Below are 72,089 nucleotides of genomic sequence, written 5' to 3' on the forward strand. Positions count from 1 at the left end.
TCTCTCCTGGGACCATTCGAATAGTGATTATAATCTGCATCATCTTTGTATGAAAATGCATTTTTATGCAAGTCATTTGTGTAAGTTTCTATAAAAAAAAGTCTGAAGGCACTGTGACATTGACAACCTCTTACACTGGCGCGAGGAATACTAATTTCCAGTTTCCAGTAATCAGTATTATAAACTAGTATCATCACTTTGTGATGTGTTAGCTTTTTGAGAGTGAATTTTTTTTTCTTTGATTTATTTGTCGTTTGTGTGTAGTGCATTTGCGAGAAATAGAGGCTGAGACTGGACACACACTGATAAAAATGTGTTTCTGAAATGACGACTGCCAAAACGAATCACATTTTGAGTTCTGGGTCGGAGTGGGTAGAAATGTCAAAATGGATCCAAGCCCCACCCCCAGGTGTTTTGCACTCCATCAACACATTTTGGAGGTACCATTGCACTTAAAAAATAGCTTGTTTATTAAAATAATGTGCATGTTTTAGACATTTATCTTCATACCAACACATGGAGTATAAAAGCAGTCTGAATGGGGTGTGGGCAACTCATGCTCAACCCAATGCATTCACCTTCCCCAATACTTATTGGATGGCAGTGTTTATGCTGTACAGTAGATAATTAATACATTAGGAACTGTTTAATTTTCATGGTTTAAATATATAAAACACAATGACAATTCAGAGATCAGCAATAGCAGGCCTATGTTTATTTATTGCATTGGGCCTGCTTTGAAAGATTTTGAGGACCTTCCAAACAGCCTTAAAAGGTTGGAGTCTGTCAACATCAAAAATAAATAAATAAATAAATAAATAAATAAATGGCAGGACTCTAAGCCTGTTCTAAAAGGTGTATATACATTTTTTAAAAGTTTTTGTGAGTGGGAATGGGAAGGGCATTTTTTTAAATAAATTTTTTGTTTTGAATGGAATAAATGGGAATGGAATAAATGTGTAATTGGTCAGACCAAGCCATTGTTACGTATAACTGTGGCAGAGCAGAGCTCTGCCCTTTATAGATTGGCAGGGATGGGGTTAACTTCCCCTACCTGCCTGGGTTTATTGTGTTCAGGTGGCTGGGGTTGATTAGAGTAATTAACGATCAATCAGCACCCAGCCACCTGACACCTCAGCTTGCCATTTGGGAGAGGAGGGAGCTGAGGAAGCAAGTTGGTGTTTGTGCTTGCAATTTTTTGGTTTGCTGTTTTGTGGTTTTGGTATTTTCTGATCCAGTGAAGGCTTTGCCCAGCCTGGAAACCTATAAGTTTTGCTTTGTTATATGTGTTTGAATAGCTTTGTTTTGGCCCTTATGCCCTTTTGTGTTTAATTGTGAATAAAAGTATTCTTTTTTTGAACTGCAGTCTGTCTCTGGGCCTCTATCCACTTGCCAGCCTGTCACAATAACATTACATTGTTCACTGACTTTGCAACATATGTCATAGCATATCCTTTACTGGGGTTAGAAACTTGCACCAGTGCTGGGGTCTACAACTCCCTGTGTTAGGGTTTATGAATGTGTGTCTTCCTGAGTCTATGTTTACTATTATGAGTTTTAAAGGCAGCTATAGAGATAAACTTTTTAAGAGGCATGTTAAAGTCTTTGGTCCTGATAATTTAAATGAATACTGTATTCAAGGTAGTTATTAAACTCGGACCTCTATGCATTGCCTAACCATGCTGCATTCCTTTAGTAACTGGATCTTGCTTGTGGTTTAGTTAGGCTAGGTCAGTGTTTTTTTTTCAAACTGTACCCCTTCTATCTGTGAGGTTTCAGCTCAAGTAACTCTACAATTTTCATTCTACTGCATGGTACCACAGTTTCAACAAAAGGCAGATAAACAGTCATTCTAAAAACTTTAAGTCTTTGGAGGCACAGAACAAAAAGACAAAGTATTTGGGAATCTATTTTGAAACACATTTGTTTGCTTTCTATTCTGCAAAGTTATTAAATAATCCAAAATAGTCTGCACTCCAAATGTTTATAATGTTATCATTTGCTTCCAATCTCAGCATGATTGTGTACCATTTACAACATCAAAAACATTTACCTCAAGATGAAACTATAGCTAGCTTTTATTAAAGCCATTGTAAAAGTGATCCAAAGAGACTTGGTATAACTTTCTGCCGCTTTGCACTTTCTGTAGTCTTGTGTTTTTCTTTCTCTCTTTTTTTCTTTTTACACAAGAAAACGATTCAACCAGCAGCTATTGCTGGTACTAAAATGCCATAATATCAGAGTGGAAACAATCATGCATGCTATCAGGTGGATAATAATTCTGAAACTAGTCAGACTGTAAAGTGGGCTGCTGAACAAAAATGTAATATTTATGAGCAGTGGTTATGAGAGAATATAAAATAGTTAAATACATTCAAGATAATTCTTTTCTTTTACTTTCATTCTTATTTTTGCATTTCTGAGTCATCCTGCCCTGGGCAAGGTTATTCAGCATGCTGTGTGTCATTGCATTCTAATATGCATATAGGTGGTGGATTCAATTGGTGTACTGTAATACATTTTGTCTGGGAATGTTCTTATACAAGCAGAGGTTGGTAGAGTTTGAGAGTTTCTTTTTTTACTTAACCTGAAAGCTTGTACTGTAGCAGCGACTTATATTTCAGGCCAGTGGTTTTAGGATGGTCACATTTGCCATCTTTAGACTAAGGTAACTGGTATATTCTCTCTTTGCATTTAGAAAAGGGTCTTCGAGTTGGGATGGGAAAATAATTATTTATTTATAACAGCAGTAACTAATGTTTCAGTGTGGCAATATAAGAATACCTTTGTTTAGCAGTCCCTGATCTTCAGTTTCCGGGAATTATTTTTTTAAACTATGATTAAGCACTAGTGACTTTGGCTCCTTTATCTCCCACAGGCAGCAAGGATAAATAACACTGTGTAACAAATTTTATTTTTTGGTTCCTGGGTAGTAAGTGTTATTTCCTAATTGCTTATGCCTCAAAAGTATAGAAAATGGCTATTATTCCCCACAAACTTTGCTTTTGTGACCAGGACAGTGATATTTTGAAATTTACCTATTTTCCAGAACATTCCAGATAGATTCAGTGCTGAGTAAACTTGGAATAACTTCTAGAACTTTCAAGTAATATAAATAGTAGTATAAATACAGGGGCCTTAAGCCCACCAGTTCAGTTTAGTTCCAGCTGCCTAAGTGGATACATATCTGCATTTTTCTGAGATGGCATCAAGAGGCTGCAAGCATCCGGCAGACGCATTTTGCTATATCTGCGGCCAATTTATTAAGACAAGAGCGAAAAAGTACTCCGTGGAAGCATCTGCTAAGATGTGTGAGGCCTACAAGGCATATTTCGGCATGCCTGTCGGGGATCAAGACAAACCCTGGGCACCTCATTTCACCTGCGAGCACTGCAAGCATTGTTGCTCGGAATTTTATGTTATAAAATTTGTTAACATTTTTAAAATTGTAAAAGTTTTTAATTTTAAAATGTTTTACAATTTGCAATGTTATTGAAAAAATATATCATATATGAAAAATGTTGCGAGAATCTCTTACACATTAGTCATGGGTGAAATAAATGTATTTTTGTAGGATGGTACAGAGGGGAAAAGAGAGCCATGAAGTTCGCTATCCCAAGAATTTGGCGGGAACCCACTGACCACTCAAGCAACTGCTACTTCTGCATGGTAGACCCTTCCAAATGTCAGACTGGCAAGAATGCACCTGCTATCACGTATCCGGACCTTCCTTCATCCATCACCCCGGTGCCACACTGCCATGAGCTCCCCGTACCCACTCCTCCGGAGAGAGAGCAGCCGTCTTTAGAAGAGAGCAGCAAGTCAGAGAGCGAGGAAGACATTGTAGATCCAGATGACAATTTCAGAGGTGGAGCTGAGGAGAGAAACCCATACTACCCCAACCAAAAAGACCTCAACGACTTGATTAGAGATCTTGGTCTCACCAAGTCCAATGCCGAGCTTTTGACGTCTAGGCTCAAGCAGTGGAACTTGTTGGATGAAAGTGTGCAAGTCGCAGATCAGAGGAAGCGTCACCAACCTTTTTCCAGCTTCTTCACCCGTCAAGATGGGCTCTGCTTCTGCCACAATGTGACCAGTCTGTTCGAGGCAATCGGAATCGCCTGTAACCAGAATGAGTGGCGCCTCTTCATTGACAGCTCATCCAGGAGCCTCAAAGCCGTGCTGCTCCATAATGGTAACAAGTACCCGTCTCTTCCCCTGGCTCACTCAGTGCACCTCAAAGAGGATTACAACAGCATCAAGACCTTGCTGGACGCCTTGAAGTATGATGAGTACGGCTGGGAGGTCATAGGAGACTTCAAAATGGTGGCATTCCTGATGGGTCTCCAAGGCAGTTTTACCAAGTTTCCCTGCTATCTTTGCCTTCGGGACAGCAGGGACACCAAGGCGCACTACCACAGGCAGGACTGGCCACAGCGGACCGAGTTCTCTGTGGGGAGGAACAACGTCAAGTGGGAGCCACTGGTGGACCCCCGGAAGGTGCTGATGCCACCACTGCACATCAAATTGGGCCTTATGAAACAATTTGTCAGAGCTCTAGATAAGGAGTCGGCAGCCTTCAAGTACCTTCAAGATTTCTTCCCTAAGCTGTCTGAGGCAAAGGTCAAAGCCGGTGTCTTCGTCGGAGCACAGATAAAGAAGATCCTGGAGTGCAATGAATTCCCCAAGAAGCTCACTAGTAAGGAGAAAGAGGCTTGGAACAGCTTTGTCGCAGTGGTTCGGGGCTTCCTGGGCAATCACAAGGCCGAAAACTATGTGGAGCTGGTTGAGACTCTGGTGAAGAACTACGGCACAATGGGCTGTAGGATGTCCCTCAAAGTCCATATCCTCGATGCTCATCTTGATAAATTCAAAGAGAACATGGGAGCGTACTCGGAGGAGCAAGGCGAGCGCTTCCACCAAGATATACTGGACTTTGAACGTCGCTACCAAGGACAGTATAACGAGAACATGATGAGAGACTAATCTCGAAAAACTACTCACTTCTAAATCTTTTGTAGTTATTTTTGTATTACTTTAGTATAAATACATGTCAATTTGGATTCATATGTTGTTTTTTTCTGACTTTATGTGAACGAAAAGACACACATTCGTCCTTTTTCTCATTGGAAATAGATACATTTCAAAATATCACTGTCCTGGTCACAAAAGCAAAGTTTGTTGGGAATAATAGCCATTTTCTATACTTTTGAGGCATAAGCAATTAGGAAATAACACTTACTACCCAGGAACAAAAATTGTGTTACATAGTGTAATAGCTGAGAGTCCAGCTCTGATTTTTTTTTTTCTTACTGTATTCTGTTGTCATCTTTTCCTGACATACTGTATGCATCACTGTGGCAAAGTGGCTAGTGGAGGGGAACAGGTATAGCGGTGATGCGATGCAGGAGTGACAGGCAGACAACAGTTTCCAGTGAAAAGGTGCTTTTATTTATAATCCAGGTCTGGTGACCGTTAAATAATAAATCCCCGGCTATACACAACAATGTGTAAAGCACGGGGATAGCAATAATAGGACACAGTCCCGAACAAAACGAACACACGGTCACCAGTCCTGGGTGAGTGCAGACGTGCTTGTGGTGGGTGAAGACACTGTATTTCGTGACGGTTCCGTGCAGTGGTGATCCGGATTGTGCTGACCCTGGTCGACAGCTCCGGATAGGTGAGTTAACTGTCTGGTGGTGCAAAACGCAGACAATTACAAACAAACACAACACGCAATTCCTCTTTACAACGAGAGCTCTTCTCTCGATCCTTCTCTCTCCAAGCGTTTAACCCAAACGAAGGAGAAGACCAGCGTTACCCTGGCCCCTATATGTAATCCCGCATGATATCGAGATAAACGGTTGCAGCTGCCTTATTACTTGCAGCTGCCTCTCGTTTATCTCTCAAATCAATACGGTCTTACAACAGAGTCGCGCTTCCCTTCCAGGCTGACCCACTTCCCTGACCCGGAAACGAACTGTCAGGCCATCCCTTCCAGATGCTTCTCCTCCCGTTCTTTAGCGCCCTCACAGGTTGGGAGGAAGATTCATCACCAGAACTCATCTTTCCGTCACAATCACACACACGCCAGTTCAGTTTCTTTTGAACACAGCTTTAATATGGGGTTAGGATTGAATTCATCCGATTGCAGATGTAAAAAAGTGTTACATTCAGGTGAGTGCAGTGCAGAATGGATTAATCACACATACAATGATTCACAGGTGCTAGGGTGTATTAATGATTATTTACACAGCCTTATGGCAAAACCTGTATAATAATAATAATAATAATAATAATAATAATAATAATAATAATAATAATAATAATAATAATAATAATAATAATGATAGAAGTGGTACAGCAGTGTCTATCACTTCTATTTTGTATATCCCACGGGTTTGACCCGAAACCAAAAGTCCAGTGTTTTCTGGCCCACACAAACAGACGCAGTTCCTACAGTGCGTAAATTAAGTGCTTGTGGTGCAAATACAGTTCCTCAGTGAAAAGTGAGTGGTGATATCCGGGTTTGATGCTGGCCTGCGGCTGCAGCTCCAGATCGTGTTAGTAATCTTGAAACAGACAATACAAAACAAGACAAACTAACAAACACTCCTGATTTATTTCACAGATAACAGGACTCTGTCTAGGTTGTTGCTAACCATATACAAAGGAACCGATCACTTACGCTATGCCCCCTATTAATACCCTTGCTCATGACCCCTAGGTTAACGAGCGCATCTGCTTCTCCAATCCTCAGATGCCACGCCGTCTCCTGTCAGAGTCATTGATGCCGTAGCCCAGCATCCTTCCTAAATGACGACTTCCACCTACCCAACGGAATAGATTGTTGTGCCATTTGATTAAGGATACTGTGCTCCTTTTACATAGTGCCCTCAAAGGTCGAGAGGGAGATCTAACACCAAGAATCATTCGATCTCTGTCACATATCCCACCTCTCAGAGTGGAGAGGAAGGAACACTTGGCTAAATCTACCTTTCCCATTACTCCCCCCTCCCAGGAAAATTAATCTGCATTTTGGTGATCTTTCTCCGCACGGTGTACCATGTGGTACATGAAGGTCTGCAATGCCAGATATCACCAAGTTATTCAAGCATTGCTGTCCTTCATTGTGCTTAACCACTTGAGTGGGGCGTGATCAGTGTCGAGATCAAATGAATGCCCTAGCAGGTAGTATCTCAGAGTGAGTAGCCCATTTGATGGGCTCTTTCAACAACGGAGTAGTTGTGCTCCCAAAGGAGCATTTTCTTACTTATATACAAAATGGCATGTTCTACTCCTTTTACAAACACACATTTTTGCAAGTTAGCTGTCCTTAGTAACTGAAGTGAGCCTAGCCAAATGATCTCGCCAGGTGGAGCTGTAAATAACCACATCGTCGATATACTCTGCCGCATATTCACAATGTGGAAGCAAATACTCAAGTACCTAGTTTTCACTAAAGTCAGGGTGTACTTACAAGACTTGAAAATTTCTATGACATTTCTGGTTTTCCCAATGTGTTTGGAGCAATAAACTGCACACATGTGCCACTATCCCCTTCAGCTCATTCTGAGCATCTCTATAGGACCATGATCTATCGTGGGTTAATTGTCTAGGCTACTAAGTAGGCAAGTTAAAAATAATAATAATTAACCCTTTCCAGCCCACATTTATTTCTACACATCAGAAAAATAAGGGATTCATAAAATTACTTTAAAATACCTTAAATATCACAAATGTGGACATTTCTTTGCAACTGCATATTTTATTCAACATGAGTACATGTGATTTAATAACTTATTTTTTGTCAAACAAAAGGCGCTTGAAGTATCTTGGACGTTTTTAACATGACTGTATAATGTGTCAAGTTCAAAACAACAATTAACAGGTTTTTCCTCAAAAAACACATTTGATTTGACCAGAAATTGCTTAAATATATATCACAGTGGCTCTCAAAAGTATTCACCCCCCCTTGGACTGTTGCACCTTTTATTGTGTTACAACATGGAATCAAAATGGATTTAATTAGGAGTTTTTGCCACTGATCAACACAAAAAAAAGTCCATAATGTCAAAGTGAAAAATAAAATCTACAAATTGTCTTAAATTAGTTACAAATACAAAACAGAAAATAATTGATTGCATTAGTATTCACCCCCTTGAGTCAATATTTGCTAGATGCACCTTCGGCAGCAATTACAGCCATGAGTCTATTTGAATAAGTCTCTACCAGCTTTGTACATCTGCACACTGCAATTTTTGCCCATTCTTCTTTGGAAAATTGCTCTAGCTCCGTCAAGTTGGATGGGAACCTTTGGTGAACAGCAATTTTCAACTCTTTCCACATATTCTCAATTGAATTGAGGTCCGGGCTTTGACTGGGCCACTCCAGGACACTGACCTTTTTGTTTTTAAGCCACTCCAGTGTGGCTTTGGCTGTTTGGGGTCATTCTCCTGCTGGAAGATGAATCTTCTTCCAAGTCCCAGGTCTCTTGCAGACTTCAGTATGTTTTCCTCCTGGATTTCTCTGTACTTTGCAGCATCCATTTTGCCCTCTATCTTCACTAGCTTTCCAGGCCCTGACACAGAGAAGCATCCCCATAGCATGATGTTGCCACCACCATACTTCGCTCTAGGGATGGTGTTCTCAAGATGATGTGCGGTGTTAGGCTTGCGCCAAACATAGCGCTTAGCGTTGTGGCCAAAAAGCTCTATTTTGGTCTCATCAGACCATAGAATATTCTTCCACTTGGTCTCAGAATCTTCCACATTCCTTCTGGCAAACTCTTTTTTACAAAAATTTTTTCAACAATGGCTTTCTTTTTGCCACTCTCCCATAAAGGCCAGTTTTGTGAAGCACCTGGGCTATTGTTGCTGTATGCACAGCATCTCCCAGCTCAGCCGTGGAAGACTAACTCCTTTAGAGTTGTCATAGGCCTCTTGGTGGCCTCCCTGACTAGTGCCCTTCTTGCTCGGATACTCCGTTTTTGAGGACGGCCTGTTCTAGACAGATTCACAGTTGTGCCATATTCTCTCCATTTCTTAATAATGGACTTTACTGTGCTCCGGGGATATTCAATGCCTTGGAAATGTTCTATATCCTACCCCTGATTGGTGCTTTTGAAGAACTTTATTCCGGATTTGCTTTGAATGTTCCTTTGTCTTCATGATGTAGTTTTTGTTAGGAAATGTACTAACCAACTGTGGGACCTCCCAGAGACAGGTGTATTTAACCTGAAATCATGTGAAACACCTTATTTGCACACAGGTGGGCTCCATTCAGCTAATTATGTGACTTATAAAGACAATTGGTTGCACCAAAGCTTATTTAGGTGTGTCATAGCAAAGGGGGTGAATACTTATGCAATCAATTATTTTCTGTTTTATATTTGTAATTAATTTAGAACAATTTGTAGATTTTTTTTCACTTTGACATTATGGACTTCTTTTGTGTTGATCAATGGCAAAAACTCCTAATTAAATCCATTTTGATTCCATGTTGTAACACAATAAAATGTGGAAAAGTCCAAGGGGGGGGGGGTGAATACTTTTGAGAGCCACTGTGTGTATGTGTGTGTGTGTGTGTGTGTGTATATATATATATATATATATATATATATATATATATATATATATATATATATATATATTCAATCTAATCAAATAATTTGCCTAGTGCAATTTATGAAGTACAACAATTAAAACCTTTCCTCATAAAAAAAAAAAAAATACTGTATCTACATTTGATACAAAATCTTAACATTTTTAAATCTATAATTAATTTTGTACATCTGTGATATTTCATACACCAACTATGAACTTTCTTATATATTTTTTGTAGCTGAGAATTCATCAGTAAAGTCATATTGTGATTTTATTTTGTGTGGAAGTTTTTGAAGCAAATCCTCTCTTTTGGGAGACACAAAGCCAATCCACATTTTTTGCATTGGATGTGGGAGTATACTTTTATACAGAGCTTACACCTCTGCTTTTACACCATTGGCCTCTTTTGCATTTCAGAGACTTGCCAGCTTGAAGTAGTGCATGGGCTACATTATATTGGAAAGTCAGTAGGGGTTTGTGATTAACCCCCAGCTGCTCACAATGATGTTGGTAGAAAAGCCATGCATTGACTACACACATGTCAACAATTTGAAAGATGATCTGCAAGTAATACCTATTTGACCTGAAGTAAATTCTGTACAGCTCTATAAGCATGTCATGCAGGTCGACACCTCCCATGTGCTTATTGTAGGTCTTCACAGCTGCTGGTTGTGGAACCTGGGTATAATGCTTTTTAGCAACAGACTAACGCCTCACATTCTCAACTGGTGTGCATCCAATGAAAGATGAGGTAAGGTGCACACATTTGTTGTCAAACCACTTAACACAGAGGCATTTTTTGGGTTTCTGTATGGTAATCAAAGCTTCCCCATTCTTCTTTGGGGGTCTTGTCTTCCACTAGCTGACATCTAGGGAAAATAGTTTGATCTCACTGTAACTACAGACCAGAATCCCATTTCGTACAGGGTAGCAACAAGATCATAGGATGCAAACCATTTGTCAAAGTAGATCTTTACATTCTGGTCAGGTGGAAGATATTCTACGAGTCTCAGGACAATGTCTGCACTTATGCCAACGGATGACTTCTCAATGTAAACTTCAAAGTCCTATGCCATTCCACTTGCTCCTGCACAGACAAACACCTTCATCCCACATTTGTGATATTTTATTTTTTTGTACTGATTCAGAGAACTCCTGCCTTTTTTTAGAGGGGATGATCATTTCATCAGTTGAGTGGTGCTCCTCAATAGGAATTGCTTTTAGATTTTCCTGAACCAATGTAAGAAAGAGGCGCACTTTGAAGAGTGTGTCATATTGTGGGTGCTGTTTTGTGAGCATGTTGCTGTCTTCATTGTGTAATACAGCAGGGAAGGGGTTAAGTTTTCCCTGCCAAAAGACATGTGAGAATGCACATTTGGGTGTTTAATTGTTTGTTAATGGTTTAGTTGTTTTATTATTAGTTATCCCCTGCACCTGGTGTTAATTGTAAATTATAGCCAGGTGCAGGGTATTTAAAGAAAGCAGCCAGTGTGCTTGAGGTTGTAATGTGAAGAGCCAGGTTGTGAGTGTGTGTAACCATCAAAAAGGGTCTGGGTCTGGGTCTGGGTCTGGGTGAGGGTGAGGGTGAGAGAGAACCTTGGTGTGCATTTTTTTTAACAGGTAAACAGCCTATCTGTCCGTTAGTGGGTAGGGTAATCGTTTTTGTGTAGTTAGTGCTTGATTAGAGCTAGGTGTTATTTTGTGTTTGGTTATTTTCTGTTCCTGTAATTATTAAAAATAGCGCACAAGCGCTTAAAATTCAATTTCCGTGTCGTGTTTGCTGTTTTAAGGGGGCAACGAACCGTGAGAGTTGCAGGATCAGTTACAATTGAGATAAATGGCATTTCTAAGCTTATCAAATCTGTTACGAGGCATTAGATCTGCTATCTGGAGTTGTATTCATTGGTGTTCTGTATTGCTGCACAGAATAAAGGTTTGTTTGCTCAGGTTAGTGGTTAAAAATGTTGTCTGAAAACATTGGTTTGAAGTACTGGTAAGGTGTTATTTCATCCTCAAGTGGTTGAGGCAGCTGATCCTTCTATTCAAAGTTCAGTCTCTAACTCAACCTTTTTCCATGCATGACCCCTGCTTCTCTTCACTTTGCTGTTTTTACTATTGGCTACCCTGCCAAGTCCAATATCAATGAACTGTTCTTCGGCAGTTCACTGCTGTCACTGTACACCGCTGGCCGAGGTACATAATCGGCATCTGCAGTATCACTCTGTTTCACTCTGTTTCCCATCACACACTTCTACCTGGTAGCTGACATGCCCTTCATAATCTGGAGTTTGCTTTTCCCTTTCCTCATCTGACTCAATGCTAGCATCAGGCTGATCTCCTGCAGGTACAACTATGTATTTGGTCTGTGCTTTCCTGTAGAACACACTTGTATGCATCCTGCCATCTAAATGATAAAATGTAACTTATCTTTAGTACGTAATATTTTTCAGAAAATATCTGCTGTCAGAATTTATATTTCAGTATATTAATTCAACCTTCCCTGCTTTATCCTAGCACCTGCAATGCATCCATTCATTATGCCAACTGTTTTGTACTCTTTTATAATTTATGTAAAGCGCTTTGTATAAAGCACTATATGAATACTAATAAATACATATTTATAAAACATAATGCTGTAACTAAAAAGCACTGCTGCTGTACACTTTTACTAATTAAAGCATCAAATTTATGGAAAAACAGATCACATGGTGCACTGTGATGCATCAAGCAGTGTGTGTGCATGCTATAGGCCCAATGACTAATCAGAAGGATTTTGAAAGTTATAAAACACCTTCTGACACATCTATCAAACATGTTTGCAGGAAAATAACTAATGTTTTTAAATACTGTTCAAAGAATTGAAATAGTTGGAACAATAGGAGGAGTTACTAACCTTCAGTGCACTCTATCATATGCAAGCCCTTTTTCTCTAATATCCAGATTTGACAAATGTTTATTTTGAGCACAAATACTGAAATCTAAAATCTTTTATTCTCATTGTACACCAATTTGTGTTACCAGAAGGCTAAAGTAACAAAGTTTGCTAGGTATTCATTTGATTTTGCTACTGTACTGTATAGGCCTACTGTACAGATTTATATTTTTACATGATGTAATGTGTGGCCTACTGTGGTGGAGTGTCCTGCCCCTTTATGTTTATAAGTGTTTTATGTTATATGTAGTGTGTTTAATGTTGGTGTTTATGTATAAAATACACTGGATATAAATATGGGTTGCGAGCACAAGTGTTTAAAATGTATTTTTTGTATTTAGGCACGAGCATTGCACAGCACTTGAACTGTAAATGTATGTGTGTGATTTAATTGTATTGTTTTTAAACCCGACAACTCCTTATGTCAAACAGGTCCAGTTTAGCCAGGGGCTACTGTATGATTATGAAAAACTTTTTGGGGGTGAAGGTTGGAGCCCCACTATAGAATCTGATGAGATTTGTTGTGTTAACTAAATTCCCATTGTATTAATTGTGTACACACGGGTTATTTCTGCTTTTATGGTTTTAATATTCCTGTGTGTGTGTTTTAATTGTTATTGTGGCAGAGATGCGAGGGAGCAGGGTACTATTTTTATGGGATCAGTGCTCCATGGGGGCATTGATCTAAACCAATCCATGTATATATAATTTGGGGTTTGTGGTATTTGGTTTTGGTATTGCACTTCACTTTTGAGCACTATATATTGTTTCCTTACTTTTTGTGGATTTTTTATTAAGTTTTGTGTTATTTTCACAGGTCGGATTGGGTGGTGATCAAGGTCTTCTGGGCTGTGGAACCAGTTAACTATAATTTTGGATTTTCTCTCCTTATGTTTGTATGGGAATTAATATTAACTAATCGTTATTGTCTGGCGTTTTACTTATGGTTTGGAGGTGGGTGAGGTGATATTGCCCCTCACATGGCAGCAACATGGCAATATCCCTATAGTGTGGATAGGGATATTGCCTCCCCTACATTCTATTTGTTTGTTTCTTTGCACACAGCAGCACTGTCATTTTTTATTTGTTGTATTGGGGACCGTCTGATTTAAAGTATGGCCAGTACTTTTTGTTCTATGTTTTACTGATTGTGTTGTAAATAAATTAATTGCTCTTTTGAACACAACCTGACTGAGTCTCTGGGCTTTAATTTATTTGTGAGGGGTTAAGTTAGCTGGCATAGTCACCAATTTAAGCAAACCAGTACCGTACCTTGCAATGCATGCTAGAGATCTTACTAAGAAGATGCAACATATTTAAATTAGTATATTGTGGCTCTTTATTAACATATTAACATATTAGTTAACATATTAACTAACATATTTATTAACATATCAGTATCTGGTGTGACCACCATTTGCCTCATGCAGAGTTGATCAGGCTGTTGATTGTGGCCTGTGGAATGTTGTCCCACTCCTCTTCAATGGCTGTGCGAAGTTGCTGGATATTGGCGGGAACTGGAACATGCTGTCGTACACGTCAATCCAGAGCATCCCAAACATGCTCGGGTGACATGTCTGGTGAGTATGCAGGCCATGGAAGAACTGGGACATTTTCAGCTACCAGGAATTGTGTACAGATCCTTGCAACATAGGGCCGTGCATTATCATGATGAAACATGAGGTGATGGTGGCTAATGAATGGCACGACAATGGGCCTCAGGATCTCGTCAGTATCTCTGTGCATTCAAATTGCCATCGATAAAATGCAATTGTTAGTTGTCCGTAGCTTATGCCTGCCCATATCATAACCTCATCGCCACCATGGGGCACTCTGTTCTCAACGTTGACATCAGCAAACCGCTCGCCCACACGACGCCATACATGCTGCCTGCCATCTGCCCGGTATAGTTGAAACCGGGATTCATCTGTGAAGAGCACACTTCTCCAGCATGCCAGTGGCAATCGAAGAGCATTTGCCCACTGAAGTCGGTTACGACGCCGAACTGCAGTCAGGTCAAGACCCTGGTGAGGACGACAAGCACGCAGATGAGCTTCCCTGAGACTTGGTTTCTGACAGTTTGTGCAGGAATTCTTCGGTTGTGCAAACCCACAGTTTCATCAGCTGTCCGAGTGGCTGGTCTCAGACGATCCTGCAGGTGAAGAAGCCAGATGTGGAGGTCTTGGGCTGGCGTGGTTACACGTGGTCTGCTGTTGTGAGGTCGGTTGGATGTACTGCCAAATTCTCTAAAACGACTTTGGAGGTGGCTTATGGTAGGGAAATGAACATTCAATTCTCTGGCAACAGCTCTGGTGGACATTTCTGCAGTCAGCATGCCAATTGTACGCTCCCTTAAAACTTGAGACATCTGTGGCATTGTGTTGTGTGACAAAACTGCACACTTTAAAGTGGCCTTCTATTGTCCCCAGCACAAGGTGCACCTGTGTAATGATCATGTTGTTTAATCAGCTTTTTGATAATCCATCCACCTGAAAGGTGTGGCATATCTTGGCAAAGGAGAAATGCTCACTAACAGGGATGTAAACAAATTTGTTCACAAAATTTAAAGGAAATAATCTTTTTGTGTGTATGAAAAATTTCTGGGATCTTTTACAGCTCATGAAACCTGGGACCAACACTTTACATGTTGCGTTTATATTTTTGTTCAGCGTACATACAACAAAATGTATACTTTGCTAAGTGCTGCAACAAATGCAAATTGCAGTAAGTTTGTGCTGAGCCTGGACCATCTTAGTACATCTACCCCCATATATTCTGTGTCATTAAATAAGAAGAGAAACAGAAACCAGATGATGTGAGCTAGTTAACTTTAATCCATTAAGGGCCTTAATTATTTCTGTTTCTTTTCTGTCTTTCATGTCTAAAATCAAGTAAATATACTTCACAAAATTGGTGTTGCTTATTCATACAACCAGAAGATGTGTGCAAGACAATTATTTGTGTAAGACACAATAATTCTGTATTCTGTCAGTATTAAGTTCACTTCATGCCACATGTACAGTCATTAACTAAAGTTTTGAACTTCAGTATTTGGTTAGGGGAAACAGGCAAGACTAGTTGCAATAGTTTTGAAACAAATTGTTATTATCAGTAGTTTAACACCTTACAGAGTTACATTGGTTTAGCCTGACAATAATATATTTTTTTGTATAGCTCTTTTCATAGTGGACCACCATCACAAAGCACTTTACAGAGGTAGGCTGTGAAGTGTGCATTATATGCAGAGTCATTTACAATAGGACATTGATTTAACATCTCTTCTGCAGGATGGAGCACAAGGAAGTTAAGTGACTTGCTCAGGGTCACGCAATGAGTCAGGCAGTGGCAGGGGTGGGATTTGAACCGGTAACCATCAATGACAGAGGTGGGATTGAGTTCTTCAAAGTTAAAGGATTCTGTCCTTTTCATCCTTGGTTTTGAAAAAGTAAGTAGTCTTTCATGTTTTGCTTCTTTGTAGACATGCCTGATATTTACTTTACGTTTTAAAAGGAAAAAACATATTGGAGCATAAAACACACTTTCAACTTTTCTCATATCTACCACATCTGATCAATTTGTTCTTTAATGGAAATCGGAGTGACAGGAGAAGATTTCTACTGCGCAAAGGTATAAAAAAGCTACATTTTGGCTTTTTGGAGCGCTAAGATAAATTGGTCCATAAAAATTGAGATTTTGTCTGTGCCTCAAAAGTAACTAGGATACAGATATGTTGATAATGTTGCTAGAAATGTTAAACATGCAGAGTTAGAGAAAGTTGATAGAACAATGTATCCCACCCAGCTCTCTAGATAAGGTTTTGATAAGTGCTTTACCGACTCGATAGTGGGTGAAAAATGGAAGTCGCCCATCTTGGGGAAAGTGCATAACTGCAAGTGCTCTGAACAACTCCATTGCGGTCAGATACGAGTCAGGCAGCAATTGGATAAACTATGGCAACAGGCTGGTTGCAGGGAGTTTGGTGGTAAAAAGGGGATATAGTTGTGTGAGTAAAGCCCCCTTGTGCTCAATATGTAACGTACAGCTGGAGTCATGTCTGTTTTGTTTGTTACATGTTGCCTTTTGTGTCTTGCAGAGGCATAAGGAGTCAGGGAGCCAGCCAACCAACTGAGCACAGCACTCCCCACAACCGCATTGTTTGAAGAGCACAATTGCGTGTATGGGACTGTGGATAAGGGATTCATTCTTATTGATCCCCCCCCCCCCCCAATACCATCACTGGTAGAGGGGGTGGCTCTTATCTGTTTATTTAATAAAAACACTGACATTTTTGGGGACCAATACTGTCTGGTCATTCAATTTATGTACCACACCACTCACACTTGTCACACCCTGGAAATAGTGCCACTAATCCTCTTCGGTTGTAATCCTTCTTGTGATATCTTTGTTTCCTCAGATACCTTTAATTTTCGGATTATTTCCACAGTACTCAAAATATTCAATAGATTTTGTAAGTAATGTTTTAATTGATTGCAGCATTGATACATTTCTGATTCCGTGAAACAATAACCATCCTAGTCTTTCCTTTACTAAAGTTTGCCACAAGTTTAGTATTGGTTGCTTAACAATGACCAAAAATGGTACTTCCCTTGTTACTCAAGGGAAGTGTTTCTTTCCTGTTCAGCGTCCGCATTGTTTACTCCTGCAATTCCTAGCAACTCGACTCCTCTCTGTAGTTTTGTTTCTGGTTCTGGTTTTATAGCAGTCTGTCAATTGATGCAAAATGGCACACATCTGTGGCAATTTGAAATCTGGATCCAAGGAAAGTTACGTGACTGATTGTGCTCAATTATTAATTAGTGAAACAAACAAAATAATAAACAGTATGCACCTATTTTCAAAACAATACATTAATCAAAATCACACAATTCAAACAATATCTTAAATGATAATAACAATTTACACAAAGGAACACACAGCTGCACACAATTATAAATTTATGTACTAACCCACACTCTAAAGTAATCACTTGTGACAAACATTCAAAGTTAAAAATAACAAAATAAAAAATAAGCTGTAACATTGGTACTAAATCTTTAGACAGTGAGCTATTTTTGTTAAAGCGATTACAGCAGTCTTCAATTACATTACCTAGATGTTTAAGACTGTTGTTTTTTTTGTATGAGCAATAGGTGTTTTTCTCCTTTAAAAATAATTGAAGTTCATTAAAGGCTGGAGTAAACTCTTTGAAAAAATGTTTAAATCTTTATTTGCCTCTGTAGACTGGTGCAATAATTCATACTTTGGGAAAAAAGTTTGAAAACGTAACGTTTTTGTTTTTGTATTCTTGTTGCAGATCACTTGCTGTAGGATGGGGGAGGTATGGTAGTAGCTTTAATGTGATTCAGCCTGGACCAATAAGATCCAATATATGTTTAAGAGCTCCTGTGCACACCTTTAAACTGACCATGCAATTTATAATTGTATAACAATGTTACTGTATGCTGCTGTATATGGCCAAAAGTTTTGAATCATCCCACAGAATTAACAAATTGTGCTTCATAAAGTTGAATGAAACCTTCTGAATAATGTTACATTAACATATTGAATTACACACCGCTTTGTAGTTTTCCATACATTTAAGAGGCCTGCTTAATGGCCTAACCTAGGCTGGTATACAATTTACTTGACCACCATTATTTCACTATCAGCAATCATGCATTGGAGACTCCAAACAAGCATAAAAAAGTCATAAAGTGGGTTGTGTTTCACTTCATTCAACACGCTGCATTCACAATTTGTGATTTTGTGTTTCACACACAGCACCATCATGTTTATTCTGCTTCAGGATCAGTACTTGCACTCAAAGCGTTAGTTGGCCTGCTGTACAGCTTTATGCATTGAAACAGGAGTAACTGCCTCTGCTCTACTATGTTTGTGACATGATATTAAAAGAGCTTTGAAAAACAAACAGGCATGGGATCAAATCTATTTGATACTGATGTATATGTTATAAAAGTTTGAGATATTAAACAGCTGTTTAAGATGTATGCCTTATCTGTTACATACTGAAACGGTGTCATATCTTTGAACCATGAATTTTCTACTAAAAGGTTGTTTTTAAAATCACAAGAGTTGTCCTGACTGACAGAACTATTTCTTGTACTAAAGTTCATGTTTCAGAGAATAAGCGCCATACATTAAGCAGCTTTAGCAAAAGTCACACACACAATACTTCTCTTTTACAAATCATGCTGGAGAAATGTTTATACTGGTGGAGTACCTAAATAAATTCAAAATAACAGTGGTTGCTTGCTTGATTACATTTATTTATTCCTCTTGCACTTGCTTCAAAATAGAGGCTTGGATGTTAATACAACTTTGATTAAAATATTTTATTATATCATACAGTATATAATAGAAAAGAATTTAAAGGCAACATAGTAACTATATAAACAAGCAACACAAACAAAAATATGTGTGCTTTTCTCAGTCCTTTATTAGTACTTTGTTATATGACCACAACAAAAAGAAGCTGGACCAGTGAAATGCAGGGTCAGTGTATATTGTAACCCATAACTGTAGTTTTGTAATTGTGTGCCCCTGGACAAAAGCTGCAGTACTATTAGTTGTGTTACATAATAATGCTCTTTGGCAGAACTCCGAATTAATTAACTTTCATACTGCTTTTGGCTAATTCTGTCGGTTATCAAGGGTCGTTTTTCTGAAGTTCTATACAAGATTGATTGAACATTGAGACGGATTTATCAAGGTATTCTGTACAAAAAGACAGTTTCCCTATTTTTTGGAATGAAAAATAAAACTAACATAAATAACAAGCAACTCAAAATCTTAAATTTTCAATAGTGTGCCTAATTTCTTTATTTGCATGTTACTGTAACATTAAAAACCATGAAAAAAAAAAGTGGTGTTCTGTAATAAACCCATTACACTCTGTTATTTGTGTGTCCAGGGCTCCTGTTAGGTGATCCTTTGGGTACATCTTTTGTCTCACAGTAAAATCCTCAGGGACTGAACTTCTGTATTATCCGAACCATGCTGTCGTTACGAAATGCATGCTGTTTTATACAAATGGTTACTATGTTTTTTAATTAAATAGAAGTGTAAGTGTTTTGTTTTCTGTAGTCATAGCAAGCTCTTAGTATATTACCTTATTTAATAATTCCATTATGATGTTGAAAGTGGAACTTTTAATGAACAGGCTACACATGGATAATGGTGTCTGCTTAGAAACTAATAATAATAATAATAATAATAATAATAATAATAATAATAATAACATCGTGCGTCTATTTCTTTATATGTGGGGTGTCGAACTTGTCAAACCAAAACAAATATTTATATGTTGAGTCAGAGGAAACGTCGGAGTGAAAAGTTTTCAAAATCTCCTTTAGAGGAGATCATAATGTGGTGTGAGGTGAGGTACAAAGAATCAAGTTTAAAGTAATCAATGCTGCTCACGTTTAAAAAGAAAAACGATTAAAAAAAAATAAAAATAGAGAAGTCACACCACAAAACACAACCGGCTTTGTAAGGTAGTGCTGATCAATATTTAATTACAGGTTACACAGTGAGTCTGGTGTAAAACATAGTGCAGCTTGTCGCTCGTAACAGTGCAAATGGGTTGACAATACTTTGGAACTGGGCTATTCAGAAGTGATGTGGCATAGCCAACTCTTCAAATATTTATGAGAATGTGTGACTAATTGGTTTTCTACCAATATGTTAGTTTACATAATCTTCCGGCTACTTATTTATTTATTTTTATTTAGCACAGATGCACATGTTAATTATATTTTATTTTTAAGATATTATTGCTTTGGCTAAAAGATTATCAGACAGAAAATCATTACTAGTCAACAAGATACAACTTTTAAATATAGCAGTTATTAATAGTATTCAGCAATACACATATCTTTATCAATATCCCTTCTTAAAGCAGTAGAGAAGCAGAAATATTGTACTGTATCACATAATAAAGTGATGGTCATAATTACAAAAGCTGTACATTACAAACGGTATAGAAACAACAGATTGAAAAGTATGTGCCACAGAGCCCAGTGATGTATCTATACGTTGTCAGTTAAATTTACAGAACAGAAAAAAAGGAAAACATAGACCCTACACCCTTATACAGCTATCTTTACACAGATCACTAGTGAGCAGCGATTTCAGAGGATTGTTTCTCAGTTTTCATCAGCGCAAAGGACAAGCGCCAGCTCAGTTCTGTAGAGTTTCCCTCCGTCAGATAAAGCCATGATGGTGCTCTTGTACGTTGCAATGTTTTTGATGTCTAACACCTGTAATAATAAAATCATCCTGTCAGTTAAACGTGCATGTGTGTCTTTACTTGGGAACGCTGTCTAAACTTTTATTTTTCCAATTTTACACAAGCTATTTTAGTACCTTTTTATTCTGTTGTTTTTTAAATTATTATTTCAACTTTTTTTAAACCTCTCATCGAGTGCCTAAACCACTTAAGAGCCACCTTGGTGAGAAATGAAAGTGTAAAATTATAGTGTTTTACCTGTGTCTGTTTTAACTCCAGGCAGGTTCTAATGTAGATAATTGAAACTGTTAAGAAGCAATTAATTAATTTAAGATCTGCTTGGAATAAAGACCTGGACTGGAATGGATTTCGAGGACCAGAGTTGAGCATCATGCTCTAATGAGTGTAAATACAGCTATGACCAAAAGTTTTAACACCATGCAATCAAATAAACTACAAAATGATATTGCAAGTCTATCGGAAGCCATAACAGCAGTACAATATTTTAGCATAAAATTCAGTATGTTAGCATAACATTGTTCAGCAGGTTTCATTCAACTTTATGAAGCAAAATGTGTTACTTTATATAGTGTGATGCAAAACTTCTGGCCATAGCTGTACACTATAATTAAAATGACAGTACTAATGTGCATATTCAGGAAATGTTAGCTAGCATAGCTCGCAGGGCGTGCAGTTGGGGGCTTCCAATTTCCTGTCAATTAGTACCTATTCTCTATTTAAGCCCTGATCACTTGCACCTTCGCTGTCTAGTGTTTCGTTTTCCTCCTCCTCCCCTCCTCTACCTTCTCATATATGCCTTTGCATCAGTCGTCTCCGGGGGGCAAGTGAGTCTCACTTCCCTGACCTCAGGGCTAGGCATCCGCCTCTCTTACCTTGAGGGGGGTTCTCACCATATGAGTCAGAGCGGACCCCCGGCCACAGTCCTTTCGCAGCTCCTGCGCTTATCTTACCTCACTCAAGTCTATGTTCTATACTCTGCCTCAATTCGGGATGTGGCATCTCCGTGCTCGAGTCCCATACTAACCTCTAGGCCTTGTCCTTATTTCAGGTCCCAGGCAGCGTGAAGTCTCTGCCAACTGGGGGTCTAACGAGTACCCCTTTACAGAAGTCACAGACGCGGGGTACCTCTCTCTCTATCTTCTTTCGTGTCCCGGTCTACCGGGACCGTCTTCCTCCCGAGGGGCGGCTCCCCGAGTCATAACCCTCGTATATGTTTTCGGTTGCTGGGTCCTTCGCTCCTGGGTTGTGTCGGCATCGCCGCCCTCAGTCATTGACCATCTTTCTATCCTGTTTCGGTTAATGGGTCCTCTGCCCCTGGGATGTGTCGGCATCGCCGCCCTCAGTCAGTGATCACCTTCTATCATAGTTTTCATGTCCAGCTCTACTGGTCTGCTACTAGAATGCGCCTCGCCCGCTCTTCTATCCTAGGTCTTTTCCTTTCTAGCCGGCACTCTGTCCTACTTACTACTCCCTTCTGCTTCTTCTGCCCTATCCTTACACCCCCAGCTCACGCCCCGTGAACTATTAAGTTAAAGCATTAGTGAACAGCCCCCACTGAACAATAATGTTACTTCTTATCCTTCCTTGTATACTTTTTAAAAAAAACATTATTGTTTGGAATTTTTTTTATCTCAACCTGTTTCTGTCTTTGTCATATTACTGTTTGTTGTGTAAAATAACACAAATCCCTTTTAGTAGTGGCTATTGTTAAAAGAGACAGCACTGTGAAAGAGGGGGTTTCATTTATAGAGAAGCAACACAAACTAGACATGTGATTGCAGACAGAATTGCTTTGGGAGAAATTTCCAAGTTGAAAAACAACCTACTGGCAGTGTGGATAAAACAATCACATGTGTTTTGAATATTTTTATCCCCCCCCCCCTCCGCCAACCAAGACAGGTTTAACACGGGATACAGTAGCAAATGAAAATTAAATAAACACTTAACAACAGAATGAATGCATTTCCATGAAAAAGTAAAACATTTATACTAATGAATATGTAAATTATGTTGTATTCAAACCGCACAACATTGCATAGTTTAATGCAGTTTCCTAAATGGATCAAACTTAAATATAATGGCCACAAATCTATGTGAATTATAAATGTGATGTTATAAATATGATGATGAAATTACCTTTTGATTCTTGTCACAAAGGTCTTTAAGTAAGGCATCCAGTTCATTCTCATCCATGTATCCATTACCATCCTGAAAACATCGAAATTCAAAGACTTGTTGTTTATGTTAGATATAATATATATATATATATATATATATATATATATATATATATATATATATATATATATATATATATATATATATATATACACTGAGTGTACAAAACATTAGGAACACCTTCCTAATATTGAGTTGCACCCCTTTTTACCCTCAGAACAGCCTCAATTCATTGGGGCATGGACTCTACAAGGTGTCGAAAGTGTTCCACAGGGATGCTGGCCCATGTTGACTCCAATGCTTGTGTCAAGTTGGCTGGTAGTGGATCTCTACTCCGAATAGCTCATTCCATCTCATCCCACAGACGCTCAATTGGATTGAGATCTGGTGACTGGGCAGGCCACTGCAGTAAGCTGAATTCACTGTCATGTCCGTGGAACCATTCCTGGACAATCCTAGCCTTGTGGCATGGGGCATTATCCTGCTGAAAAAAATCCATTAGCAGATGGATACACTGCTGCCATGAAGGGATGCACCTAATTGGCAATGATGTTCAGATATCCTGTGGCATTCAAACGTTGCTCCACTTTTATCAAGGGGCCCAATGTGTGCCATGAAAACACACCCCACCCCATCACCCCACTCATGTGGTTTTCTCCATACCCTAGTCCTCCCATCAGCGTGAAACAGCAGGAACCGGGATTCATCAGACCAGGCAATGTTTTCTAATCCTCCAGTGACCAGTGTTTTCGTTCCTTAGCCCACTGCAACCATAGTTTCTTGGATTTTGCTGAAAGAAGTGGAACTCTGTTACGTTGTAGGCTGCCATACCCCATTCGTGTCAAGGTACGATGAGTTGTGCATTCAAGGGTCTTTCGGCACCAATGTTGTACTGGACTGTCAGTTGACTAACTGTAGCCCGTCTGTTGCTCTGCACAATTCGTGTCATCCTCCTTTGGCCTCTTTCATCATTGAGCTGTTTTGGACCACTGGCTTGCCGTTGGCTGGATGTCCTTTGGGTGGTGGACCATCCTTGATACACAAGGGAAACTGTTCAGTGTGAAAAACCCAGCAGCGTTGCAGTTCTTGATACACTCAAACCGGCGCGCCTGGCACCTACTACCATACCCCGTTCAAAGGCACTTAAATCTTTGGTCTTGCCCATTTACCCTCTGAATGGCACACATACACAATCTATGTCTCAATTGTGTCAAGGCTTAAAAATCATTCTTTAACCTGTCTCCCCTTCATCTACACTGATTGAAGTGGATTTAACAGGTTATATCAATAAGGGATCATAGCTTTCACCTGGATTCACTTTGGAAATGGAAAGATATGATGTTCCTAATTTTTTGTACATCCAATGTATACACACACACACTCGATATATCGCGGGTGTCTCATAATGAAAAACAAATAGACTAACAAATACTGAACAACCACTCCCTCATTTTATCAGGGGTGCCAGGGTCCAGTATAAATTCTCTATGCAACCTGCTCTTTCTCATTTTTCATGTAAAAAGCAGCACACAGTTTTGATTTGATTCGTACAGTGGGGGGCAATTGCTTCTCCAATTAATTTCATGATTGTTCCTCTCCTTTCTCAAATGCTCAAACCTGCTGCACTGAAATAATCCATTCATAACAACAACATAGGAGGCTTGTTGCTAGGGAGATGACGTCACTGCCTTGTGACTTTTGCTAGTGAATTGCTGCCAGAAGTGAACATCTCGTTGGCTAAAATACAAACCGTTTCAGCAAGTAGATATTTAATTTGATTTGTGTTATTGTGCAATATGTGTGTACATGAAAACAGTATGATATTAATGCTTTGTTTTTAATTGTTTTGTATATTTTTGTTTGTGATGTGTAGTACGAAATAAAACAAACAGTAATTCTAAGTACCTGTGTATATTGCAGCTAAGGCATATACAGTTAGACAGTAAAAATGGGGAGCCGACTCCAGGACCGCGATATAACGAGGGGTGGGATATATATAGAGTTCGAGAAAAAGAATGACTGGTGTGTACCAAAATGACCAATAAGAAAAAAGAAAAGGATATTTAGGTACTTAAAAAGGTAGAATAATTGAATAGAAATCAATTATCATCAATTATATTTTGTAGCGGATAACGATTACTGTTTGGGACTGTAAACCCGTTTATTTGGCTCTGCGCAGTACACACTGATGAGTATTGCCGGAACATTTTCTTTTGGTTACCAGACCCAGATTAAAATAAATCTTTCCAAGCCAGATTACAATTGTCTGTGATTACTCCTGGACTGCATCACCTCTACACCTGTTCAAAATCATCAGCCGCTTTGCCACAGTCCTTCATCGGCTGAATACAAAAAAAAAAGTACTTTAAGAAGTTGATAAAAAACAAACAAGTAGTCTTTTAAACAAAATTCCAGAATGATCTCAGAATAGAATGTTCATTCCAAATGGCTCAAAAGTGCCAAAACTATCCCACAAATTGTGATGTCCTCTATAGCGTGGTCATCTCTGTTAAAATGTCTGGCGACATGAAAGGTAGAGATGTATACTTCTCAGATGTTCCACGAAGCGATCAGCTAAGCGCCATTTTGTTTCACCAATATATAGCTTGTTACGTTTGATGCAGCCAATGCAGTATACTATTCCTTTACGAATGCAAGTAAAAGTATCATGGATAGTAAATGAGGATTTTGCTCCCTTAACTACTGTGTTGCTGTGAATGTATTTACAAGTAATGAAATAATTTCCAAGTTTCTTGATGATGTCTTCAGACCCATTATGGAATCTTTACCTTCATACATTAAATACTCTAATTATTTTTTTGCAAATAAATAATAATTTTTCTTTAAATGGTAACAAAATATAACTCTCTTCTCAATGGATGTCAAAAGCCTCTACGCAGTTATCCCCAACAGTGACGGTTTACAAACACTAAAATACTTCCTTGATAAACGGACAGTAAAAGCCTGCAACCGATATTCTTTTGCAACTAGCCCAACTCGTTCTTTCCTTGAATTGTTTCTCCTTTAATGGAGATTTTTATAAACAAGGTAGAGGTGTCAGTATGGGAACAAAAATGGGGTCTTTTTATGGGATGGATTGAAAATAAAGTTTTTCAATAGTACACAATTTTATATCTTAGACACAACGACGATATATTTGGCATCTCAGTTAACACTACTGCAGATTTAATGGATTTCATACATTTTACTGACCAGTCTCATCCAGCTCTAAAGTATACATGGAACATTTCTAAACAAATTTCTTTCTTAGACATTACCATCACAGTTTCTAATTGTACCATCAATACTACAATTTTCTACAAAGAACTGATTCTCATTCATATCTAAGATACGACTCTTCACATCTCAAAGCTTGTCGCAACTCCATTCTATACTCCCAATTACCAAGACTGAGACGCATATTTGCAGTGATGATAGTTATTTTTTGAATAAAACAAACGACATGTGTTCATTTTTTCAAAAACTGTGGGTTTCCAGACACTATACTTAGAGAAGCTCAGTTAAGTGAATCGACAATAAACAGAAAGGATGCTTTGTACAAAACCAAAACACAGAATCCAATAATCGTATTCCCCTTGTTCTTACTTACCATCCTTTGACCAAAAAATAACAAAACACATCATACAATGAAATTTTAACATTCTTCAAGAAGATCCTTTTACAGCTCCCACTTTCAATAATCCTCCTCTAATGTCATACAGAAGAGACAAAAATCTAAGAGAGCATCTGGTCCACAGTTAAGGGGGCAAAATCCTCATTTACTATCCATGAGTATACTGTATACTGCATTGGCTGCATCAAATGTAACACGCCATATATTGGTGAAACAAAACGGTGCTTAGCTGATCGCTTCGTGGAATATCTGAGAAGTATACGAACTAACATTTATACCTTTCCTGTCACCAGACATTTTAAAAGAGATGCCCACACTATAGAAGACAACACAATTTGTGGAATAGTTCATTGTTATGGAACTAATGCTGCCAGGAAACAACAGTTGTAGTCAAAGGTTTACTACCCCAATGGAAATGTATAATTTCTAGAAATTTCTTGAAAACAAAACATTTTAGGAAAAAAAATTGTAGCAAATGTTTTGCTTTTGTGGATGAGGAAAAAAAGTTACAAGAAATAGATGTCTAGAATTACTTATTTCAGCATTTTTTTGCAAAACTCTGAGAAGGAAAATTAAATTAATAGCTAGTTGAGGCACCTTTAGCAATAATAACCGATTAGGATATTTGTCAATGAGCTTTTGGCATGATTCTTTAGTGATATCTGACCATTCTTCAACGCAAAATTGTTCCAGTTCATTCAAATTCCAAGGACTTCTCATGTACACAGCCTTCTTCAACTCATACCAAAGATTCTCAATCAGATTTATTCTTTTATTTTTTAACCATTTTGAAGTAGATTTTGATGTGTGCTTTGGATCATTGTCGTGTTGGAACGTCCAATTGCGCTTTAAACCAAGATTTGTAGTGGAGGGTTTCAGATGATTGGCCAGTATCTTTTAGTATGCTATGGAATCCATTTTACCATGTATTGGAACTAAATTTCCTGTGCCATTAGAGGAAAAACAGACCCATAGAAGGACATTACCACCTCTATGCTTGACAGTAGGTATGGTGTTCTTTTCTTTGTAAGTCTCACCAGACTTTCTCCAAAAGTAACAACTATCAGCGTGACTATATAGCTCGATTTTTGTTTCATCACTCCACAAAACCTTTGACCACCACTCATATCCATCATTCAAATGCCGATTTGCAAACTTTAAGCGATTGTCCTTGTGACGTTTTCCAAAGAGTGACTTTTACCTTGGCCTGCGACCATTGAGACGTTCACCAAGCAAATCTCGACCTATGGTTGAAATTCACTTTGAATATCTTTGGCAGTCAATCTCGGATTGTCATTAACCTTCTTCACAATTCTTTTACTTATTCTTGGTGAATAACCTTCTTTCTTCTAGACTGAGGGAGCGTTGTGACAGTACCATGAGTCTTGTACTTCTTGATAATAGAAACAATAGTTGAAATTGGGAGACTCAAACGTTTGGAAATCTTCTTGTATCCTTCTTCAGCTTTATGACAATAAATAATTTTCTGCTTAAGGTCTTCAGATAGTTTTTATTTGATAAATGACAGCAATCATCCTATGACTAACTCTTTTATACTCTTTAAGAATGTTCACCTATAATCCAGCATTTTCTAGACTTTTCTAGAATTAGGTTTTGCATTATCATATTGAAATTTGTAGCACCTTGTAGACAACATTATCACAGCATCAAAGGGTATGAATACTTTTAAATTAGCATTTTCTGAGTTTTGCAAAAAAATGCTGAAATAAAAACTGAGACAGCTATTTCTCATAACTTTTTCCTCATCCCCAAAAGCAAAACTTTTGCTACAAAAGATTTTTCCTAAAATTCTTTGTTTTTGAGAAATTTCACATTTCCATTGGGGTATGTAAACTTTTGACTACAACTACATACTTGTATTTTAATACTAGAAAAAAAAAATTGTTCCGCTTTTGGCGGATGCCCGTAGCCCACAACTGGCCTCGGGCGAAATTGTAGGCCGTGTCCAGGAGATCCTGGAGCCGTATGTCATACTCAGGGCCAAGTGTTTCGTTGTCAGCATCTGGAGGCCGGTCGAACCCTAGTTCACTTGGTGATCATCTGCTGCACTGATTAAAGCATTCCACAAGACCGTCACCTGGAGGTGGAGCGGTGTCACATCTTGGCCAGCAGCTTGGACTCAAAATTGCGACCTGGAGTTCCTGAGGGACACCAAACCAACACCCCATCAGCAGAGCTTCGGTCACGGTCTCGGTCTCCTTGTCCAGCAGTGCATGCCTCTGGCCATTTTGTGATCAAGGGTCCCTTCTGGTCGCACTGCTGGCAGTAGTCCTCGATGTCCTGGCGGCATCGCCCCCAGTAGAACCCCTTTTGAACCCGCCGCAGGGTCTTGGTTATCCCAAAGTGCCTTGTGCTGGGGGTTCTGTGGTGAGCCCACAGAACCGCCTGTTGTATCAAGCTAGGGACCACCATCTGCCACCTCACCTCTTGGCCAGCCGGCTCCTGCCACTGGCATTGTAGCACTCCATCCCGGCTGCCTCAACTCTGCCACGTCAACCGTGGCCAGTTCCCTGCAGACAACAACCGTTCTACTTGCCGACCCCTGCTTGACCACAGTCAGCTCCTGCACCTCCCTCTTCAGGCAGTGGTTGCAGTCCTATTCTGTGCAGTTGTGGTGAGACAGGGTGTCCGCATTGGCATGGCGTACTCCAACCCTGTGCTCGACAGTGAAGTGGAAGGACTGGAGATGATCGATCTATTGGGCCACCTGTCCCTCTGCCTCTCAGAATGTCAGCAACCACTGCAGGACGACTTGGTCGGTCCAGACGATGATTGCCCGCAAAGGTAGTGGCGGAAGTGTTGGACCGCGTTCTTAAAAGATTGACTGAAGTATGGCACTTCTTTTTCTCCATCAGGCCCCGGCTGGGAGAGGACCATGCAGGTTGTCAAAGGTGGCCTGCCACACCTGAGTCCAGCTGAACAGCCCTCCATTGCTCAGCAGCTGGTGCAGGGGGGCTGCGACACTAGAGAAGTTGGCCATGAACTGGTGATATTTTGAGGTGAGCCCCAGAAACCCTCACAGCTGCCCTTGGTCAGTGGGGGCCGGCCAGTCCTGGACCATGCTGAGCTTGAACTCAGCCGCCACCAGTCACTGGAGCACCAGAGGCAGCGAGTTATCTTTGGTTGGGCTCATCTGCTTGGCTCTTGGCCCTGGCTGTGCTGGATGGACCGTTGGTGGTGGTGGTGGCTCGGACCTGGATGGGCTACGCTGGTCTGGAGCAGCGGCTGGATCATTCAAGGGGGTGAGCTGGCTTCCCTTGTCGGTCCCCCACAAGAGCTGGACATGGCAGAAGTCCCCTACCATGGTTCTCCCAATCACAGCAACTGGTCCCAGTGGTCATAGCCCCACTCCCGCGGCTGTACTGTTGGGCTCCCCTGGCTGGCAGAGGCAGTAGCAGGGGCAGTAGCAGCAGTGCTGTGTAGAGTGAGGTGGCGCAGTCAGCTACTTCTGGGGAGAGTGGAGCCTTGTCTTTACCTGCTTTTCTAAAGTTTTCATAACTGACAGGAATACCTTAGTTGTTGGTTTTAAACTTGCTGTCAGCAGAGATGTTAAAACTTTTAAAATATCTACTCTTAAAATATCTATTTAGTCCAGCTCACTGTTATAAAACTGGAGACTGAATACTGGTCCCCAGTTGAACTTCTTGCACTAGCATAAAATTCCGTTATGTTCTTTAGATTTTTTTTTTTTTTAACTTATTTCCTTAAAATGAATGTCCACATTTTTTTTCTTTAAACCAGTCTTTCAATTTATTAACAACTCATGCTGTAGTTTTTGAAAGTGTTTTTTCATTCTTAGTTTTCTTTTATTTCATTTAGCTGTTCCTCATCTACTGTTATGTGTCTACTCTTGATGATACTCTAGCTCCTAGTGTAGCAAATTAAAAAATGGGCCGACATTTTCAGTGCTTAGAATGTTTTGAATAAAAACGACGATCAGAGTTTTAAAGTCAAATACACTGAGAACTCTAACAAAATAGCTGGGAAAGTCATAATTAGGTCTTTTTGATGTAACATCTATTCATGACTTTTTCCATATGAGCCAAGATACAACTGTAATAATTGCATATTATTTTCCAGTTACAGTGAAACTCCGATACAACGTACTGCCGTGGGATCCTAAAAACACTATGTTATTACTTAGGTATGTAATAACCAGATACATGCACATACCTGTCAAATCAGTGCATAAATCAGACTAGTACAGTACTAATTGGTTAATGTATGTATGTAGTATAACATTTTTTACAGAAGAAACAATATAAAACAATGTAACATGTAACTAGTACCGTACATTACTATACACCATGTAACATTCTGTATTTTTATTTACAGTAATTCTATGTTGCCTTGGATAAAGATGGTCAGCTAAATGAATTATAAAAAATAACGAAACACAAGTAATTAATGTACTGAATAATACTCTACTGTAGTTAGTAAAATAAATGAATTAATAAAAAAATACAGTACAGTAATAGTAAATTATAGAAATAATAATAATAATAATAATAATAATAATAATAATAATAATAATAATAATAATAATAATAATAATACACAAACATCCACACTAATTAAGGTTCATAACTCAGTTCAACAACTGAGTATGAAATCTACTCAGGAGAAATCGGTTGTCAGCATAACTGGGTTAGATAAACTGGTTTAACTGTAATCTAGAAGTGACCCGTGTTCGAGTCTGGTTACACAGTATCCTCTGATATCCCCTAGTGCTTTGCGGTAGTACGTTGCCATAATCCTCCTGGTTACATGAGACGAGAATAAAGAAAAAGACAAACCTGAATTTAAATACAGGGGGAATTTAATCATCATATTTCACTGGTACAGTCGGATATGCTAATGTACTGTAGTACACACAACTTACAATGTGTCCAAAGTACTTTTTAAATTATCTTTGATCATATCACATATTAGCAAGTTAAAGGTCTTTACTTAAACTTTTAATAAAATAATTTCTCATCCGCCCCAGATTATACTATGGTGTGGGCATTTTCCCTTCATACGAATTATTCCCCTTTTGATTACATCGGCACTTCCTTGTAGCTCCTCCTTTTTGCTCCCGTGTTCAATAGAAATAAGCAATAACATTTATGAAGGGAAAAAAAAAGAAAGAAGAACGTGTATACATTACAAAATGTTTTTTCAGCTGGGTTAAACTAACCCAGTTTCAATACTGCAATCTAGACGCTCTAACACTGATGGGCTAAGGTTCAGGTAAAATCGATTTTGAACTTGGTTGTAGATTTTTTTGCTCTAAAGTGGACAGGGCTGCCTCAGCGACTGCTGCTTTTTAAACTTGAGCTGTTTGACAACATAATGCTGACTGCTTTTGTCCCTTTAAGATTTCTCCACTAATAGTAAGCAGTATGCACAGCACAGACCACTGTGTACCATTGCGGTGCGTGTGTAATAACAGGAAGTATGCACTATCAGAGTACGTACTAAAACGATAATTTAAACAGAATTTAATACAATTTTATTCGGTTCCATGATACTGGTTCTTTATATCAGTGTGTACGAAATATCTCAGGTATGTTGTAAATGGGTGTGACTGTATATACAAGTTCCTACATCATGGCACTTCCCTAACTGCAGAAAACGTGGGTTCTGAGTTGTTTTTAGAAAAAGTGTGTGTGTGTGTGTGTGTGTGTGTGTGTGTGTGTGTGTGTGTGTGTGTGTGCGTGCGTGCGTGCGTGCGTGCGTGCGTGCGTGCGTGCGTGCGTGTAGGGAGAGTATGGAATATAATTATATAACATATTAAAAGCTGTGAGATGTCACCCTACTACTGGTAGCAGGGTTATACAAATCAAACAGCTTCAAAATTTCCTCTGTCAATGACTTTTTTCAGTACTCACTTATCAACATGGCCCCAACTGTCTGACTTTGTGTTCTACGGCACAGATGACAGATGACAGCCTCGTTGATGCATATTGATTATATGCATCAGCGAGGCTGTCATCTGTGCCACATAATCCATCCCGTTCAGGGACATAGCAATAGATTAGAAAGCGCTGAGGCCAATAAAATAAAGGTCATCAGATTTTCAATCGAGTTGTGCTTTTTGTCAACAAGCACCTTGACTGAAGAAAACATATTTTATCATGTGTTATTCATTCTTGATATTCCTGTATTTTTACAGAAGCAAGGTAGACAAGCATCATATCCTCTGCAAAGAATAGAAAGACGACATGACAGGTGTTAGCATGGAACACTGGTATCCCCTACATCCACAGTAGGTGGAGTAGAATGTCCATACACAAGTTCATCAAAATCAATGTGGTCACAGCCAGTAGTTCAGTATGTCCACAGTATGTGGAATAACGTTTTGTATCAATAGCCCATGACTGTATTTGTATTTGGGTGAGCAGTTCACATCACATTGTCTCTATTTGTCAAACCCATTAGAGACAGAGTTTGTGAAAAAGTACACTATGAAATTCAATACAACTTAGACAAACTTTTAAACAAGAATGTTTTTAAATGTTATAATGAATGTCTAAATTAAGTAAGGTTTTGACATGTAGTCTATATGGCAGATCCACTCTGTCAACATCACTGCGACTATACTAACAAAAGAATCTCCACAATGAACCCAGGCTAAGGGCAGTCCTGCTAATAAAAGGATGTCTGCTTCAATTAAAATTAAAGGCTTACCTGGTCATATAATTCAAAAATTTTATTAAACTCTTTGGCTGGCATTTTCACATTCTACAAAGAAAAAGATAAGAACTTTAATGTGACTGACACTCATCAGAGGACAGAGAATAAAAAATAAATAAGCAAAAGCTATTTGTTTTAGTGTTATTATTTAAATTTACCTGAAATTTTAGCAAAAAGTTTTCCTGGTCGGGTAGTAATCTGTTAGAAGGACATTTGGTTTTAGTTCATTATATCAACTATTTAACTTGTATGTAAAACTATACTAAAATAAAAAAAAAATATATAAAAACTATTATTATTGTTATTTATTTAAGCTTTATTCCAATAACATTTTTGAACAACAAACCTTGCCATTTCTGCCAAGCAAAGCTTCCCGTCATTGTTGGAATCAAACATTTTCAGCTGAAACAGACCAACTTTTCAATATAAAATGAACATAAAATATGATCCATATTCATATATTTTAAATATGGGCTACTTGGGCAAGGAGGCTTATGGAATACAATATTATATGGGGGTCAGTTCTCTGCTTCGTGGGGGTGTAAAGTCCAGTTAACATGAACCATAGCATGCTAATTATTTTAATGTACTATTTAAAGGATAAACTCCTGTAACATTAAGTTCATACTTAATGAGGCAGAGTTCCTCCTGATCAGTAGGGGGTGCTGTGGTGCAGTGAGGTGAACCCAACCCCAGGTGTTTTAACTCCCTCACCAACAGGACACCAAAGGCCATGTAGCATTCCCTATGAGTCCTCAACCAAGATTGAAAACTCACAGGGATTTGAATCAACACGCTCCAGATTCTGTGACCACAGACAGCAGAGCCTTTCCTACATAAACTACTAAGTTCATGCCTCTTCTAAAAATGAGAGCTAACTGAAAATAGGAATCTAAATCCAAGACAGACTTACCGTCGTTTGTGTATACTCTTCCAATTTTTTGTCATCATATGATTTTTTGGCCTTCTGTAGTAGATCTCTCAGAAAACTCTGTTTTGGAAACAATATATATATAGAGAGGATATTGAATGAAAGTTTGTGGAATAAGGTTTTTATTCACCGCAGGAGGATGCCCCAGCATTCACAAGCCCTGACATGGGCTAGTGGTTTATGAAGGACATACGCCTAAGGGGAGTAAAAACTGTATACCACAAGCAATCATTCAGTATTCTGTTAATACCACAACTATATATATTTTTTAAAAATATAGCAATAAAATGTGTACATTTTTTTATATTAATTCAATTAAGTCAGATATTTTACCTGGCAGATCTTTACTTTCAATGTCAACAGACTATGCTTCGACACAGATAAATTTCAAACTCTGTTTATGACCTCTTTGCAACCGTCTTCAGATAGAACATTGTGCTCAGTCTGTCAGTTTACAGCCTCTCTGTTGTTTCCTTTTAATAAAGGGGCTACAGGCTGTTCAGATAAGTCAGACACAATCAGATCAGTAACTGGCATGTCTTGACTAAACTCGTTCAAGGAAATAGGAAGTCCAAGTCAAAACAACAATATCAATTTGAAATTAGTTCAGACATTTTAAAGTTGTAATAAAACAGGTGGTAGTATTGTTTGAAATACCAACATGCAGGTCTGTTCTGTATTTCAGCAGCACACCACTGGAATAGAATGTAAACAAAGACGCATTCAAAACCAGTCCCAGTAAGCATGTTATCCCACTCAAGATATACCCACTCTTGTGGTATAAATATGTATATCAAATATAATAACCCAGTGTACTTTTATCTTATCACACAATTACATATAAAATATCTGAACAGAAAAACTCTTTGGACAGAATAAAATGTGGTCACCTTAAGCAAACTCATTAAATTCAGGCCGCTGTGTGATGAACTGCTCAGCAGTGCATGGCTAGGATTTCAACGACTCTAGACCTCCTGGGATTTACCACTGAATAATTTCCCCGATTCATAATCAGTTTTAGAATATGTGTTATTGTTCCCAAAGAAAACTCTCCCAAAACTTCTAAATGAAAATCACTAAGGAATATAAACCAGAATAATGTTAACCACAGATTAATTAAGGTCTTTAGTATCTGATTTTGTATAGTAGGTAGATAGGCCGGCTTCCATCTACCACTTGAAACCTATATGTCACACATCATGCCAAGCTTAAAAGAGTGGGTTGAGGACCTGAGGACAATTGTGGACAAAAGTGGATACACAGAAACAAGATAGTCTATCACTGCTTGCAACTTAGTTTACCTGTCCAGCCAACTTTACAACATTGCTTTCAGAATACCGGAGGCATAGAAAATGCACACTACCTGACAAATGCAAATAATAATCAGTGTTACCCAGAGACATGAGAGAGGGTGCCTCAGTAGTCAGAGCATCTGTACCCCTGCCTGCAACTTAAACACGGAGATAAAGGACCACTGTGGTACCGCAAATGTTACGAAAAAGGGGCACATGTCCCAGAGGACAACTACTGTCCAGTCTATGTGAGGCTGGAAGCAGGTATGTGAGGCTTGGATAGATGACAGGTTCCAGCAGAGTTTGACATTATAAAGGTGTCAATCAAAATGCACAGTAATTTAAACACTGAATGGAGGTAGAGAACAGTATTGATCTGAACAATGTGTAAGTAGAGAGTGCTTTATTTAGATAGAAGCCTTCCTAAGGGCCGCTTCCTGTATTAACATGTTGGTAAGGGATCAGGGAACACCATGACTACGTATTGAGCAAGATCCATAAAAATCATATGAATTGTGTAATTGATACATACTGGCTATTATGAGTCATGTATAAGCGATCAATCTCAATTATGGATTTGTCACAATTTCACACTTATCCTGTGTACGGATGTAAGCCCATGTTTGGAAAATTAAAGAACAATTTTATAGTAAAATAAAAACACATTTAAAAAAACATTTGATGTTTAATATCATTTTCTGAATACAATCTTTTGACGCCCATGATGAGTTAATACTGTGTGTGACGGGGGACTCTTGTTATAGGAGATGTCATGTTGCACAATATGAACAGCCAGAACCGCTAAGCTGACATCTCTTGGAAACAAAGACAATGCCCTACACATTAGCAGTAACGCACAAGAAGCTTTCAAGCGTGTTATTGAGAGTATAAAATGGCTCATTGTTATTTTGAAACTGTGATTGACATGGCTGGAATGAAATGAGCTTTGAACCATTGGAGGACAGGATGGAGGACATTTTCAAGCCATTTCATAAAATGTATTCCCACCACTAGTCGTTAATTGTACTAACAATCTTCCCATAATGTCCAATCTCTTAATGGATAATTACCTTCAGTTCATCTGCCTCGATGTAGCCACTATGATCAGCATCATATCTTCGCCAGGCCTGCAGGATAGGACACATTGGGAATTACTGCATGAATTTGTTAATTTGCTAAATATACCTCAGCTGTTCTTGAGACTCCATACTCATAAGGACACAGCATGTGCTTTTTGACATACAAAAAAAAACAAAAAAAAATTGGTGTATCTCCATTAAACACTGGATGGTTACTCAATTCACACTAACTTGACCACTTTCCTCATTAAAAAAAAAAAAAAAAAAAAGTTAATTCATTCTGAATACTTTAAACCCACCTCAATTACTGAGAGGCAGCAAATTCCTACATTTCTATTAGAGGATTGTACCATGCTTGATTTAAAATTAGATTAGAGTTAGAGTTCTTGCTCGCTAGATTTAAAACTGTATTCCAGTTCGATAGGGAGTATTTACACGCTCATGGAATTTAAAACAGAATTGCAAATTGTGTCAAAATATAAAAAAAAGCCTAAACATGCAAAAACCGCCAAAAGAATATGCCTGTGACCATAAGGATTTAGTTTTGGAAGACAGCAAAGAAAAGACGGTACAACTGAAGCGTGCAAGTACTGTCGGGTTATAATAGCCTACATATAGTGACAGAAAAAAATAAATAAATTGGAAAGTAACCAAAAACAATAATTTCACACAGTATATACAAATCCCCGAAAAATGTACATAAAACTCAAACATTGCTAAAAATAAGCACAGACAAGCCTATCAATTTTTTAACTATATTCTTGATAAGCTACGAACTCTCTGGCTATTGTATTACCATTATTAATTTAAGTCAGAAGTACAGTAATTGGACAACAACACAGAAATACCTGCAATGTGTAGCACTTGCATGTAAGGAACTGTGCCTCAAATTAATTCTTATACAAACTGCATACCTGATTTGTATTCGTTTTCTGTAATACTGTATATAAAAGTAGAATCTCCCTGCTGTAAGTCACTTAGGTTACAATAGGCAAAACAGCAGATCAGTGCTTTCATATTCAAGATTGCATGAATTGCTGATGCTCCACAAGAAAAAAAAAACAGTTTAACCCTTAGCGGTCCAATTATTCAGCGCCTGTCAGGCACATCAGGTCCAATTTATTTTCACATGTGCTGTTTATTTTACATGCGCTGTTTATAAGTATTTTTTATTTCACAGTAAAATAGGTTTAAAAGGCACTGCATATGAAAAGGACACTCAGTACTGCATCTCCAGCCAAGCCCTACCCCTTGATCCCATACCTTTTCATAGTCATGCATATTGATAAATCCTCTCTTGATCACTTGTTTCATCATCAAACTCCTCAAATAATGCGATCCAAGTCATTATTTTATTATGATAACATCTCAAAAAGCTCTGCAAATGTCCGTGATATTCTCTGAGTGCTGGATGCGAAAGCAGCTATCTTCTTTGTTTATGTCCGTGTTATCTCTTTTTCGGCTTCTCTTGGTCTCACTCTGCCATTAAAAGGTTTTCTCTGCTTTTTTCTGGAGGAAAAAAAAATGACTAGAGACCTGAGACCTGTGTAATGTCGGACCTGGTCCGACATAGGACCGCAAAGAGTTAAAAATATTCCAGATTTTTCAGAAAACTAGGTGTTTTTATTTTCCTCTTCTTTTCAATGATATAACTAAAAAAGGATATCGTTCAGCCAGATTTTGAGACACAATTTATAATTTTGGGACTGACTGTTGCAAGTTTCAAATCTATATACCCAAAGTATTATTTGACATGTTCTGTACTATGAGATTGTAGATTCTTCCCTACTTAATACCCTACTAGTATAGCAGTGTAAAGTCCAACATTCTTTTTTTCACATACCTGCATGAATTCTGCACACGACTTTAGCTGTTGTCGAAAGACCAACAAAAAGTTCTCATCTGTGGGTAAGATCTGCACAAGCTGTAGAGAAAAAAATAAAACATTCATGTCTACATATATAAAAAAAAGGTTGTTATGCTTGCATGACAGATTTTTTAAGACTCATTTTTTTATTTATTTGCGATTTCACTTTTATCTTTACCAATACATTTGCCCACTTTACATGTGCTTTTACAGGTTTCAGTGTCCCTTAATGTATCTATGATCCCTTTATGTTTATTGTGGACTAAAATATCAGCCAAATTTGCATCCTTTCTAAAGCTATGATCGGTGCTTTTGTAATTTTTTTTTTTTTTTCATTTTTTTAAAATTGTGATTATTTTAATTTAATTATGAAATATGTAAATGCCTCCAAACTGTTTTTGAAATATTGGGTAATAATTTAGAATATGTGATTATTGATGGTACTCTCTTAACCCTCTCTTCCCTTTTCTTATAACCAGTTAATTCATTCCTATTGAGTTTGTCAACTTTTCTTAATTCTCTCTCAATAATCTGTTCTTTATATCCTCTTAAGATTTATTTTGAATTTCTTTCTATTTTTTTTTAGTCATTTTCATCAGAACTGATTATTTTTATCCTACACCCAGTCCTTTAGGAATTGCTATTTTAGTATAGCTAGGATGTGCAGATGACATATGTAGGTACTGATGCATATCAGTAGGTTTCGAGTAAAGATCTGTTTCAATAGACCCTTGATAAAGTTTAACCAAGATGTCCAAGAATTCAATTTCAGATTCTGTACACCTTAAATCTACCGAAATGTTAGGGTGGGTATCATTTGCTAATTTATGAAACTTTACAAGAGATTCTTCTCCATGTGTCCATATTCCAAATATGTCATTGTGACAGAAATACAGTGAGTTCTGGTTATAAATCTCCCTCTCGACCTGTGAGGGTGCTAAATAGAGAAAGGAAAAGTATCTGGACGGGTTAGCCTGACAGTTCGTTTCCAAGGTCGGGAAGTCGGTCAGCCTGGATGGAAGTGAGACTCTGTTGCAGGAACGTATCGACCCGGAAGGTAAACGAGGTAGCAGCTGCAATCGTTTACCAAGGGATCATGCAGGGTAGCACAAAAGGGGCCAGAGAAATGCTAATCTTTTCCTTTGCTTGGGGTTTGCGCTTTAAACCTGGAAGGACTGAGAGCTGCAGTAGAAACTGCCGAGGAATATTCGTGAGTGTTTGTTTGTTTTGAGTGTTAGTAATTGTCTTGTTTATTGTATCACTAGATGGCTAAACACGTTTCAGAGCTGTCGCTTTTGGGCCAGCACAAGCTGGAACTGCACTGCACGAACTATCACCAAATAACCTGTTATCACCCACCACGAGCACTACTACATGCACCCAGGGCTGGTGACCGTGTTTTAGTATTGTGGGGCGGATAACATTTATTGTTTGGGACTGTAAACCTGTTTGTTTGGCTCTGCGCATTACACATTGTTGTGTATTGCCGGAGTGTTTTTCTTTTGTTGGTCACCAGATCCTGATTATTAAAACCACTTTCCTACTGGATTACAATTTTTTTTTTTTTTTTTTAAAAAAAAAATTTATTTTTTTTTAAAAAAAAAAAAACAAAAAACAAACAAACAAAAAAAAAAAAAAAAAAAAAAAAAAAAAAAAAATTTTAAAAAAAAAAACAAAAAAAAAAAAAAAAAAAAAAAAAAAAAAAAAAAAAAAACCCAAAAATTTAAAAAATTGGATTACAATTGTTTGCGATGTTTGCGATTCCTTTTGCACCCCATCACCTCTACACCTGTTCACAATCACCGGTCAAACTGCCACATGTGGTGTCAGAACACGGGATGGACCACAATGCACTGGCGGAGCTGCTGGAGGCAGACCTCTGAGACCACTGACCCCAATGGGCCCCCTTGCTCCCCTCCATGGAGACCAAGGTTGGCCCCCAGCTGGGGTAGAGGTGCTGCCCCTGCCCCGTTGCCATACCAGCAGCGGGACAGATTCTTAACCCCTGTTCCCTCTGTCTCCCCGATTTGTTTTAGGTGCCACCAACCAGGAGATATGGCCAGGTCATGCCACGCTCCCATGGAGTGTGACGTGGCCGCTTGTAATTGGGCACCTGAAATAGGTAAGTGCGGGGAAAATGGTCGGGAGGGGCCTTGTATGATCGATGTGGTTTTAGGTAATGTGAAAACCCACGCATTAGTGAACACGGATTGTGAGCAAACCTTAATTCGGACAGCTCTCTTTTTCCATGGAGACACAGCGATATACCCCACCCTAAAAGTATACTTATCGGTGGGACCGATAAAACGTCACCTTGTAGTAGGGGTGGCGGAAAGGTTCCCACACCCAGTTATTCTGGGCCGAGACTGGCCAAAATCCATCCTAGAAAAACGAATAAGGAGAGACGGACCGCGAAATGGGAGGGAGCATCTTTGAGACAAGGCTGGGGTCTGGTGGGAAAGTGCTTGAATTGTAACAAACACCAGTCAAAGGGAGTCAGAACACAGTGTGACCGAAAAGGCGAGGTTACTGGGCCATCCAGGGGAGATGCTACTCCGGCCCCTCTCAATGTACCGGACATGTGGTACTCAAGCGCGGACATAGTGTGGGGCCAACACAATGACCTGTCACTAGTGCACGCTTGGGGGCAGGTCCGGTCTATTGAAGGTAAGCATGTTGACGGTGCTGGGGCGCTAGTATATCCACATTTCAGTATCAAGGGGTGATTACTGTATAGAGTAAATCTAGCCACAGGCACAGGACAGCCTGTAACACAATTATTGGTTCCCCCTGTCTTGTCGGACCGAGGTCATGAGGCTGGCGCATGACATCCCTTTTGCGGGGCACCTTGAAGCTGAGAAGACGAGGGAGTGGATATTAGCTCGACTCTATTGGTTAGGTCTTCATCGAGATATGTAGCCACATGCCCAGACTGCCAGCGAGTAGCGCCGGGTCAAGTGCACCTCGCTCCCTTGGCCCCACTGCCGATTATTTCCACTCCTTTTGAACACATTGCAATGGACACAGTGGGCCCTTTGCTACCTTCTGACTCTGGGTATACGCATATATTAGTAGTGGTAGATTATGCAATGCAATACCCAGAGGCAAAACAGAGCATTAAAAAAGGACCAAAAAGAAAGTACGCAGAAAGAGTACACAGAACTGCAAACGCAAGTCAAAAAGGAAGTTAGAAAGGCCAAGAGAGAAATAGAAATAAACATTGCTAAGGGAGCTAAAACCAATTCCAAAATGTTTTTCCAATATTACAACAGCAAGAGAACATTCAAAGAGGAGATTAAATGTTTAAGAGATACAAATGACAAAATCGTAGAGGAAGAAAAAAAAATAGCAAATATGTTAAATGATTACTTTTCACAAGTTTTTACAAAGGAAGATACTGACAACATGCCCCACATGTCATCCAGTTCCTATCCAGTTTTAAATAACTTTAGCATAACTGAGGCAGAAGTGTTAAAGGGACTAGGAGCTCTTAAAATAAACAAATCCCCTGGGCCGGATGAGATCCTCCCAGTAGTACTCAAAGAAATGAAAGAAGTAATTTACAAACCGCTAACCAAGATCATGCAGCAGTCTCTTGACACAGGGGTGGTACCGACAGACTGGAAAATTGCAAACGTAATACCGATCCACAAAAAGGGAAACAAAACTGAACCAGGTAACTACAGACCAGTAAGCCTGACTTCTATTATATGCAAACTTATGGAAACTATAATAAGATCCAAAATGGAAAATTACCTATATGGTAACAGGGTACTGGGAGACAGTCAACATGGTTTTAGGAAAGGGAGATCGTGCCTAACTAACTTGCTTGATTTTTTTGAGGATGCAACTTCGATAATGGATAATTGCAAAGCATATGACATGGTTTATTTAGATTTCCAGAAAGCTTTTGACAAAGTCCCGCACAAAAGATTAATTCTCAAACTGAACGCAGTTGGTATTCAAGGAAACACATGTACATGGATTAGGGAGTGGTTAACATGTAGAAAACAGAAAGTACTGATTAGAGGAAAAACCTCAGAATGGAGTGTGGTAACCAGCGGTGTACCACAGGGATCAGTATTAGGTCCTCTGCTATTCCTAATCTACATTAATGATTTAGATTCTGGTATAGTAAGCAAACTTGTTAAATTTGCAGACGACACAAAAGTAGGAGGAGTGGCAAACACTGTTGCAGCAGCAAAGGTCATTCAAAATGATCTAGACAAGATTCAGAACTGGGCAGACACATGGCAAATGACATTTAATAGAGAAAAGTGTAAGGTACTGCACGCAGGAAATAAAAATGTACATTATAAATATCACATGGGAGATATTGAAATTGGAGAAGGAATCTATGAAAAAGACCTAGGAGTTTTTGTTGACTCAGAAATGTCTTCATCTAGACAATGTGGGGAAGCTATAAAAAAGGCTAACAAGATGCTCGGATACATTGTGAAAAGTGTTGAATTTAAATCAAGGGAAGTAATGTTAAAACTGTACAATGCACTAGTAAGACCTCATCTTGAATACTGTGTTCAGTTCTGGTCACCTCGCTATAAAAAAGATATTGCTGCTCTAGAAAGAGTGCAAAGAAGAGCGACCAGAATTATTCTGGGCTTAAAAGGCATGTCATATGCAGACAGGCTAAAAGAATTGAATCTGTTCAGTCTTGAACAAAGAAGACTACGTGGCGACCTAATTCAAGCATTCAAAATTCTAAAAGGTATTGACAGTGTCGACCCAAGGGACTTTTTCAGCCTGAAAAAAGAAACAAGGACCAGGGGTCACAAATGGAGTTTAGAAAAAGGGGCATTCAGAACAGAAAATAGGAGACACTTTTTTACACAGAGAATTGTGAGGGTCTGGAATCAACTCCCCAGTAATGTTGTTGAAGCTGACACCCTGGGATCCTTCAAGAAGCTGCTTGATGAGATTTTGGGATCAATAAGCTACTAACAACCAAACGAGCAAGATGGGCCGAATGGCCTCCTCTCGTTTGTAAACTTTCTTATGTTCTTATGTTCTTAATTCCATTGAGATCCACTAGCGCCGCTGCAATAGCCAACGAATTAGTACAGATTATGGCCAGAGTAGGCATCCCCAAAGAGATTTTGACTGATCATGGAACTAATTTTCTGTCTAACACACTACAGCAGGTGTATAAAATACTAATCCACAGACCGATGGTTTGGTGGAATGCTTTAATCAGACCTTGACGTCAATGCTGAGACGGTTTGTAAAACAAGAGCAGAAACATTGGGCACTGCTTCTTCCCTACCTCCTTCTCGCAGTGAGAGAGGTGCCACAGAGTTTGAAAGGGTTATCCCCCTTCGAGCTCCTGTGTGGCCGACGGCCTTGCGGCATCCTCGATCTGTTGAGAGAGGGGTGGGAGGAGCACAAAGGCTCCTCCAAAAATAAAAGTAGTGAAGCATGTGCTCCTACTAAGAGATCGCCTGGATTTGGTCGGTCGTTTGGCCCAGGACAACCTCAGATCGGCTCAGCACCGACAACAGCAGCATTACAACAAAATGCACTAATTCAAACCTTTCGACTAGGAGCCAAAGTAATGCTGCTACTTCCCTCATCAGAATCGAAATTGTGTGCTAAATGGCAGGGGCCATATGAAGTGATTTGGGCTATAGGGAAAGTGAAATTAGACAGCCTGATCGGCGTAATGAACGTGAAATTTATCATGTAAATTTATTAACGCCCTGGCAGGCAAGGGAAGTCTTGTTCATACATAGCCCCAGGCAATATAGAGGATGATTTAGGCCCCTGTCCAAAGACTCCTAGCACAAAAATAATTTCGATGGGGGAATAATTGGTTCCAGATCAGCAACAGGAGCTGCATAAGCTTATTGAGGAGTTCAGTGATGTTTTTTCTGACTTGCCCGGCAGAACTAATTTGGTTGAATATGACATTATCTCTCCACCAGGTGTCATCGTGCGAGAGACCATACCGGATCCCAGAAAGTCGACGAACTTCTAGATAGACTGGGAAAAGCGAGGTTTATCTCCACTCTGGACCTGACGAAGGGATACTGACAGATCCCCTTAACCCGCAGCTCTAGAGAGAAAACCGCATTTTCAACACCAGAAGGGCTGTTTCACTTTAAAACCATGCCGTTTGGGCTACATGGTGCACCCGCTGCCTTTCAGAGACTGCTGGACCAGGTTTTATGCCCACATCATGAATATGCAGCAGTGTATAGATGATGTGGTTATTTACAGCTCCACCTGGCGAGAGCATTTGGCTAGGATTGCAGCCTTCCTTCAGTCTCTAAGGACAGCCCGGCTGACAGCTAACTTGAGGAAATTTGCGTTTGCCAAAAAAGGAACTCAACATTTGGGATTTTTAATGGGGAATGGAAGGGCGAGACCTGTAGTCACCAAAATCCAGGCTTTGGTTGACGCAGGAATCCCCAAAACCAAGACTCAGGTGAGGTCATTACTAGGATTAGCTGGCTATTACCGCCGCTTTATCCCCAAGTATGCCACCATGGTTAACCCGTTAGCTGACCTCACCAAAAAGAGTGCTCCAAATGTAATTAAGTGGCCAGATGAGAGTCAGGGGGTGTTTGATATGATTAAGCATAGACTTTGTCAGGCTCCCACTCTTATCCCACCAGATTTCACCAAGAGATTCATCCTCCACACAAACGCATTGGATGTAGGTTTGGGTGCTGTCTTGTCCCAAAAGGTAGCTGGAGTAGAACACCCGATACAGTACACCAGCAAAAAGACGCTACCTCGGGAACGCAACTACTCCGTAGTTGAAAAGGAGTGTTTGGCCATTAAATGGGCTAGTCACTATGATACTACCTACTGGGGCACTCATTTGATCTTGTCACAGACCACGCCCCACTCAAGTGGTTAAGCACGATGAAGGACAGGAATGCCCCCGAATAACTCGGTGGTATCTGGCACTGCAGCCCTTCATGTACCATATGGTACACCGTGCGGGAAAGGACCATCAAAATGCTACAGTCATCCACATATCTTATGTATTCTAATGGTTTCTTGTCTGGTTTACTCAGTAACTTGTCCTCCAATTTGCCCATATATGTGCTTGCAAAATGCATACCTCATTTTGAGCCTATTGCTGTGCCAACATTCTGTTTGTAACTTCTATTTCCAAATGCAAACTAACTATTTTTTAAAACTATGTTGATCATATTTAATATTTATTCCGTGGGTATCATGTTCTTATCTACTCTATTTTCCAGTGCCTCTTTACATGCTTGTAAAGTTTCATGCCTGGGAACACAGTGGTACAGGGATTTTACATCCAGGCAAAATAAAATGGTATTCTCTGGAAATTTAACCTTTATATTATTAATCCTTTTCAGAAAACATGTTGTATCTTTAACACAGCTAGGTAAACTTTCAACATGTGGCTGCAGCTGCCTTTCAGCTATTTCCACAATAACATATGTTGGGTTATCAACTGTGCTAACAATCATTCGCATTGGGTGTTTTTCTTTGTGCATTTTTGGGTTGCCTCAAACCTGTTCTTGGATTTTGCAGAAGCATGTAATTTTTTAATTCTTTAGATACAACTCCATTTTTATATAATCTGTTATTATTGTTAGCATCCCCACTATATCCCCATACGCCTCACAATTTACTTGAATACAATTTTGATTTTGACAGCACTTTAAAAACCATTTATGCATACATACACCTTTCAGCAAAGACGACAAATCTGTCCTATCAATCGGTTACACAGAGGACATGCCTTAAATTAGATTAGCCCAATGTAAATATACTCTCCATGATGTCCTGGCTCTCCTTTTTGTCAATACTTTTCTCCATAACAGAGCGCGCAGAAAGCTTCTAAAAATTTAAACAGGAGCAAGGGTTCTTGTGATCAATTAAATAACCTAACAAACTCTATTGCAGCGCAAGCCGCTTGACTACACACAGTTCTACCTCATTGGAACATCTCTTACAAGAACAATGAGTTTCAAGCTGATGTGCATCAGTGGCACTCACCTCATACATGGATCAGAGAGCCAATACCAAGAACACCTGATCAACTTTTTTTCATTCTACATTTGGGCAGCTGTACAGTATAAAACCTATTGAAAATACTTTGTTTTAAAGTATGTTGTGTTACATAATATGCACAGTATGAACAATATATACATTTATCAACAAGAAGTAAACGGTTGATTGAACAATGATTATAATCATTACTAGAATTATAAAAAATGCATTCACAATAATCCTTTCATTTCTTTTGGGTACTTTTGCCAAGTATGATTATTTTTGGTAAAAAAAAGGGTTAAATACAAGTTAAAATTATTTAGCACTAATTATTTCCTTTCCAGTCATGATTGACACAACATACTATTATTTTCCAGCATAAAGTTTATTGTATATCACTTTCCATATCGCATCTGAATAAAGTACAAACTTAACAGACTGCATGCTGTGTGAAAAATACAAAAATGTAATTAGAAAGGTTCCATCCAGGTCTAGAATCCTCATTTGTATTTCTCATTTTCTCAGCTCTTCCTTATAGCTGATAATTTGTATTGCATCACTTATAATGCAAATTAGGACCTGTATAGTGCAGATTAGGACATTTGGACAGTGCTAACAGATTTTTGCCCTGGAAATCCAGGATGGGATTATTCCATTAAAAGTGTTTGTTCTCCTTTAAAAAAAAAATAGGAATGCATTACAGAATGAGATAAAGCCTTTGTATCTGGCCTTAGTCTAAATACCCCATAAATCCCAAACTAGCAACACTGTTGTAAAAATGATGTGGCTGGAAGTGTAGCTACAATGGCAAAATGTATAAATAGCAACTAGAGCTACAGGTGCAGTGATGTTAATATAGCCATTCAGGTTAGGTATGAAGACTACAGCTGCTCCCCACAAATAAAACAGCTGAGCAGGACCTGTCAATTCTGTACTTGAACAGCTTTATTCTCATGCTTCTTTTTCCATGATACATGTAGATTCACCTGCACTACATCTTTCCATCTATGTTGAGAAGACATATTTTGGTATACTGCTCAGAATGGTGTGAGTTCTCTCTGATTACAAATCAAATACTGTACAGTAAACAGTAAACGCATGCAAAACAAATGTCACTTGATGAAATAGTGTGATACATGCTTGGAAGGTTTGGGGTATCTAGATGTTATATAATGTTCGACTGTGTCAGGTAGATAAGAATTTATGGTAAGAAGGCTACATCATTCCTCTCAAATAGGCTGTTATAAAAAAAGAGTAAGTAGGTTCAAAGATGAATAGCTTTTTTATTTTATTTTAGTTATTTACAATCCTCTTCGTATTTTACGGTGTTTGCAATCCATGTGAGTGGTTCTGGCGTTTGTTGCTCCAGGTTTTGAGCTGCCTTCTGTCACTTAAGAAAATGTAGCACTGTGACCTTTTAACTCTGGTTGGAAGAGTTGAAAGGTCATACTGTCACATGATTTGATTGGAATGAGAAAGAGCGCTGGATTCTCCAGACAAGCTCAAAGCAAGCTCCAAGCCAGGTAAATGCATATTTATTGAAAATGAGAACTGAAATGTAGAGCAACAGAACCCAGAACCATGCATCATGTGGTGAAATATATATACAAAAAACAATTTAAAAAAGACATTTGAAGCTACTTACTAAAGGGGGCAGCAATATGCTAAAGTAATACTTGAATTAAGTTTCTTACCTCAACCATGCCTATCTGGGCATCTGCATTCTGTCCATACTTTTCCACAAAAACCTTCATTGCCTCTGTTAATTCCTGGTAACAGTTATTAAAAACAACAGTGTTACTTAAATATTTTAAAATAAACTGTCTTGAAAAGTCTTCTGCAGCTTTTCAACGGTGTATTCGTTTATCAACATTTATTCAATATTACTTTTGAAAAACAGAATTATAATAGAGTGTATAAACATGATCATTGTATTTTTTTGTCAAGTAGACAGACTTTAAGGAAATGGCTGTGCTGAAAAAGATCTGGCTAGGTGAGAATTTGAAATTCATGAAGCAACAAAGAATTCATAAAGTTAAACAGACAGACGATCATAGATAATGTAATCATTTCAATAGTCTATAATATCTGTCATCTATTTTAAATCCCCTTTGCCCTCTGAACCAAATCCAACAAACAAGACTCTTGCATGAAACAATTAAATTAAATCTAAAGTCAGAACATTTTTCATCAAACTATATTGGATTTATTTATTTATTTATTACCTATATGTAACTTGAGATAATTGCAGTGTGGTGTTGTTTTAAGATGTACTTTGATGTGGAGTTGTTATGAATTAAAAAAAAAAAAAAAAAAAAAACATGTTGGTAATCTATATGCTGTCATTTTCCTTTTTTTGTTTGTGTCCATGTCCTCAAAGAGTTAAAATTGCATATACAGCAGGATCAGCTGTTTCTGAGGGGCCGAAATGCCACTTCACATGGGGAAATATTGATAGGAAGACAGCCAGTTAATTAGCTGTTCTTTTTTTCCCCCGGTAAATGACATGAAAAGTGATTAAACATTTAGAAAGGTATTAATATTTAAAAACAAAACAAAACAAAAAAAACATCTTCATAGTTAATAGTCCACAGTTTCATGACTTTTATGCTGAATGAAGCAAGGTCATTGTGAATTCTTGCTAAAACTCAAATGAAATGCTTTAAATAGAAATGTTTATATAATTTGACCCCAAGTTTGTTGTGGGACCAGTGTAACTATTTATTTTTCAGAATTTGCTTAACAAAATGAATTTTTCCAATTTTAAATGTCATATCAACAAGACACGCCTTCAATAAAAAATCCTGGCAGAGCCATTAGCACATCACAACAAATGGAAGTAATAGAAAATGGATTAGGACAAATATAAATATTTGGACAAAAATCAATATGCTCTTCATTACCAGTACTTGCTTCAATGGATTATTACCATTTTTTAAAATTATGCATAAGTGCATTTAAAGAAAGTAGAGCTTGGAGCATGTACAGTACTGCTGAGATTCAACTGAACTGAATAAGTCAATTGTATAAGTGGATTGTTTGTTATTTAGTGAATGTTTCTAAATTGACATGGTAATTTATATACCTAAATTAACAGTTTTTTTTTTATAATTATATCCAGTAAACATTTATCCTGTCAATTTATTCTAGCACTCCATCTGAAAACTAAATAAACAAAACTGGTTTGTTTACATTAGGCTGCACAAACCACCACACCCATTTCAATTGTGACCTGAGACAGGTTTGAACCGAGGCCTCCAGATGTAAAAGGCATGAAATACTAGTGAAATAGCCCTCTGTGGCACATAGTCCCCAAAGGGAACCATTTCCATTCTCAGAGCATGATGAGAACCGACCAGTATTGGAACATTTCCGTCTGAATGGTCCAATGGTGAAGTTCTAATTTGAGAAGTGTAGGGTATATCGAAGTCTAAAAAACTTGATTTATAACTCATTTTAATAACAGAATGTTTAATAGAAGGCATTTAAAATATTAGTTTAATTATAAATAGATCTCCTTCTGGTTAAGATAATTCCTCATGCAGTTTCTCATATGTCGTTGAACATAATGGATACTGACACACTTCAAACAGCATATAATAACTGTAATTCTGGCCCACAATAAAAAGTATATCTGTGGTGAAAAATGATCAACAGTGCTTTTACTGTGTTGTTTTTGCCTAGGTTTTAATGTTGCTGCTGTTTGATACCCGCTATAAAAGTGCCTCAATATTGTAGTGTTTCACAGGCAGCCAGAAAACAGGAGAGATGGACACACTTGTTTCTTGTTCCAAAAGCTTTATTCAGCACCGTTTTCCCTCAGTCACACACACAGTTCACAGCTCCCTGTCAGCTACTCCGGAACCATGGCAACCATGACACAACAACAAGGCATCGCAGCGTGCCCCTTTATTCAAAGCTTACACATCTCATTGGTCCTCGGCCGTACACTTCGGGCCAATGGGAATGCACTGAACACATGAAAGCAAGTGACTCACAGACGGGACCAATCACAGGGGAGACACAGACTACACACTATATGACTGATACAGCGAGAAGGGCAAATCACAGGGGAGACAGAGAACATTGCCCCGCATGCAGGCTAGGGTCAGAGACAGAGTCAGCAACAGAGACACAGTTAAACAAGGGTAGGAAATACGAGGGGGGGATTACAAACAATGGGGACGACATAAGAACCACACAGCACGAGGTCAGCGGGCAATGCTGTGTTGGAGGCGGTCTCCTCTCCTCCTTCTGCCAGGCTGGGTCTTAGGTCAGGGGCGCCCGTTTAACCCATCTGGTAACTGCTGGGCTTCTGTAAGGGGGTGCCTGTTTAACCCCCTTCCTGCCCTCAAAACTCGAGTGACTTTTGCACCATTGGGGGTCCTTTACAAGCAGTGGCAATGCTGTCAGTGGCGCAGTGCACTCCAGCAGGGACAATGCCAACAGTTGCAATGCTGGCGGCGGCACGGGACCCTCCGCCGCTTGCAGAGGGTCGCTCAGAAGCGGTGGCGTGGGACCCTCAGATGATGGTTCTGTGCAGTCAGGCGGCAACGCTGGGCAGTCAGGCAGCGGCTCTGGGCAGTCAGGTGGCGGCGCTGGCCAGTCAGGCTGTGCCGGTGGATAGTCAGGCGATGCTGGGCATGGCGGGGCTGCTGGTGCTTGCTGGGAGAAAGAGGGTTGTACTGTTGACCGTCGCCGCTCCTGCTATCCCCTCTCGCCCTTTGCAGGAGCCCTTGAAATGGCTGCCGTTTGCTGGGGGATAGAAGCTTGCACTGGCGGACGTCGCCACTCCTGCTCCTTGCTCACGCCCTTTGCCGGAGCTCTTGAAAGGGCTGGCACTTGCACCATGCACTACACGACTGATACAAAGGGATGGGCCAATCAAAGGGGAGACAGAGAACATGCCCCCATGTGCAGGCTAGAGTCAAATTACAACTTCTGTTGTTTTTGGTCTGTTATACATATTTTGGGTTCTAAAAACATTTTCTATTAAAAATGTTCAATGTTATATGAAATAATAAGTAACATATTATACATACCCCCCCACAAAGAATATATAACACTTAATTATGACATGAACTGCACACAGAACATAGAATTGCATCTCATAACAAATGCCCATGCACATTTTCATCAAAATCAGGTTGAAAGGTTCTCCAGACTCACAGATTCACAGAAAGGGGATTAACAATATTTTTTCTTGCAAAGTTTCATCAGATTTGGAGAAGCATTCCCAGGCTCTCAACAGCTCAGCCAATCAGGTGTCCATACTATAATAAAGTCACAATGAGCAATAACCCTCATTAGCACAAGCAATCAAAGGCCAAATATTTTCTAAGAAGGTCACCATGACCTACATTCTGACACCTGCAAGAATATTGCTATGGAACTGACTTACCAAGAATAATGTCAATTGGTCAAACAGTTCTACTGATATAAATATAAATGTAACTATGATATATGCATATAGGCATTTGATACCTGCTGCATATTGCAGCTCTTCATGCACCTCTCTTCACATAACAGGATATAAACATTTTGATAACTTTTAATGTGGGGGTCGTTGGTTCTCCATGTGCTTGCAATCTATAACATATTCTACACTGTGTGGTCTGTAAACTCTTCTGGTACGCTACTGCTGTTTGAAACCCATGAGGGAACTTCGTAACGCTCAAATTAATAGACAGGAGTGGCCAGAAGAAAATACTTAGCATGCTCTGCACATGTCTTCCACTTCTGTGCAAGCAATATCAGGAAATTCCAGATATAAATCCCTTGAGCAGTCACAGAAATCAGTGGACTCAGTCTATCAGCAGAACGCTCCCCCAACCATATCAGAGTCTGCATCCCAGGCTTCATCAGCTATAAATACACTGGCCTCGTAGAAATGCTGTAAAACGCAAATGGTCTGACCATACTGAGTGTGTCTGCCAAAGAGGGTGCACGTCTTCTACCAGTTACACCACTGAACATGAACAATCCTGTTGGCACCTGGAATCTAGTGAACAGCAGCTGCTGTAAAATCTCTTTGAATGATCACATTGGATTGAGCAGCTAGCTAGCTAACAGTGCAGAGTTCATCTCTTCTGTGATAACTGGTGCTGGGTCCTAATGTAAGGCTTATTCTCACCACAGCTGGAAGTTGTGTTACATGGGAAACATTTTCAACAAGTGTTTGATTTCTCAGTCATCAGACATTCTCATAAATCGAGGTTTCAGCCAACATGGCCACCATTATAACACCCCTCAAACGTCCACCTGCATTTTTGCATTTATTGTTGTACATTTACTAAAGCACTTCACAGTATGTAATACAGAAATGAATACGAGACACATAAAGACACATATTTCACAGGCAACGGTGTATTATACATTAATTAGAATCACAGTGCATGCTGATTTGCATATTGTTGTTTATTTGTTTATTGTTCAAGCAGTGTAGTTGAATCCCCTGAATTTGTATGTTGTCTTTTATTTGCATAACACGACAAATTAGGAATATAGCGAACATACCGTCTCCTGAGTTTATATGAAAAGGTAGGTTACTGAAATATAACTGCTGTAACTGCTGATCAATAAGCTACTAACAACCAAACGAGCAAGATGGGCCGAATGGCCTCCTCTCGTTTGTAAACTTTCTTATGTTCTTATGTTCTTTCTTAACTTCTATTCTGTAACTGACTGTTAAGTTTTGTAGATTTAACGTTCGATAAAAAATAAAGTGATAAAAACAACAGGATAAACGGCTATTTTCATTGACATTCCAATTTTAAAAAACAAACAAACAAACACACAAAAACATTAAAGGTTGCGCAAAACAATTAAACATGCTCTCAGCCAAGCGAACTTTAGAGGATACTGTTGGTTACACTGACATACGGGGACCATCCAGATCTTCAACATGTATGTTAAGTAACTCGTTTTAAAATGTTATGTTTATCTTGTTTGTTTTTAAAATGCATTCTCACGCCCTACGTTTCTTAAGATAGTATTTTATTCTTAAGCATGCGTTTTTACAGCGTGGGCTTTTTATAACAGATTTCTAACCGATAAGAATGTGTTGTTGTTGTTATTATTATTATTATTATTATTATTATTATTATTATTATTATTATTATTATTATTATTTTGCGTTCTCCCTTGAGCCCAGATGTTAAGGAACATGTATGTGTTTATTTTTGTTTGTTTTTGGTTTAACTTTTTTCTTTATGCTATTTTCTCAACCTTTTCCTAGTAACAAGACTCGCACCAGATGACGTATCTTCTCTTTTATCGTCCCACACTCAATGTATGCTTCGGCCTCTTTGCTGTGTTTCTGCAAACCCATCCCACCGACTGACATGATTAACCCCATGCATGTTTTATTGCAAAACGCAACCTGTAAGTATGTAAGCCTCCTGCCGTGTATGAGTCAATACATGAAATCAGAGTACTTATCGTTTTACAATAATAACGGCAAGCACTGCGCATATACAACTCAAGCTAAGCTACACCCCAGGTAGCGGATCGGTAGTCTATTATAAAAAATAAAAATGACAAAATAAAATAAACCGCAATTTCAAACAGAATAGTCATTTACAAGCCTTTAACAATCCATTCCAAAACAGATTACACCTATAAATCAAACTACATTAACCCTTTCAAAGCAAATAAAACAGTGATTACACCGTGTAACAATTTTTTTTTTTTTGTTCCTGGGTAGTAAGTGTTATTTCCTAATTGCTTATGCCTCAAAAGTATAGAAAATGGCTATTATTCCCCACAAACTTTGCTTTTGTGACCAGGACAGAGATATTTCAAAATATCACTATTTCCAATGGGAAAACGGGAAAATGTGCGTCTTTTCGTTCACATAAAGTCAGTAAAAAACAACATATGAATCCAAATTAACATGTATTTATACTAAAGTAATACAAAAATGACTACAAAAGATTTAGATGTATTTACAGTATAATCGTAAATCTCGAAAAACTACTCATTTCTAAATCTTTTGTAGTCATTTTTGTATGACGTTTGTATAACTGCAAAGTTTGTGGGGAATAATAGCCTTTTTCTATACTTTTGAGGCATAAGAAATTAGGAAATAACACTTACTACCCAGGAACAAAAATTGTGTTACATAGTGTTATCTTTAGGGCGCTCTTAAGATTTAAAATAAATAAATAAATAAATAAATAAAACTTACAACATAACATATACGCTAGGTCCAACAATTCAATTAAATGAGTCAATTTTAAAGAACATTTTTAAACTTCAGAAAATGCTGTAGAAAAAGGTAGGCTACTTACCAATCCAGCTTGTTTTCGAGCTTGCTGAAGTTCCTTGATAAAATTTTGGAGCTCCTTCCCTTCAATATATCCATTACCTGAACAGAAATAAAAAAAAATACAATAAATACGTGTATATATAAGCAACCAATAACTAAATGAATAAACCAAATGTGGACTGTAACTTAGCAACCGCATCAATATTCATCAATTTAAAATAATAATAATGTAGTCCATGCATTAAGATTTCAAACGTTAGTCTTCACCAAAATATTTTACGTTGTTAGATATTGAAACCATAGTATTAGGGTAAGAAAAACTCGAGCAACAATAGTAAAATAGGTATTTCTGTGAATATGTATTACACTTTTACATGTCAGGTTCATCAAAAAGCTTCATTGAAATAGTTGCTTGATTTTTAAAATGTCCTCACCAGAACAACTCGATTCTTTCAATAGCTTTATTATAGTAAGCCCCCAAACAGAAAATTAAACCACAAATGTAACTGTTATACTTAACGGAAGTCTTAAGTAAAAATTACCTGACTACTAAACTTAACAAAATAAACAAACAAACATCGAAACAATAACACAAAAACAATCAGATAGGCATCTCATTGACCAGATAGAAAGTTGTGAATAACAACGTTATGGAAGGAGAAGCGTTCCAATAAAGTTCTAATAAACTGAATTATTTGAATGCAGGATTCGTGGAAATAGCTACTAGTTAGTTACCATCATTGTCATAATGGTGCCAGATATCCAGGAACTGTGTTGCGGAGATCTCAACACCTTGCAGGTAAGCTTTAGCCATGATGTTATATTTTTGGAGGATGTTGCAGGAGTGCTCGAGCTGATTCTCTCAGACTGGTGTGCTTTGATGAGCGGTCGGGTGCAGTATTTAACACTGCGCTGTCAGACCCTTCTGCGAGCCCCGCCTCCCAGAGCAAGGACTGCACTCGAGCGCTGCATACAGCAGGTAGTGGCACCAGTACAGGCTGAATCGAGACCTCAGTAAAAATGGGTTAATTTTAATAAATTAAAAATTAACAGTATTAATGGGTTAATGTAATTAGTTATGTAGTTGAAGTGCAATTATGACTAGTAGGGCTCAAATCCTTCCACAACTTATATAATAATATATATATATATATATAATATATATATATATATATATCTCTATATAATATATATATAGTGCCTTGCAAAAGTATTCAGACCCCTGACCAATTCTCTCATATTACTGAATTACAAATGGTACATTAAAATTTCGTTCTGTTTGATATTTTATTTTTAAACACTGAAACTCAGAATCAATTATTGTAAGGTGACATTGGTTTTATGTTGGGAAATATTTTTAAGAAAAATAAAAAACTGAAATATCTTGCTTGCATAAGTATTCAACCCCTGTGCTGTGGAAGCTCCCAGTTTGCACCAATGAAAGAAATTGCCCTAACGAGGGCACAATTACCTTACCATTGGCCTCCACCTGCGAACCATTAAAGTTGCTGTCACATTTTCTGGATAAAAACCCCACTGTTGAAGGATCATTGGTAAGGCTGTGAATCTGAAGGAAAATGAAGACCAAAGAGCATTCTACAGAAGTTAGAGATAAAGTGATACAAATGCATAGATTAGGGAAAGGGTACAAAATAATATCCTAGTGAGCACAGTTGGATCAATAATCAGGAAGTGGAAGCTGCATCACACCACCCAGGCACTGCCAAGAAAAGACCGTCCCTCAAAACTCAGCACTCAAACAAGAAGGAGACTTGTGGGAGAAGCCACAGAGAGGCCAGCAATCACTTTGAAGGAGCTACAGAGTTCAGTGGCTGGGAGTGGAGTAATGGTGCACCAGTCAACCATATCAAGAGCTCTGCATAACACTGGCCTGTATGGGAGGGTGGCAAGAAAGAAGCCGTTACTCAAAAAGTACCATCTGAAAGCACATCTGGAGTTTGCCAGAAAGCATGAGAGTGACCCAGCTGCGATGTGGGAAAAGGTTTTGTGATCAGATGAGACCAAGATAGAGCTTTTTGGCCAAAACTCAAATATTAATGTGTGGGGGTTGAATACTTATGCAAGCAAGATATTTCAGTTTTTTATTTTTCTTAAAAATATTTTTAACATAAAACCAATGTCACCTTACAATAATTGATTTTGAGTTTAAGTGTTTAAAAATAAAATATCAAACAGAACAAAATTTCAGTGTACCATTTGTGATTCAGTAATATGAGAGAATTGGTCAGGGGTCTGAATACTTTTGCAAGACACTGTATATATATATATATATATATATATATATATATATATATATATATATATACACACACACACACACACACACACACACACACACACACACAGTATATATACTGATGCACGATGAAAACCCAACAGTCTAAGTTTTACATCATTAGCTCATTGGGCACATACATAATGTTATTTGCATTTTAAGTAGTGAGCAGATAGGTTTGTTGTTTGTTTGAGTAGTATTGTTCCTTGGGATAACAAAATACTGAGCTCAAGTCATGTCATTTCATAAAAATGTGTTTGTTATTTGAGTTGAGTTAAAATTGCCAAAATTAGTTGATTAAGAATCTCTATAAATAGCCATTCGAAAAGATATGATTTTAATTAATGCAAGAACAGTGAACGATACAACCGTGCCGCGCTTGAGTAATGAACATTGCCTGGTTGCTATCAGCATGATTGAAGTCGGCCTGTCTGTGAGAGAAATTGCCTGGAGAATGAGATGTTCCGCTTCAACAATCAGCAGACTATTCCAGAGAAACCAGGAAACTGGCTCTGTGAGGGACAAGCCACGTCCTGAAAGGTAGAGGGTCACCACACCGGCCCAAGACCTCGGAACCTGGCTGCTGTTTGGCGAGGGCTGGGTGCTGCAGCCGTAGCGTGGGGCACTCTTTCTAGGGCGGTGAGGCTGGGCTCTCTCTCTGGGTTGCTGGCAGTGTGGGGCTCTCTCTCTCTAGGGCTCTCGCAGTGTGGGACTCTCTCTCTCAAGGTCTCTGGTGGTGTGGGTCTCTCTCTCTCTAGGGCTTTGGTTTTGTGGGGCTCTCTCTCTCTAGGGCTCTGGTGGTGCAGGTCTCTCTCTCTCTAGGGCTCTGGTGATGTGGGTCTTTCTCTAGGGCTCTGGTCGTGCTTGTCTCTCTCTCACAAATAGTGTTACTCTCATTGACCAGTATAGAGAAAGGAAACCATACTTCCTTTTGCCAATAGGGACCACAATGAGCGTTACACTCACAAGAAACCAAAAAAATTTCTGAGCTCCAGATTAGAATCTCAGAATGAAGATGATGGTGACATGAAGGCATCCCCTGGCGGTGACATGAAGGCATCCCCGGGCGGTGGCAAACTCTGCTGCAGTGCCTTCCCTTGGATGGTGGAGGTAGCTCCAGCTCCTCTGGTGGTGGAGATGGGAGCGGCAAGCAGTCCTCCCACGGTGGTGGAGGCGGAACCAGCAGGTATTCACCATCTGCTGGCGGAGGTGGTGGAGGCAGAGGCAGTTCCTGCTGCTCTGCACCTGACAATGAAGGTCGCGGAGGCAGAGGCATCTCCTGCTGCTCTGCTCCTGCCGGTGGAGGTGGCGGAGGCAGAGGCAGCTCCTGCTGCTCTCCTCCTGGTGGTGGAAGCGGTGGAGGGCAGTGCGTAGTCTCCTGGCAATGAAGATGGGGGCAGTGTGTAGTCAACGGGCTATGAAGGTGGGAGCAGCGTGTAGTCTCCTGGTGACTAAGGTGGGAGCAGCGTGCAGTCTCCCTCTATTGCAGGGGACTGGTGCGGCTCTCCCTCTATTGCAGCGGACTGATGCGGCTGTCTCTCTCTTGCAGGGGACTGGTGCGGCTGTCTCTCACTTGCAGGGGACTGGTGCAGCTCTGAAGGTGAAACTAGCAGGCATTCTTCCTCTGCTGGTGGAGGTGGGGACGGCAGGCATTCTTCCTCTCCTGTGGAAGTGGAGGCAGCAGGCATTCTTCCTCTGCTGGTGGAGATTGAAACAGTTCCCTCTCGGACTTTGGATTCCCACGGTCCCCCAGTTTGGGCACGGGATGCTCGCGGTCCCCCTGCTTGGGCACGGGGGGCTCGCGGTCTCCCTGTCTGGGAGCGGTGCGATCCCTGTCCCCCTGTCTGGGCGCTAGTTCCTTCTTCTCCTCCTCCTCCTGCACAGGGCAGCCAACCACCCAGTGGCCCTGTTCCCCGCAGGTATGGAACAGGTTCTCGGCCTCGAGCATGCTGAGGCAAGCCTTCCAGATGCTCTCCTGTCATCCCTCCTCCTTTCCTGGCCAGGTTCAGTTGAGGGTTGAATGGCCCCTCTCCTCCTTATTGGGCACCAACCAACTCACCATCTCCATCAGGCGGTAGTATTCATCCCAACAGCCCTTCCTGGGCGCTAGACGCTGGGGAGGTTTTTGGTGCCTTCTGCCCATCTTCCTCTTTCCTCCCATTCTATTATTATTATTATTATTATTATTATATTATTATTATTATTATTATTATTACCCCAAAAACAAAACAAAAAAACACTTTCTAAAAAAAAAAACGCACTTTGCTTTTCCTGGTCCGGCTGCTGAAGGCATTTATCCCATGCAGGACACCATATGTGGCAGAGTGGTTGCAGGGCGTAGCTGCGGTGATGTCACGGACCAGGAAGAAGGGCAACAACAAAAACAGGTATGGATGCTGAAACTGAGTGCATTGGATTTAATTAAACAATGAAAACAAACAGTTAAACGGAAAACACAAAAAAGAAAAGCTGTGTTGGCCAAATAAAACAAACACGAATATGTTTTCTTGTGATGAGTATCTTTTTCGATGGTCGGTAGCATTCGCTCATTCTCTCCTCTCTCCTCCCGTTGCAGCCAAAGCTGAAGGTTTTGATAGTGGTGACCGAGGGATTAACCAGCCATTAATTATCTTGTTAACCCCTCTGTCACATTCTGCACGGATTTACTTTATGGATTTATATTATGCAGCTATTCAGTCACGCATTCCCACAAGGTAGTTCAAAAAACTAAAACAATAACAAATAATGGCGTCAGCTTTTCATCTGCCATATATACATAAACTAAAAATAATAATAAATAATAACAGCACCCATATACAGATACAGTATATACACAGGGGGCGGGCAGTATATATAATACATGGATAAAGGCTATATTTGCATCCTGAGCCATTCGCAAAAAAAGTCATAATACCACAGTAGTGACTTCAAAAAGTGATAATTCCTCTAGAGGAAAACATACTTGAACCTTGAAACATTCGACTCCTCAAGCCCATCATTTTCAATTAAACATAAAATGTCTCATTTTCAATCACTCGACAACACCCACAGTACAGAAATGTTCATTAATGATCAACAAAATGAGAACAGGTTAAAAAAGATGTAAAACTGGTACATTCGTATCTCAGAGATGAAGCACTGAAGCACTAATGGATAACGTCATAGAACATCTGTACAGCTCTGAAACATTTATTTTAAAAAAAACCCAACTGTACTGCTGAACCTCATCTTCTTTAATATTAGCATCACAAGGGTATCCATGTATTATGAAAAAAGAATAGACGCGCCTCTTCTGCGAGTTACAGGAAAACAATTCCATCTTGGGTTTCTAATAATAATTGTGTGGCACTAATGGATTAATCTTTGCTGCCATGAAATACTGTGGCAAACCGTGGTTCCACAAACAGAGGCCTCTCACAGGCGAATCCGGGACCTCCCTCTCTGAAGTATAGCCCTGATACCGCTGTACAAAAGAGCTGGCTCGCTAGCAGGAACTGGTATCGGGCCTATATCCTTACCTACCAGCCTTGACCCCTACCCCATGCACGCTACACTACCAGCTCAATCCAGTTCAAATTGTAGATAGTAGATACAAAAGAAAAAGAATAAATTCATGTTTTCACATGTGCATCAATTTATGTTAAAAATGGCCACTTATTTAATACCACTGTTTGTAAATAAGCAGGGCAGTGGATGTGGGAGTGACCTAGCTGTCAGTGGTGGGGTCATGGTTGCCCCAATTGTTTTTTCTAACTTGGCTTGTGTTTTTCAGGCACAATAAAAGCAGATTGAACTTGCATCAAAAACACAAGCCAAGTTAGTAGAAACAATAGGGGCAACTTTGATTGATCTCAATCCAATGAAGGTATTGTTTGTTGTCTTTTCTTGAAACTTGTTCTATGAATGTGTAACCTTCCTTGTTCCAGGTCACTCATGAAAACCAGCTGCAACTGGTAAAATAATTTAGATGAATAAATAAATAAAAGAGCAGGCATTTTCAATGAACATAAATGAGCAACATACAAATCTTAGGTTTACACAATGGTTACATTTACAACTAAAACAGATGGCACGCTAGATATAACAGGAGCATTCTAGTGGTCCATCTCTTTTTCTTTATATATCCAAGGATGGTTACACATGATTATTTGTTAAATGTTTCTATTAAGATTCCCTCATAATGCAAACTTGCTACACAGTAATATGTTGCTGGTAAAAGATGTACATCTTAAATTCAAATCAATTAATTTTCAAAGAAAGGCTATAACTACTATAATTATTATAACAGAAGTATGTTATATTAAAATATTTTTCAACAATATTATTCAATACTATAATCTTAAGAACTGTAAACTAAGGATTTATTGCTCAATGATTTATCAGCCACAGTTGCAGACATTTTGCACATTTGGGGGGAAGGGGGTGGGAGGGTTATACTAGCATGGGATTACAGGAGGCGAGGAAGTGTATTTCTGTCTCAGTAAGAGGATTATTCCTCAATTTGTCCCTTGAATTTGATGCATTTTGACCCATAGAACAATATTAATCATACCAAACTGGCAGTGGCCTGCCTCTTTCAGACGTTCCACACTTGCATTTCCAATATATAGAAAACTATAATACGAAAATGTATGATGACATCAAAATGCTTGAAAAACAACATTCCATGCTGGTTGCTAGAAGTCATTATAATCATAGCCCATCTTTTATTATACTGAATTCTTTAAATCTAAGTTACAGACATATTCAGAATCAAGGCCTTTCTTAGCAGTCACTTTAAGAGCCAATATCATGTCCATATAAGTTATAAAAATATCTGTAGGACATATTGGACTTGCTGGATTTGAAATAACTTTCAGTACTTTTTCGGCATTATAAAGAACTTCAGGCAACTCCAGTCTATCCCTGAGACTGGTGATATTGTAGCGATCGTGGTTAAGGCAGGCCGGTGCATCACACAGTGCGTGGCAATCCACACACAGGTGGAGGGTGACCGCGAAACTTGCACAAAAGCATAGTGCTGATACCGCTGTACAAAAAAGCCAGCTGCTTTGCAAGGAGGATATATCGGGCTTATGTCTTTGTGTGTGATTACGTCATCTACCAGCCCTACTACTGCCTTCTCCTTTGCACACTACACTCTCCCCTGCCAGCCTCAAGTCTGCTCCGGACTTGATCACCAGGCTACAGTCCAACGAGTGCGTTCCGGGGTACATGCATCCCACTTCTAAAAGCAATGTAGCGTACCTCTTTTCCCGCAGACAGGTGCATCACACAGGGCGAGACAATCCAGGGCTTGGGACATTCTAGCCTGGGACTTTCCGGTCTGGGACTTACCAGCCTGGGACTTTCCAGCTTGGGGCTTTCCAGCTGGTGAGGTATCTAGCTCCAGATTGGCTGGAGCGGGTGCTTCCTCCCTCCAGCTCCCCTATAAAAGGGAGTAGGAGCTGGATACCAGGGTCGGACTGAAAGAAGGAGAACAGAACAAAGAAAAGGAGCCGGCTCTTTTGTACAGCTGTATCGGAGCTAGGTTTCAGTGCAAAAGGTCTCGGGTTCGCGCCCAACCTCCTCCTGTGTGTGGATTGCCTCGCCCTGCCTGTGTGATGCACCTGCCTGTGTTAACCGAAATTGCTACAATATGTTTAATTTTCGGCTGCTGTACCGGAATGGGCATCTTCATTCTTTCTGGGCAGGTAGTAGTTCAGTGCACCATGATAAAACTCAGTTGATGTAGTGTCATTTTAAGTATCCCTTTGAAAACAAAGGGATACTTAAAATTACAAATTATAAACATTAACAAAGAATAGCTGGAGGCGGGTCTCCCGAAAATAGGAAAATGTGTGGCAGGACACAAGAGCCCTGCACGTAAATAGGGGGCATGGTCAAACCCTGCTGATAAATGGATTGTGTGTTTGGTGTTTATTGGGAATGGGGGGACGTATTGTTATGATTTACAATGCATTGTTTATGTTCTTGGGTGTTTGGTTTGGCAGAGGCGATGGTAGCAGCTTGACTCTCGCGAATTAATTAAGAGTTGTTGTAGACCACGCAGATTTAAAGACCCAGTGCAGAATGTGGCCATCTTCAAATGAATTAATTTGTTGTTATTTCGGAGATTGCCATGTGCACATTAACCTGTTTGTGTGTTTGGGGTGGGGTGTTCAAAGAGGAGTAATGTTTGCAAGAGTGAGGTAAAACGAAAGTAAAAAAGTACAAGAAAACTAAAACAATTGCTACGAGTGCAGGAAGCACAGTGTTTGTTTTGGGTGTCAGTATTTCTGCTTGTGTTGGAGACCCTTTTTATCTAGCACTGTGAGCACTGTTTTAATGGTCTTACATTATGCTCATTAACAACAGTAAAACTGTGGCAGGGCAGAAGCCCTACATGTAAATAGTGTGTTATTTAAGGTTGTCAGGGATGGGGTTAAAATCCTATCTCTGCAAAAATGTCTAGAATGTGGCCATTCCCAAATTAGATAATTAAGTGCTAATTGGTGAATGATCACACACGTAGAAGAGGACCAAATGCTCCATTTAAGGAGGTAGTTTAGGAGTAAAGGCTGAGAGTACCCATATGGAAAGAATACATATTTTTAATATTATAAATGTATGCCATTTTATGTAATAATATCTTTATTAATGCTTTTCATTGTGGACTACCATCACAAAGCATTTAGAGAGGTAGGCTGTGAACTGTGCATTATATGCAGAGTCACTTAGATTTAACATCTCTTCTACAGGATGAAGCACAAGGAGGTTAAGTGACTTGCTCAGGGTCATACCGTGATTTAGTCAGTGGTAGAGGTGGGATTTGAACCAGTGACCTTCTGGTTACAAGTGCTGGAGTGTAACCACTGGACCATACTGCCTCCTAAAGAACATACAATACAGTATAAACAAGACGGGAACATGCATTATCCAAATTAATGATCTCAAACTTGATTTGTGTGCCATGAAAAGATAAATGAATGTGTGTGTGTATATATAGACAGACAGAGTAAACAATAAATACGTTAAAAATGTTCACAAAAATATTGTACACGTTTATATACAAAAATGTGATTTAATGCACTGATTCCAAATATCAAAATGACGAAATCCTAGGGATTTTATATTCTGATTACAGTTTGTAAGTATATACATGTGTTATATAAATTGTGTATATATTCTAATATTAATTTTCTAATTTTTCTTAATTGGACAATGGATAATATATGAACATATGTAGTCATTTGTATAAAACATTCACCAAATGAAGGGGTATATTTTCATTATATATTAAAAAAATATAAAGACTTGAAGTATAAAAAACACATATAGAGAGCAATATATGCTAAATACTGTATACTAACACATGCAATTCTTATATTGAAAATGCTAAAAAAATCTGACCAATTTCATAAACAATCTGTATATAATGTATGTATAAACATATATGTGTACACATAAAAACAAATAAAGAGAAATAACAGCATATAAGTGTAACATATATTGCTTTTTATATATGTGAAATAGAAGTTATTTCTGTATGGGTAGCAGGCTGTGCTCTCAGCTATCACACAGCGATAGCGTTGCTTGGGTGCAGGTTTCTTTTTGTTTGTACTGTTGTTTAAAAACTTTATTTTTGTTTAATGAAAGTGCGCTCCGGCTCTTAAACTTCAGCAATCCCGTTTCTGAGTCTCCTTCCTGATGGCAACAAGCCTTGGCTACCGTACATGTCCATAACCTCATGTACAGATCTAAAAACTTTGGTCAATTGCAAGCCAATTACATTGGCAACTCAACTGTCACAGTGACTTTGACAGACATGCTGATGTTGTAGTTTCTTTCTGCTTTCAATTGTCATTCATCATGATCAACATTCTCGATTTGTAGCAGAAAAAAACCCAGCACTAAATGATTTTTTTTTTCCTCTTGAGAATATTCATATTCCGCTTCATAGGCAAATGAACAGCATTGCGTTACTCTGATTTTAAATGATACAAGCCAGATATTATTTGTTCAACAGTATGATTAACATGATCAAAGTCAAATTTTAACATCACTAATTTTAATATGCAATCAAAGTGACAGCAATATTGAAAATAATTGAACTCTTTAACATATGTCACCATTGCTACAGGTTTACATAGGTTAACATCTAGGATTGTTTCGTGACCTAAATTTATATGTACTGTACAGTAGTAAAGATGGATTAATTCTTCTTTTTTAAAACCCGCAGTGTCACACAATAAATTTGACATTTAAAAATAGGTGCTAAAACTGACAATGGCTTATTGCTAGTTTACTAGATTCTTATTCTGTTCGTCTACACAAGAACTCTGGGTCTTCTATACACGGTTGTACAGTTCCAAAGAACTTTGTCAGGTGCCTTTATTTTGCTTATATTCTAAAATAAACCTTTCTAATTCTTGTAATGGGACACGTTGGGTTCTGAGCAGCAGAAGAAATGAAAACGCTACAACAAGATCTTTCTTCTAATGGCAATGAAAATTGACTCTCTTTTAGCTTGGAACTCTTAAACTCCACCCACACTCTCGTTCATGCTCACAGTGGCTTTTTATAGCCCTCACTCACTCTTGATTGGACATTTTTTTGTGGTTACAGATATGAATAATCAAACAACCTATCAGACCACAACAAGAGAGAGAGAGAGAGAGAAAGAGAGAGAGAGAGAGAGAGAGAGAGAGAGAGAGAGAGAGAGAGAGAGAGAGAGAGAGAGAGAGAGAGAGAGAGGAGAGAGAGAGAGAGAGAGAGAGAGAGAGAGAGAGAGACAGAGAAGAGGAGAGAGAGAGAGAGAGAGGAGAGAGAGAGAGAGAGAGAGAGAGAGAGAGAGAGAGAGAGAGAGAGAGAGAGAGAGAGAGAGAGAGAGAGAGAGAGAGAGAGAGAGAGAGAGAGAGAGAGAAACATTAGCTGTACCAGCTACAACACAGCACACTCCATTCATGCAAGCCGATCACACACACATCAACAAAGGCAACATTTACAATCTACTCGAGTACTCCCACCCTTCCCCATGGTCCAACACAAAGTCCAGAGGTCCATAATACATGTTACATGCAAACATTATTGGCATATTGCATGAACTCCTTAGTCTCAATCAACATGTTATTACAATAGGGATCTAAAAAAATGTAAAAGTATATTTTCTAAAATTGACCCCTTTTCTAGATCTGAAAAATATGATATATGGTAAATGTATGTTTTATGTATTTAAAATATATAAATGTGTCTGTATGTTAAATATATGATTAATGCTTTCAAAATATAAAGTAACTATGAAAAATATATAATTAATATGAGAAAAATGCAGTATGTATACATTTGAAATATTACATTTCATATACAATATGTACTTCTGTATGTCACATAATAATAATAAGAATAATAATAATGTAGACCAGCAGGGCACATAAAATCATCTTCATGGATAATAAAGGAAGCAACTCAGCTCATTTTTTTTTATAACACCAGAGGTGTTATCTGGCAGAAATTGTCAATAGCAGTGACTCACCACTCGCTAACACAAGCACACGCACACAGGCACCTCCCCACTCTTGCAGACGCACACACCTCTCAGGAAGATTTTCAGATTAATAACAAATCACAGAAATACTCCCAAATGAACCATAAACATGTAAAACAATAACTTGAACAATTATCACAAAAATAGTTATCAAATATTTACAATAATCAACATATAATCGCAGTTTCCACACCAAAATCCCAACCCCCAGCATAATTTTCCTTTGCAAGCAACTAATTTACATGAGTCTGCTAATACATGACAAATACATGTATAGAATGAGCAAGATGGTCTGAATGACATCTTCTCATTTATAACCTTTATTATGTTATAATGCTTTGTATAATAAATATATTGAATAATATTAAAATTAATATTAGTAAAAAAGGTAAATACGATCCATATTACATATATGATATATGTACATGACGTTGTGTGTGTGTGTGTGTGTGTGTGTGTGTGTGTGTGTGTGTGTGTGTGTGTGTATATATATATATATATATATATATATATATATATATATAATGCTTATAGTCAGTATCGAGGTCAAGTCACATATTGGCATATTAATACATTTCAAGGGAAAATACTTATTAAATTCTTAAGAAAAATAAGTCCAAGTTCCAAATGTCGTTAAACAGCAATTTGCTATGTCATATACAGTATATATTTTTATATATTTAAACAGGATCCATAAATAATGTTTTTAAAATGTATGGCAAGAACATAATATATTTTAAATATATTTGTTACAAATATGTCTGGATAACAATATAGTGTAAAATATATATTTTAGTCAGTTAAATAAAATGAGTTAGTAATGTGTAAGAAATAATTTAAAAATATCTGGTGTATTTGGAATATATTTTAAATATAATTTAATCTGTGAGCCTTATTTTAATATGTTGAAAATATATGGTAAGGTTATATATATATATTATATATATATATATAATTCATATATTTCCCAATCCTAAAAAATATATTACAAATATATTTTTCTTCCATATGGGTGGATTTTATGCCCCTTAGCGTTGTTAGAGTTTCTTGACATTGTGAGATAGCAGTTTATAATGATCACTTTGCCAAGCAATGATTAATGCTGCAGTGGCTGTAAAAGGTACCACTGCATTCCCCATCTCTACCCCCACCCACAGGCTATAGTCATGTCATTGATCAAATAGAACTGTAAGCAGCTGGTCCTGTATATCTACAGGAAGCGTCTTGGTGTAGAAGAATAATACCTCATAAGAAATACTATCACAGACTATCACAGTAAAGCAGCTTGCAGTATCTCTCCATCTGGAATGGAGTTTGCTACACCAATCAGATTAACCTGTAATAAACAATTGTTTTCCTACATATTTCTATGACTAAAGTATTTCTCAGCAGCTCACTATACGATACTATTTGTTTCCGTGTTCTGTGCTCACACATGTGCATAATAACCCCCTGGGATTTTTTTTTATATGATTGCTACACTTTAACCAGCAATGTCTTAATTATACAGTGGCTCTCAAAATTATTCACCCTTCTTGGACTTTTTCACATTTTATTATGTTACATCGGAACAACACGGAATCAAAATGGATTTATTTAGGAGTTTTAGCCATTTATCAATAGAAAAAAAAGGCAATAATGTCAAAGTGAAAAATATAATCTACAAATTGTTCTAAATTAATTAGAAATATAAAACAGAAAGTAATTGATTGCATAAGTATTCACCCCCTTTGCTATGACACACCTAAATAAGCTCTGGTGCAACCAATTGCCTTTAGAAGTCATATAATTAGTTGAATGGAGTCTACCTGTGTGCAATTAAGGTGTTTCACATAATTTCAGGTTAAATACACCTGTCTCTGGGAGGTTCCACAGTTCGTTAGTACATTTCCTAACAAAAATTACATCATGAAGACGAAGGAACATTCAAAGCAAATCCGGAATAAGGTTCCTCAAAAGCACAAATCAGGGGTAGGATATATGAACATTTCCAAGGCATTGAATATCTCCCGGAGCACAGTAAAGTCCATTATGAAGAAACAGAGAGAATATGGCACAACTGTGAATCTGTCAAGAACAGGCCATCCTCAAAAACTGAGTATCCGGGCGAGAAGGGCACTAGTCAGGGAGGCCGCCAAGAGGCCTATGACAACTCTAAAGGAGTTACAACAGTCTTCGACAGCTGAACTTGGAGACACTGTGCATATGACAACAATAGTCTGGGTGCTTCACAAGACTGGCTTTTATGGGAAAGTGGCAAAAAGGAAGCAATTATTGAAAAAAACTCACATCAAATCTTTGCTAAAGTTTGCCAGAAATCATGTGGGAGACTCTGAGACCAAGTGGAAGAAGATTCTATGGTCTGATGAGACCAAAATAGAGATTTTTGGCCTCAATGCTAAGCATTATGTTTGGCACAAGCCTAACACCACACATCATTCTGAGAACACCATCCCTACAGTGAAGCATGGTGGTGGCAGCATCATGCTATGGGGATGCTTCTCTGTGTCAGGTCCTGGAAAGCTTGTGAAGATAGAGGGCAAAATGAATGTAGCAAAGTACAGAGAAATCCTGGAGGAAAACATGCTGAAGTCTGCAAGAGACCTGGGACTTGGGAGAAGATTTATCTTCCAGCAGGACAATGACCCCAAACATACAGCCAAAGCCACACTGGAGTGGCTTAAAAACAAAAAGGTCAATGTCCTGGAGTGGCCCAGTCAAAGCCCGGACCTCAATCCAATTGAGAATATGTGGAAAGAGTTGAAAATTGCTGTTCACCAAAGGTACCCACCCAACTTGACGGAGCTTGAGCAATTTTGCAAAGAAGAATGGGCAAAAATTGCAGTGTCCAGATGTGCAAAGCTGGTAGAGACTTATCCAAATAGACGGCTGTAATTGCTGCCAAAGGTGCCTCTAGCAAATATTGACTCAAGGGGGTGAATACTTATGCAATCAATTATTTTCTGTTTTGTATTTGTAACTAATTTAAGACAATTTGTAGATTTTATTTTTCACTTTGACATTATGGACTTTTTTTGTGTTTATCAGTGGCAAAAACTCCTAATTAAATCCAATTTGATTCTATGTTGTAACACAATAAAATGTGCAAAAGTCCAAGGGGGGGTGTGTGTGTATATATATATATATATATATATATATATATATATATATATATATATATATATATAGTTTTTTTTGTAATGCTAGTGATATTAAGCCCCCCCCAAAAAATCCTAATATTTTAGTATAGTTTTAGTATATTAATATTTGACTCCTGTATTTCAAAAACTTGGGGTGACTTAGGAAACATGCACAAAATGTGTTTAGTTAAGAGTCTTTCTAACTCAACAAAATATGCAAGGATGCATTTTCTATTAGAATGTTATTGCATGATGTTTGAAGGAAGCATTGGCCTACTGTTGCTAACATCTGCAAATAAAGACGTACCTGTTTTTTGACACGATAGTGGTGGCTCCTTTGAAAATAAATTTTAAAAAAACTACCCCCCCTCTTTGCAGGTACCCAATACAGAATATTTTATGCTTATCTATAATGCAATTCTTTTTGCTGCCATTTTACTATCATGCTGCTAATCACTCATTTCCAAACAGATGTTTTCAGAAATGCACGTACTCTGTTGAAATATAGCGCTGAAATATTTCACATCAATCAGTTTTGTGCTTTTTGTTGCATTAACACAAAATACAGGCTTTTAACGCCCTATTATATGTCTAAAGCAGTAATGTCTCAGTTCAGCGACTATGCTTTCCCCAAGGAATTGCCATTTTAAGCATCATTAGGTAACGGGTTATACATTCGCTGGTAAATGTGTCTTATTAGTTTCATTCAGGTATATGAGACTCAACCGAACTATATGATACACTTGGTTTCCTCCCAAGGAATCAAGCCAGGATCAAGAAGTGTTTATAAAAATACAACCAGGAGGGTTTTTTTTTATTTGTTCATTGATAGTTACCTAGATATTACCATACATGGCTAGGTTTGTCCAATTACTAAATTGCTACCAGGAATGTTAAAATGCCACTTCTACTTGCATTAAGACTACATGGTTCCTGGATGAACTAGTGTGTAAAAATAGTGTGCAAAAATGGCTTGTGCCATGCTGTTACCATGTACGAGAAATCGGCTTAATGGCACCTCTGTTAATGTCACATTCAGTGTATTATCACTACATTGAAATGGCCTGGCCAGAATATAATGGGAGTCAATGGAAACAAGCCCCTGATAATATCACTTTGGTTATGATCATGCTTCTCTTAATATCAATCAGATTTATCAGCCATGCACCTTATTTTCACCACACTTAATATCATGTATGTTGACACTTTTTGTATACCTTTTGCTCTACGATCACCTCTCTTGACACACAGCAACTACTGGCTGTGGAGCCTCTGTTACAACTTTGGCATTTCGTTTTGTAATCACTCAAAATAAATACCAGGAGTTTCAACGGTTTCCCCAGCTTTTATCTTGTTTATTCTAAACATTTGCTTAACAGTGATTTACCATTGCTTTACCATGCTTTAAAATGTCTCTCTGTGATTTACCTTTCACATGATTTACAATGATTCCACAATGCATTTACTCTACCACGGAGTACCACAATGTACGTTTATAAGGGAAGTCTTGTTGCAATATTGATTCTAAACCATGTGTGGTGATGTAACATCTTGTGAGACCAAGCAGTTGTCATCCTGTATCAGGAGGTCATTAACATGCCTCAGTTCTGCTGTTCTGGTTTGGGCTTGTTTGGGATCCCAAGATCTCACAGCATAAGATGCACATCTGCTTCTGATGCGTGGCTGCTGTCTCTGCTGTTCAGGGCCAGCAGCCCTTCCAATCCTGCCTGTACCTCTCCTAGATAGGGGACACAAGTACTAGATAAAGGGAAATAAAAAAGTCAGGCAGCAACATACAATAGTTGTTAAGTTTAGCAGTTGAGAATATGAGAATGGTAATATAGTTTATTGAGGACAGTCTAAGATTATCAATTCAGAGCCCTCACTAAAACCAGACGTTCTTCAACAAAAACTCCTGATCATCTACTACAACCAATCATACAGCATTTAAAGATAGATCTAGAGGCGTTTTTTTTTTACTTAGAATAACTGAAGACATGTTTTGCTGTTTTTAAACACGCAGTGATGCACTTCATCAGCTTTATCAGAAACGCTTGAAGAGGTTGTGTGGTAATATTCTGCTTATAAACTATATTTTAAGTTAACAGTCTTATTTTCTCTATGTGTGCTGAATGTTTGCAATGCTCTCCAGAGCTAAGATCCTTCAAGAATTGTTGTGAATCCTAATCTCAACCTTATTTACACACAATTTAAAATGCCTGTGTGTGCCTAGTGATCAAATCTTGCAAACAAACAAAATCCTCCAAAACTAAATGTATCAGCCTCTGCCAAACCATAACTAGTGAAAAAAAAAGAAGGCACTTAGTTGAAATACTATTTTCACATTATGGGTCAATATTTTAGCGTCAATTGCAAG

The 72,089-nt window shown here is 38.7% G+C and overlaps 1 protein-coding gene across 1 annotated transcript; it reads right to left on the bottom strand.

Annotated features, from left to right (window-relative positions):
- Positions 1–19,959: 19,959 nt before the first annotated feature.
- Positions 19,960–55,608, bottom strand: LOC121313196 (calbindin-like). Its single transcript, XM_041245500.1, has 11 exons — positions 55,486–55,608; positions 54,773–54,849; positions 48,176–48,250; positions 38,466–38,546; positions 36,614–36,670; positions 34,234–34,311; positions 33,667–33,722; positions 33,479–33,518; positions 33,315–33,368; positions 22,946–23,017; positions 19,960–20,819 (listed from the first exon to the last, which is right to left on the bottom strand). The coding sequence occupies exons 1-11, from the start codon at positions 55,562–55,564 to the stop codon at positions 20,706–20,708; spliced, it is 783 nt and encodes a 260-aa protein (XP_041101434.1). The 5' UTR covers positions 55,565–55,608; the 3' UTR covers positions 19,960–20,705.
- Between the last annotated feature and the right edge of the window lie 16,481 nt (positions 55,609–72,089).

This window comes from Polyodon spathula, chromosome 3 (assembly GCF_017654505.1).
Source record: "Polyodon spathula isolate WHYD16114869_AA chromosome 3, ASM1765450v1, whole genome shotgun sequence".
NCBI classification, from domain to species: domain Eukaryota; kingdom Metazoa; phylum Chordata; class Actinopteri; order Acipenseriformes; family Polyodontidae; genus Polyodon; species Polyodon spathula.

What these genes read in the sequence shown, in the direction of transcription:
- LOC121313196 (XM_041245500.1), bottom strand. Translation starts at nt 55,564, where the DNA reads ATGGCTAAAGCTTACCTGCAAGGTGTTGAGATCTCCGCAACACAGTTC. An exon ending in CGTGTGCAGAATTCATGCAG is followed by an intron (nt 36,671 to 38,465) that starts GTATGTGAAAAA and finishes CCTATCCTGCAG; the next exon opens with GCCTGGCGAAGATATGATGC. An exon ending in TGCTTGGCAGAAATGGCAAG is followed by an intron (nt 33,519 to 33,666) that starts GTTTGTTGTTCA and finishes TCCTTCTAACAG; the next exon opens with ATTACTACCCGACCAGGAAA.